Here is a 72,089-nt window from a genome sequence, read left to right as displayed (position 1 = left end):
GATAATACTCTTGGAGAATACATGCTGAACCAAGCCAGACCGAAAAGAAGGAATTACGTAATGAGGTTACTCCAACCCTCAAGAGAAACACGAGCAATTCCCGAGCCACCACATATCTGATACCTTGGGAAAGAGATCAACCCGAGAGTGGACTATGCAAGACGTTTCAAGAAGCTGAACATCAAACCGACGCCCTGCATTGATTATCATACACTCGAGATGCTTGGAATTAGAGAAGATGTAATCTGGTACATCGATGCACTTAAGCTGAGACCCTACATGGAGCTGAACTTTCCAACTTATCCCGAGCTAGTCCGCGAGTTCTTAGCAACTATCACACTCCACCACATGGAGAAGAGGAACCCTAGAGCGTCTGATGGCATCTTGTCATTCTCTATCCGCGGACAGACTTACTCGCTCACCATTTCTACACTTTGTGAAGCTCTTAAGCGTCCATACACCGATGGCATTCACCTTGAAGAAAAACCCGATTTTGACCTATGGAGAGAGATGGGTCATGGCGTCTATGATAGCGGGGGATCCAGGTCAGCCTTTTTTACTCATCCTGCAGTGAGAGTTGTGCACAAACTCTTAGCACACACAATTTTCTCTAGAGCCAACATGGGATGTGTTTTGAAAACCAAGCTCATTACACTTCAGATGCCATTTATGGACGACCCACGACTTGCCTGCTTTGCCTGGATCATAGCACAGAACATGGTGAAGGTGAAGCATGATTTACATGGTTGCGAGGACGCTACTCCAGCTTACGGGAGCACTATTACAGCGATACTACAGGCTGTAGAATTTGACTTCTCATCTGATGATCCACTTCCCGATGTAATGACCTACTTTATCTCTCTCGCGATCACACTATCTCTCGTGCCGCTTTCGATCTAGACAGGTTCAGTTACTTGTATTGCACTGGCACCGATGAGCACCAAGTCTATTTACCTTCAGCATCAGTTATGAGATTGTGTAACGGAGGACGTCCACGATGGATTCCAGAACCCGATGATTTTCTGCCATCTGTGCCTCGTCTACCATTCAACATCGGCCAATACATAGTGGCCAAGGAAAAGAACGATGCAGCTGCGGCCCGTGCTAACTTTCAGCCATCGACATCATCACACACAAATTCTGACCTGGAGCACAGAGTGAAGAGACAAGGACGACGCTTTGAGCGCGTTGTCACTTTCCTATAGGAGTAGCACCAGTTCGAAGCAGACACATCGGAGGATGAGTGATTGATCATCACTTCACAGTCGTTTGATAGCCATCACGATTTTCTCTAGAGCCAACATGGGATGTGTTTTGAAGACCGAGCTCCTCACAGTTCATATGCCATTTATGGAAGACCCACGACTTGCCTGCTTTGCCTGGATCATAGCACATAACATGGTAAAGGTGAAGCATGATTTACATGGTTGCGAGGACGCTACGCCAACTTTTGGGAGTGCTATTACAGCGATACTAAAGGCTGTAAGATTCGATTTCTCATCTGATGATCCACTCCCTGATGTCTGGTATGACCTACTTTATCTCTCTCGCGATCACACTATATCTCGTGCCGCTTTCGATCCAGACAGATTTGGTTACAAGTATTGCACTAGCACTGAGGAGCACCGAGTCTGCTTGCCTTCAGCATCAGTCCCCAGATTGTGTAACAGAGGACGTCCGCGATGGACTCCAGAACCCGATGAGTTTCTGCTATCTGTACCTCGTCTATCAATCACCATTGGCCAATACATAGTGGCCAAGGCAAAACACGATGCAGCTGCGGCCTGTGCTCACTTTCAGCCGTCTGTTTTGACCGGCCTCATCATCTACATCATAGCACACACATTCTGATCTGGAGTGCAGAGTTGAGAGACATGGACGACGCTTTGAGCGCGTTGTCACCTTCCTACAGGAGCAGCACCAGTTTGCAGCAGACACATCGGAGGATGAGTGATTGATTAACACTTCACTACCACCACGGTTCTATCATCATTTTCTTTTATTTTATCTTATTTTATTTTCCCTTTTATTCACCATCTTCTCACCAACTTTTTCACACTGGGGACAGTGTGATTTAAGTGTGGGGGAGGATGTTTATCCGTACTAATCATCTTCTTGCTTTTGTTTTCAAATTTCAAGCACTTTTTAAATTTTAAAATGTAACCTATTCGACCTTAAGTATTTTTCAGGAATGTTTGACACAAAACCATGATGATTTAGACCTGCATCCTTCTACGCTACGCATGATAGCTCATTTGTGGTTAGCACTAGACTAGGCGGTAACTAGAATACTTGCACTACGAACTCCCACCAGAGGACTTCTATACATGGAGATTCTTTCTGACAGGATATACTAGCTCGTTTTATTTGACCTTAATATTGATATCTAATTTTCTCATCATTGATTTTAGGCAAGCATCAAGATATACATCTAGGACGTCTTTTACCATCATTTTTACTACTCTTTGTCGTCCTAGATGGCTAGTTTAACTTTATCTGGTACCATACCCTAAACCCAAAATCCTTGTTTTCAATCCTCATGCATTCTCTCTTTAGTTTATATCAGCAGATATGTGCAAAAATGTCGGAGAGAAGAGGAGCAATGCAGTTTTCAGTCACTCACAAGGAAGACTGAATAGAATTGGGAAGGAAGAATATCAGAAATCCCATTAAGCTTTACAAGACCGATTTTTATTGGTAATTTTGTGCTCTTTATGACTCTATATCTAAAGGCATTCCCCATGTCAAAACAAAAAATGAATGAAAAGAGAGAAGAAAACAAAAAGCCTAATGAGTCTTAGATTGTCGAAATTTCTGGAGCAAGAAGCAACCGCTATCCGTTTAAAGAGCTATGGTTTTGAAAGATTTACAAAATCTAAGTCTGGTGGAGTTAGGAGAGAACCTGAGGAAGAAGACCAGGAATCTATGGAAAGAAGAAAGTGACTGAAAATTGTGGATACCAACAGCTTCACTCTCTCTTGCGGTTTTGCATAATATCTTGCATCCTCCAGATCTTCAGGTAACCCGTAAACACTTTAAGCCTTATCCCTAGAATAACCCTTTTGACACCTAGCCTAGATTGCCTTGCCTATACTTTCCTTGATGAGAACCACCGAGATTTTTAATGAATGTTAAGAGCTAGTTGACTGGAAGGTTGATCTTAGTGCAATAGATTTCTGCATGACAGATTTACGGACTATTTATGCTCGTATTGCTAGTGAGAATTTTCTAGGCTATTCCCAATAGATGCATAATGATTGATATTGGTCTAGAAGTTTGGTCTCTGAGATTTTGTTTATTTCCTGCGTTTTCAAACCTCTCACCGAGATTTGGCCTTTGTTTTGTTTAAGGACAAACAAAAGACTAAGTCTGAGAGAGTTGATAACACCTGATTTTGACCATTTTTATGGATCATTTTAATGTCTTTTACAGGTGTTTTTACTCCATTTTCAAAGGTTTTCAAAGGATTTCTATGTTTCCGGATTTTAAAAGACTTTCAGGTAATTTGGGATAAAGAGGCACAAATTGGAACAAAAAGACTCTTTTGGATAAATGCAGACCGTCAAAACTCTCATGGAGAGACGAAGACTTTTTCACCGTCTGATCACCCTCAAAATTGGAAAACTTATAGAAGAATTAAGCAGATTTCAAATGCACTTGTTTTGGAGACATTCCAACGGTTGGATCTCAAGATATTCCATTAGCCCCATAGCCACTCAAAGACAGCCAGCAAGTGACGCGACCGCGACCACCAGCCCATTCCCTGTGGTCACAAGCTTCTCGACCGCGACCAACCACCTATATCCTGGGGTCATGTCACTCACGAACGTGGCCGGCCAACTCCGAATTAAAGCCCATATTTCTGAAGCCCAAAGTCATTTCTCAGCCTCAATTCTGGAACCCTAGAGACCATGGAGTATTGAAGACTATAAATACTTGTCATTTAGGTCATTTTAAGATAGAACCCTTCATATGATATGTCTATATTTTACATCATTTAGAGAGCATTTTAGAGTCCTCATCATGTGTTTTCCCATGTAAATTGTGTCTTTAGGCATGAAAATAGGATTTAGGACTTGCATTAGGTCCCAAAGAGTTTTGCATGTTTTGAAGTCTTTATCAGGTGCTTTGGGAGTCGTTTGGAGCTTAAGAAGAGGAGCAGAGGAGAAAACGGTGAAGAAAAGGGTCAAAAATGGTGAAAACCGCTTGGAGAAATTTCTCGGCCAAATCGCGTACCGGACGGACGAAAACCTCGGCCAAATTCCTTACCGATCACTCAGCACCGGCCAAATTCCTTACCGATCGACCAAAGTCAGCTTGGGTCGAAGATCGGGTGCAAATACCATGGGTTGAGTTTTTTGGCCGAGGCGAAGGAATTTTTACGACCAAAAAGCTTACCGCGATACACAGCCCTCGGCCATTTTCCTTACCGCGGGAAGCTTTTCTCGACCAAAATTTGTCCTTGTCAGCGCGTTTCAAAGATCAGCAATCCGGGGAACCTTCCGGTCCGAACCAGTTGGCGGGGTCTTCAGCAAAGTCGGAGATAATCAGGCAAAGATCCCAGAACAGTTGGAATCATCCAATTCGGACCAATGGGGAGAAAGATACAGCCTCCGGAAGATGCACCAACATTACGCGCACCCGAGAACCGAACGGCGGAGTACGAAGGCTACGGCGGACGGAGTCTTTCCGGACCAAATCAGCTTGCCCGGTCTTCATCAAAGTTTGAGATCTGTGAAAGACCTTTTCAGAACAGTTGGGATCGCTCAATTCGGAGCAGTGGTTTGAGAGATAAAGTCTCCGGAGTTCACATCGGTCTAAAAAGCTTATTTTCTGGTGATTCCAATGCGGTTCAAAGATGTGAAATCCAGGAAGCCCTCCGCTTCCCAAGCTCCGACGGTTTCTTCACCAAAGTTCGAGCTTATTGAGTCATCTTGACTATGGAACTGGTCTCAGAGCATTTGGAGTCGTGGGTTGAAAGTTACTGTTTCCGGAAGGTGACATGGTCGATACGAACCCAAATATGTTGCGATACGCGCTAAGTGTTTTCTCAGGGCTCGGCATCGTTACCTCGACATCGGCCAAGTCAAGGCTCGTATTTTGGGAGTATTCTGAACTAGGCCTTGTGCTGACGCCCCGGCACGTAGGAATCAAGACATGCACACGTAAGAAATGAAGCTGGAAACGACTAAGTGTTGAACGTGCACCTCGGTGTAGCGACCTCGGCGTGCATGCCGGACCCTGTTCGCTCAAACCCCTCGACTACCAAGCGCCTCGGCATTTCATGCCGAGGTCCATTGTCACAAACACAGAATCAAGAACAAAGCTGCCCAAGAATACACACGTGAAGATGGATCAAAGACTAGGGTTCATGCATGTTCTTGACGTGTTCTTCACGAGATCTTCATTTGGATCTGGACTCACGTGCACTCCTCGGCATGAAGACCTCGGCTTCACTCTCCGACACACCGTGGCACTCACCCATCAACCCAAGATCGCGGTTCAGTACCCGGTTTGTTCCGGGCTGACCCGCGACACTTTACCTTTGCTATATATACATTTTGAGACTAAAAACCTAATCATCTTATCTCTTACCTGTTTTTAGCTTTAAGAACTTGCCTCTTTGGTAAAACTTGATCATTCTAATCCGATACCTCGTTTTTGCATGAGAAATCTTGTTCTTTCTTTATTTCTTTTATCATCTAACAATAAACTCCTCATCATGACCAGCTACACGTCTTGCAAAGGACTTAGTGAGCTCGTTATGATTAGTGAGTAGTCGTTTAAGCGGCTTTAGATAAGTAGATTAGGGTGCTTTCAAGGTAGATTAGTGGGTTTAGGTGTCTAGTCCTGCAAGTTTCATTCTTTAACCGATGAGATCTCTAGGCTGGATCCAAGCACATCACTTGAGGTTCAGATCCGAGACATATCTCGCATCAAAAGTGTTTGTAGAAATGTCTGAATCACTCGGTTAAGGGTTTAAGAGTCTTTCATCGCGAGAGTGATAGTTTGTTCTCTTAAATGACATTTTTGAACTGATTCTTATTGCTGATTGATTCGATGCTTCTCAAAAGACATTTTTGGTATGAAGGAGGATCAATTTAGATGCTTAATACTTTCATGAGAAGATTAACATGCCTTGAGTTTAAAGTTAAATGAAACCGCTTGATGTTTTGATTCATTAACCCACTAGTTGAACTTGGAAGCACCCGAGTCAAGTATCTCGTCTAAAGTCTCTTGCTTTATTACATATTATCATCATCTGAATCGCTTAGTTATCATTTGCATCTTTGCTTTGTTTGATTCTCATCATTTTCCTTACTTACATGCTTAATCGTTGTTATTTAGCTTAGAAAAACCTTCACCTTTTTATCTTGACTTAAATAAACAAACAACATAGACTAGTGTCTCGTTGACAAGTCTGGATTGACACCTCTTAGTACTACTTTGACAAGGGGATTGATAGCCCTGAGACTTAAAAAGTCTTATCTATCATCATACTTTTACAGAAACCCTTTTCCTTTAGCCGTTTTATGCGATTTTTATAGAAGATTGTTCAAGTCTGAGTTCTTCAATAGAGAAGCTTTATTTCATCTCTTTTCTTTATTGTTTTTGATTACTTTTATTAAAACTAATGATGATGTCGACCTCGGATAGGTGTTAGTAGATCCCGAGTTAGGCTTAGGGTCCCGAAAGGGGCTCTCATAACCGATTAAGACATCTAGGTTTATAGATATGGGATTTTAACTTTGTTCTCTGTTTTTTCTCGTTCTTATTGCATGTATGCTTGATTGATCACCTAGTATCTGATCTAGATAGTTAGTGTTGTGAAAGTTTTCATTAAGTATCAGACCTAGAATGAAACAGGCGATTTTTCCGTAGGAGTGGAAACTTACTTGTGGCGAGATCGTGAGTATTGACGAGTATTGTGCAGCTCTTGCATTCTCTCCCTTCCAGGGCCAGAGTGGAAACCTACTGGTCAGGGTTGTGAGAAAGAGTTGGTTATAATCACGATGTGATGTAGTCATACCGCCGTACTCTAGCTCTAGAACCCTATACTTGCGGCTTTCATTTGTTTTTGTTAAGGGTAAAACTTGTTCCCTCACGCAGTTGACACGCATCAACAAGATCCAAAAATTTCAGCAGGAGGACACAGAAGACTTCTATGACGCCTGGGAAAGATTCACAGATTACCAAAGAGATTGTCCACACCATGGTTTCTCCGAGGAGCGCCTGATGACCATCTTCTACCATGGAGTTAACGAAGAACTGGAGTTTTCATTTGATACCTCTAGCAATGGAGACTTTTCCACTAGAACTGTAGATGAGGCTCACGCCTATATGACTAATCTAGCTGGGAGTATCAGAAATAGGAGACTTCTAACCCAATATAGATGTCCTAAAGTGGAGGAAAAAGAATCATCTGTTAGTAAAGAATACCTTGATCAGATAAGAGAAGGCATCCAGAAGTTTCTTAGTGTGATTGGTCCCATTCATAACTCTGCTGAGGGAAAGAATCATAGCAAACCCTACATCGAGAAACAAACAACTTTGAGGTGGAGAAGAACTACCAAAATCAGGAGATGAGGCAAACCGCTGATGTTTACCAAATTGAAGAGGCTGAGCAGAATCAACCCCACCAGGGGTGGGAATCTTTCAACCGCGGCAAAACCGATCTCCACCGCAGATGGGAAGCTTTTGGCTGCGGCCAAGAGGAGTTTCACCGCGGGTCAGAGCACTTCACCCGTGGCCAGCCTAGTTTTCAACCTACTTTCCAACCTTCTTTCGAGCAAACCCAGTCTGATCAATCCAATCCCACAATACCTCCTTATTATCCTTTCTCCAAGATTGAAGATCTTGAAAAAGAGGTTAATAGACTCAAAAAGGATATGGGAGTCAGTAAAAAAGACATGAGGATTCTATTAACAAGCTCTCCACACTTTTCATTTTCCAGATTAGTGATGAATCAAAGGAGACGGATTCCTCCATTAATGACCTTGATGAACCTTTTTCCGAAAGAATAAATGTATTGGAGACCTCTGATCACTTAAAAGCAATTACCCTCAGGACTGGTTTAGCTTACAAGGAGCCAGAGTACCAAAAGGATTTCAAAGAAAGAGAAAAAGGAGGAGATCGGCTAATAAAGAAGGAGATGCATTAGTCAGGAAAGACGGAGAAAAGAAAAGAGAAGACACTCCTCAAGAAACTGCTGATGAAGAACCTATACCAACTCCTCTTACTCGTGTGTACAAGCCCAAACCACCATACCCACAAGCTCTGAAAGGACCAAAGAAGGAGAAAGAAAGGGCTAAGCTGAAAGAGATAATCGAGCAGTTAAATGTGAGATTACATGCTACCTGCTTGTAAATGTGAGATTTCATACTTGTGCAATGATACCTGCTCTTAGGTAATACATGAAGGATATTCTAACAAATTCTCTAGCATTAGAAGAAGGCATTATGATGATAACTCATCAATGTAGTTCCATCTTACAAAACCATGTCCCCCAGAAGAAAGAAGATCCGGGAAGTTTTGGAATCTCTTAAACAATCAGGAATATGACTTTTGAACGCTGTCTATGTGATTTGGGATCGAGCATCAGCATGATGCCTCTCTCAGTTGAAAAGCGCTTAGGATATCATACTTTCCAGCCCACTAAAATCTCGCTGATTCTAGCCGATCGATCAGTCAAACGACCGGAATGAGTCTTGGTTGATGTGTCAGTCATGATTGGAGAAAACTGTATTCCGACTGATTTCGTGGTGCTTGAATTAGAAAGAGAACCAAAGGATCCTCTGATTCTCAGTAGAACCTTTTCTATCAACTGCAAGAGAAATAATTAATGTTCCGGAAGGAAAGATAGACCTCCATCTAGGGAGTCTGATTATGCAGTACGATATGAACAAAAGTCATGAGAAACCTACCTTAGATGGCAGGCTTTGTCGGGTTGATGAGCTTGATATAATTACAGAGGAAGTTTATGAAGAAATCCTTCTTGACAACCCTTTTAAAATCATCCTCACCACCACAAATGATGATCGCAACCTGCTCGAAGAAGTTTCAAGAGGGTGTGCGCAAATGCTTGATAAAGCCGAGGATTATGCAAAACTTGTGAACTATCTGGACCTGAATGAGGAAACTCACATCCCTACTCCTCCAAAAGATACCTTGGCAGCTATAAACGACCCATGGAGCGAGCTCAAAGCCCCAAAAGTCGAGCTTAAACCCCTTCTGAATGGACTCAAGTATGCCTTCCTTGGGCCAAACTCAACTTACCCTGTCATCATAAATTATGGCTTAAGTAGAGCTGAAACTACTAAGATTTTAAACGAGTTAAGGAAGTGTAGGAAATCCATAGATATTCTCTTGATGATATACAAGGAATTTCTCCAGACTTCTGTATGCATAAGATAAATCTTGAGGACAATGCCAAGAATTCGATTGAAAGCCAAAGAAGGAGATCATGAAACTTTTGGAAACAGGAATCATATTCCCTATCTCGGACAGCACTTGGGTCAGTCCTGTGCATGTTTTCCCAAAGAAGGGATGAGTAACTGTTATCAAAAATGACAAGGATGAAATGATAGCTACAAGAACAGTGACGGGACATCGAATGTGAATCGATTACCAAAAACTGAATGCAGCAACTCGGAAAGGTTATTTTCTTTTACCCTTCATTGATCAAATGCTGTGTGATGCAAGTGATTTTTCTGTTGGAGCCGTGCTTGGTCAGCAGAAAGAAAATAAACTACATGCAATCTACTATGCCAGTAGAACTCTGGATGAAGCTCAATGCAATTACGCGACTACGGAGAAGGAGCTTTTAGCAGTCGTTTTTGCATTTGAGAAGTTTCGATCTTATCTTAGGGTCTTAGGTTATCGTCTATACTGACCATGCTGCAATCAAGTATCTCATGTCTAAAAAATATGCCAAACTGGGGCTGATCAGATGGATACTCCTGCTGCAGGAATTTTATATTGCAATCTGAGATCAAGGAGCAGATAATGAAATCCGTGATCATCTTTTTAGAATTCGAGTAGAAGAGAAACTCCCTTTGAATGATAGTTTGCCAGAAGAAAATGTCTACGCTATGGAGACTATACCTATTACCGTGCAAGAAAAGCCATCCCAACCTCCTATACGGCGGTCAGATGCTTTTGACACCCCATGGATTAGGCATATAGCAAACTACTTGGCGGTCACGCGTAGTAGGAAATAAGGCGTGAAAACAGTGGGCTTTAATGGGCTTCAAAAAAATTTGGGCTTAATTTTGCGTTAAGGATCGGCCATAAATGGCAGACAATATTTTGGGCTATTAGAAGTAATTCGGTCGGGAAACAGTGGGAAAAGTTCAATTATTTTTAAAATTCAACTAAACTAATTTTATTCGAAATTAGAAGTAATTTATTCTTAAACAACACAAATTAGTAGGGTTCCTCTTCATCTTCATCATCATCGTCAGATGATGATAAATTACACATGAATTCATCTTCTGGTTCTGCATCTCCGACGTCGTAATCGAGATTTATTTGGTTTCCTCTGTGTACTCGATTTTCGACAACGATATCTTCAATTGTGGACAGCATTGGATCGTCATTATCTTGTTGCAAGAGAGGATGTTCTTTGTCTTCATATTGTCCTAAAATATTTCCCCTCGGATTTACTTTTAGTACGTTAAGCCACAACTGCTTTGGTGTTTTCAGGTATGGATACGAGATATAACAAACTTGATCTGCTTGGGAGGCTGTGCAATATTAATGTTAAAACAATCATCATTTTATATTTTTATTGAATTAGTAAAAATATATATATATACGTACTTAGAATAAATGGTTCGTAGTTGTTGTATCTTCTTGATGAAAGAACACCAACGACACTACCATTGCTTCTTCGGGTGCCACGACCAATTACAGGGTCATACCAGTCACACTTGAAAAGCGTGATTTTCAAATTTGTCATCCCCTCATACTCAATTTGTATGATATCATTTAAGATCCCGTAAAAATCAGCTTCATCAGATGCATCGGTGTAGTTTTCTCCTTTAACACACACCCCAAAGTTACATGTCTTCCGTTCTGTGCCATGATTCTGCGTAAGAAACAAATATCCTCTAGTAAGATAAATGGGCCAGGTTTTGGCTTTATTGACTGGTCCATGCACTATATCCTGAACCCAAATAGGAAAAGGATTCGTCGCATTCCAGAATGTAACCTGCATATATAAATATGTAGATTAATAATTTTTTTGATAGAAAATAATAAAAATTGGTAGTAATTGATAAAACATACATATTCTTTCACCCATGAAGGATATTCGTCAGCTCTTTTTGCAGAGAGATCTTTCTTGGAGAGTTGTGGGTATTTTGTGCCAATATAATCTTTGAACATCCTATACATATACGACAAACATATATTCAATATGAGAAATGATAGTGAAATGTGAATTGTGTAATACCAAATAAGATATACCTCTCAAAAGGCTGAAAGTATTCACAATTTCGCAAAACATATGCATGTGCAATTGTGCGATCTTTTTCTGAAAGCCATATTTCATTCATTTGCGCACTTGGCCGACCTATGTGAGTAAATATTTCAGGAACTCCAGGGAAATCATATACAGGGACTTCACCTTCATCAAATCTTGTTAATCTGACCAAATATTGAAATATAAATGAGTTAACATCAATGTAAATTTATCTTGTGCCCAATCAAGAGATAAAAAGAAAATATAATTACGAGTTTACATTGATTTCGTCTGTATATGAGAGGCAAAGTAGTGCTCTGTAAAATAAGCAATCTCATCATTGATATATGATTCCATAATTAATCCTGAACCTTATCTTTTGTTCTTCGCTTTTGCTTTCAGTTTTTTGAAAAACCTTTCAAAATGATACATCCACCTATACTGCACAGGGCCTCCTAATTCAGCTTCATAAGGAAGATGTATAGGCAAGTGCTCCATCACGTCGAAAAACGATGGTGGAAAGATCTTCTCCAAATTGCATAAGATTAAGACTATGTTTTGTTTTAGAATCTGGACCCGGTTTTTTTGCAAAGTTCTTGAACATGTCCCGAAAGAATCCTCCAAACCCTATATATTCAAACTCAAGTTAGAATAAATTGCTGTAATCATATTTTATGTGTACCATTTAATAGGCTATAAAGCACCTGATAATGCAAGGTGGATGTTCCGGTCTAGGAGTTCTGCAAAGATTAATGGAATTAGCTGTTCCATAAAAACATGGCAGTCATGACTCTTCATGCCAGAAAGCTTTCCCTTCTCTATATCAACACAAGTAGCTAAGTCTGACGCATAACTGTCTGGGAATTGGACCGCTTTCACACATTCCAGTAATCTTCTTCTATCAGCTTCTTCCAATGTGTATACTGGAAAAGGAGCTTGACCATTTTCATCAACATGTAAGTGTGCCCGATCACAAAATCGATCTATATCCAATCTTGACTTGATAGTGTCTTTGGATTTCCCCGCCACACTCATAAGAGTATTCAAGATGTTGTCAAAAAAATTCTTCTCTATATGCATCACATCAAGATTATGTCGAATATTGAGGTTCCTCCAATAAGGCAACTCCCAAAATATACTTTCTTTGTGCCAGTTATGCCATTTTCCATATCCGGGCTTCTTTTTTTCATGACCGTTTCCACCACTGTCAGACGTTTTCCCAGGGTTGACCGTTTCTATTTGATAACTTAGAGTTTTCAAGGCTCTAAATGAGGGGTTATCAATCCCTTTTGTCACTTTTCAATACAAAGGGTATCAATCCATCATGTGTAGACACTAAGATGCAGGATCAGTTCTTAATTCAAGCCAAATGAGTGAGGTTTTGATGATTAATGACAACTAAGAACTCAAAACAAGGATTAAAGCTAATGATCAACTTAAACAAGCAAGTAAATAAGCTAAATGAGATAAGAATGTATGTATGATGATGAGAAAGGTCTTAGACATGATAGTGGATTAGGGTGCCTTTAGTGCTAAACTAGTGAGCTAATGAATCATGTGATCAAGCAAACCATTCAACTTAAACATCATTAATCAAGCTAATCCTCTCATGAAGGTATTAACTTCTATGCTAAAACAGTTTCTAACCTAATCATCATTAGTGAAACATGAATCAACAAGCATTAAGAACCAGTTTAATCTGTCATTTAAGTATACAAACAATCATTCCCATGATGAATAATACTTAAACCTCTAACAAACTTGGTTCAGGCATTTCATCAACACTTTTGGTGCATGAAATGCCCAGAATCTAGACCACATATGATGTGTATGGATCTAGCATTAAGAACAGGTTGTAGAAAATGGAATATGAATGATCTAACCCCTAAGCTCACTAATCTACCACCTAAGCACCCTAATCTACATATCTAAGACCTTAATATGGGGATTACTCACTAATCATGCTAATCTCTCTTAAACCTTTGCAAGTTGAGAAGATTGGCATGATTAATGATGAGAAAGATAGATGGAGAAGATAGATAATGATGGATTTGCAGCTTTTAAACACAAGATCTCTCAAACTCTCTTGATTAAAACGCCCAAAATCAGATATTTCTCTTCAAAAGGAGTTTTCTTACACAAAAGAGGCAAAGAGCTTATCGAATAAATCTTAAGTCCTTGGGATAAAACCCTAAAAACTATATATAGGTCTTTAAAACACACCAGGTCAGCCCGGAACAAACCAGGTCGTGACCCGGCTTTAATGGGTGACGAGTGTGCGAGTTGGTCAGGAGCTTCCCAAGTCGCATGCCCAAGTCGCACAGCCAAAGAAGCAGTCTTGTGAGCCTTGGAGGGCTCATCTTCGTGGTGAATTGATACGGTCAGAAAGAGGGTTCTAAACATGCGTCCATTCCAGAACCGTTATCTTCTTGCTCATAGCTCCAAATTGAATGATCTCAAACGTTATGGAAGAGGCTCACATATCTCGAATCTTGATGAAGGCCCTGTACACTGAATCGGTCTGGAAGTGCATCGTCCTTCGCATTCTTCGGAGCTCATCGGGTCGGTCCAAAACGGCAGCGAGACAGGCGTGCTTTCCGACAAGCTTAACTCTCTGCTCACGCCTCTAAATCCTATGATTCCACCTGCTCTGGAACCATGATCCAATCTTCTCCAACTTTAATGAAGCACTCGACAACTGAATCGACCAGAAAGACCTTCAGGTAACGCGATTTCTGAGATGTGTCTGTATCCAGAGATTTTGGCCGAGAAACCTTAGCCGCGGTACGCGTTTTGGCCGAGAAGATCACTCGCGATACACGGAAAACGCCAAGAAAAGCTGCCTGTGGTACGTGAGAATCGCCGAGAACCTCCAAAAACCCATTTTCACCATTTTCAAGCCCTGATTGCCATTCCTCTTCCCGGATCCACCTTTTCAACTCCAAATAGCTCCAAATACACCTGATAAACACTCAAAACATACAAAGACTCATTGGGACCTAATACAACTCCTAAGTCGTAAAACAAACCCTAAAGACCTAAAATGCATGAAATAAGATATGATTTGAAATGAAATATACAACCTAAATGATGTAAATTATGAACATATCAACTCCTTTGCTTGTCCTCAAGCAAAAAGAGCAAATGAGAGAAAGAGGTTGGATGCATTGGGAGTTCATATTCCTTAATGAGAGAATGTATCACTAAAAGAATTCAAGGCTCACTGTCCTAGTTGCTTATTCTAAGATGCATTGCAAACAAGATTACTCACAAAACTTTAGCCATAGTTATCAATAAATGAATCAAGCTCAAGCTTAAGTTTTCACAAACAGCCATAGTTCCAACCTTTTGACATTCATTAAAGCTCATGTGAATCATGCATATGCAAATCATGTGAATTCACTTGTCTTGGGACAGGGTCATGAGTCAAAGATGATCTCATTTAATGTTTATGGTTTCCATTCAGCTCAAGGGATCACTCAAGAAGGAATAAACTTTAACAGAATGCTAAGGGCAAAAGGCAACTGGTGCATACAAGAGCAGAATCCTATCTATCCAATGCCCCAAATCAGTCTTTCACCTTAACTCTATACATCCTAGCTACTCCTTTCTCAAGACATTCATTGCCTTATCAACCCTGTCCTCACTTCACTCTCATTCTTTTTCTCACCAGGTGGTTCATCTTTTCAACTTTAAACTCAGGCTTTGGGGTCTGAATCTTCCACTTAGCTCTTTCTCATATAACCCTTTCTAGCCTCTTTTCTTTTCTCTTCAAACACTTGGGCCCTTTTGGCTTCTTTTCTTTTCCTTTTACTTAGAGGCTAGACTTTTCTTTTCATCACACGAGAGCTTTTCTTTCTTTAAACAGCAGACCCCAAACCGCTTTCTTTTCTCTTTCAACCCCTGGTTTTCATCTCAAATTTCCTCTTTTCTACTCAGTTTTTCTCGAGAACTCTTCCTAGCCTACTTTAGACTCATGATGCTGAGCTAGATCTACATGAGACCCTACTTTTGTCGCCATAAACCCAACACTTTCTGTCAAGGTTATTCATAAAAAGGCCTCACATCTCTCACTATAGTGTTTCAGGCATCAAGGAAGGTTTGGTTAAAGGCAGGGAACTGTCTCAAGGTGAGAGAACAGCTATTTGAGCTAGCAGAGAGTGGTAATAGGGATAAGAGAGCTCAAATATTTTAATTAGATTGAATAATAACCATGAGTTCACAATGACATGCACAAGCAATGATAATTAGATTGTCAAATTGTGGTTCTCACTTAGATAAGGCTGGAACTAATCAAAGTTTGATTCACTCAACAAGTTCAAAGCATGGATCAGTCTTGATTTCTTTCTTGTTTACATGCAGCAAATAACTAGAAACTAGGGCAGTGAACCAAATTCTTAAAGTGATATTCTCTTAAGGAAAAACCTATCATCACTCCCTTGCATTGATGTAGCCTACATGAATATGCAACTAGACTCAATCCTAAAAATGAGAATGCAACTACATGAACATTTTCTTGGGAAATATTTTTTGATTTTTGATTTTTTTGGTTTTTTATATGCACTTAGATGAAACTACATGAATGCATGTAAGAATGTAACTCAAGACTCAAAGTATAAAATAAGAACAGATAAAACATGATTAGTGAAAGATGAAACTCCTCCCCCACACTTAAATAACACAGTCCCTTGTGTTATAAAAGCATGAGAAAGGAGTAAAAGCAAAACAAACAAGTAAAATGCAAAGAGGAAAAGAAAATCTACATGCCTATGTACAAGGTGTGGAGTGTTACCTAAGAGCTGTGGAAGTCTGACCCCAAAGAGTAAGAGGGGTTTGAAGTGTGACTGGATGGTGTCTCCCAGGAGTGATGGCTTGCCTCATCAGAAGCTTCTTGATCCTCTTCTTAATCTCCTTGATGCACTTTGCCATCTTGTGGATTATTTTATCCTGGTACTTGCACCATTGTTGGAGAACACCGATCTTTTGTTGAGCTCTAAACCATGAAGTGCCTGGCTCCTCCCAGTTGTAATCATCCAAGTGATATCTGTTTCCACCATAACGTTTTTGAGGTGGAGGCAGATCATCATCTCCAGAACCAGCAGCACTTGTAGTAGCATCTTCAGCGGTTGCTCTCCTTTCCTTGGAAGCTTCTTCTCTGCAAGCTTTCTTGTATTTGAGGGTTGGTGGATCAGTTTGGACATTGTACAGCTCTTCCTTCAGCAAGTAGAAGTGAATGTTCCTGTTTACTTGGACTGTGGTGATGGATGTATTGGGCAGGAGAGTTTGGACTGGATCATCAATGAAGGACTTGAAGTTGTAAACCAGCTTGGCTCCAACTCTTCCTTGAAAGAAACCGATCTTACACAAATGGGCTTCATTAATCAGGTCAAACCTTGCCTTGTTCTCCTTGAACCTGTACCCCCTTGCCTTCAAGACCCTTGTTACAACCCATCAATGGGCCAGCTTTGCATCCTTTTTTGTTGAACCCCAAATGCACTTTTTGTAGAACATCAAAGACCTTGCTAATTGAGAGCCAAGGCAAGGTGTGTAAGCATATCCTTCATAGGGCTTCCCATCTTCATAAGTTGGCATCAACTGTTTCAGCCCCACACCAAGGAGATTCAGATCACCTTTATGAACTCTCCCAACATCAAGCTTGAAGAAGAAGCTATGAGAGAGGATCTTGTGGACATATCTCAGCACTGGATTCCTTATCCAAGAGGACTTAGCTGCTCAAGCTGTGTACTTCCCAGAAGCTATTGATCTCCATAGAGCCTGAATATCCTCCTTTCTAAGACCAATCTGGTTGGAGAGAGGAACGTTTTTAGGCGCAGAAAACTCAAATATCTCATTCAATTCCCTGAATGACACTCTGTAGTCCTTTCCTTTCACTGTAAACTCCATGTGTCCAAGACCATCCCCTTGAATAATCCTTGAATCCCTTGGGTAGTACATAAAAGCATCAAAAGAAGCCAAGAACTCTTTAGACTCCTATTCATATGTGGTCTCCCTCATCTCCAAGAGTGATTTAATGCCCATGTTCCCAAGCAAAGTTTTGACATCTTCATAGATGCCAATCTTCTTCAGAAAGTCCACATCAGGGAACCTCCCTTGCTGGATCCCCATCTGTTGAAACTTGGCCAGATAATCAGGTGTTTCTGGTTCTGTTTTCTTGATCCTCTTCGATGCCTCTTCAATGGTGCCTTGGAAACCTCCAGCTGAGCTGCTTGAGCCACTCTCAGTCTGTTCATCATCAGATACCACAACCAATTGTTTCCCTTTCTTCTTGGAACCAGAAGCAACCACCAATGCTTTCTCTTCATGCCTTCCCTTTTCGGCGCTTGTTCACCTTTCCCTTGTTTTGTGCTTTTCTTGGTGCCTTGGCCTTTTCCTTTTGGTTGTGAAGACCCTGAGACGAAACCCTTTTCCTTGGATGAAGTGCCCTGCTTCTCGGCTAGAGAGTTGGTTCTTTCAGTCATCTGCCAATAAATTTCTCAAACACAAGATGAGCACAAGATCAAGTTTCACAAAGTTCTCAAAAATTTTGAAAACAAATTGTTTTAAAAATCGATTTCTAAAGTACATGAACAAGTTTCTCAAGCCAAGCATCAGTCCAATGAATTCATAGCAATGCAAAACAAAAGTGCAAAGCAGAAACTCAGCAAGAAACATGTTCATCACTTTTTTTTTCAAGAAAAATCGATTTTTCCATAAATTACTTTGCAACAATTTTCAAAATTTAAGAACAGTGAATCACCAAGAAGGAGCTCTGTTTTCCATGATAATCTAGCACCCTAGTATTTATAAAAATAATCCGAAGGTCTAAAACAACCTATTAAAATCGATTCCACATTTTGAAGCTCAAAAATCACCATTTAAGAACATGGAAACAGATGAGTTTTAACAGAGTGAATACCTTGGGATTACGATGCAAACAATTCTAAATGCTAATAGGATAAGATTACAACTCAAAAACGAGCTCAGAGCACTTTGAATCAACAAATTTGGTTAAGAAATGAGAGAGTTATGATGAAAACAATGGAGAGGAATGGGTTTAGAAAGCAAGCTCGTGGTTTTGGTGAGGAAGAGAGAGTGTGGGACTAGGTTCAGCCCTTGGACTGGTGGTCAATAGATCCACTTTGACCAGTCAAGGCTTTGACCTGTCTTTTTTGTTGACCAGACTCTTTTTTTCTTCCTTTTTGCGCCTTGGACCCGACCTTTCTCATCCCGCATGACCGACTTGGTGTAAAACGCAAACTTGTGTGCGACTTGGGGCCTTCTTCTTCCTGTCCCGCACGCCCAAGTCGCACAGAAAACCCTCCTGAGTGATTTGGCTTCCACGGCTGTCCTGCAACCTGGTGTGACCTCTTGATGACCCGCAAGCCCGTATCGGCTTAAAACGCGAGTTCTTGTGCGACCTGGTATCTGGTGTTGACTGTCTTGCATGCCCAGGTCACACAGAAATCTCCTTTGCACGACCTGTCTCTTCTCTCTGATATACTCATATTTTGTCACGTTTAGGATTGCATTTTTGTCCAAATATTGAGTCTCATGCATACATTTAGGTAATTTTACATATATTTGTCTTTGCCTTTGTCTTTAGTTAGGAATTGCATTAGGTCCAAGAGAGTTTTGCATGGTTTGGAGTGTTAAACATGTGCTTTTGGAGCTTATTTGGAGTAGAGGATGTGATTCAGATGAAGAAATGGAGTTGAAATGATCAAAAATAGTGAAAAGGAGCAATTTTGGGTTTCTCGGCAAAATGATGTACTGATGGCCGAAGATTCCAGGCCAAAATCCTTCCCGCGGGTAGATCTCTCGGCCAAAACACGTACCGCGGTTAAGTTTCTCGGCAAAACATCTCGAGTGCAGATACATCTCGGAAATCACGCTACCGGAAGGTCGATCCGTCCGATTCAGCTGTCGGAGTCTTCATTAAAGTTTGAGATAATTGAGTCAAGATTTCCGAACCGTTGAAATCAAGGCATTTAGACCACGGAGCTGAAAGATATGGTAACCGGAAGAGGAACACGTCTCGCACTCATTCCGCAGAAACCCGATACGCCTCAAATATTGCGAGGGAAGATGCACTTGCAGACTGATTCAGCTTACAGTTCCTTCATCAAGATTCAAGCTATTTGAGTCCTCTTTCCAGAACGTTTGAGATCATTACATTTGGAGCTATGAGCAATAAGATAACGTTTCCGGAATGGACGCATGTCTAGAAGCCAATTTGGACCCGTGCAATGCACGTCAATCCTCCAGGAACCCTTCAATCCCTTCGAAGCACTTGCACTCTTCATCAAAATTATATATAATTGAGCTGCCTTGCCACAGGAGTTTGAATCAAGCCATTTGGAGTAGTATTCCAGGAGTTATGATGCATAAAACGCGGAGTGCTCCGAGGAAATGAGATATGATGCGACTTGGGTGTGCGACTTGATTAACTCGCACCCATGAATGTTCATACTCTGGAAACAAGTTGCGACTTTAGAGATGGGTGTAAGGAGTCTCTGAGAACGGTAGAGACTTCCACAATGCTGTGCGAGATAGACCTGCGAGTTGGACATGAAGTGGAACCATGTAGCACATGTGTTCGCAAATTACACCGACTTGGGCCTGCGACTTGGGCAAGGAAGTCACCATCTCGCACACATATTATCTCCATAATGCATTCTGGTTGTGCGAGTTGAATAGAAGGAAGCCTGAGCAGCACAAACATTCGCTGTTTACACCTAGATAGGCATGCGGCTGAGGCTGAGGGATTTATGGCACACAAGGCTGCTTCTATAGCTGTGCGACTTGGGCCTGCGACTTGGGAAGCACCTGACCATGTCGCACACCAGCCACCAGACCCAACTGAGCCGGGTCAGTACCCAGTTTGTCATGGGCTGACCCGGTCCATTAGCAGTTAGTATATATAGTCTTTTGGAGAAAAACCCTAAAGGGGATCTTCTACTTAGTTTTCTCTCTAGTTTTCTTTCCCTTTTAGTGTAAAAACGTTTTTTATTAAGAGATATCTGAAGGGATTTGATCATTCCAAAGCTGTTTCTTATCATCTCATCATCTCATTTCTGCTTCTAATCATGATTAACATCATCTCTTGCAAAAGATTAGATGTGTTCTTCATGATTAGTGAGTAGTCATCTTTTAAGATTCTAGGTGTGTAGATTAGGGTGCTTAGATGTAGATTAATGTTTGCTCAAGCTTAGATTATCTTCTCCTTTCCTTAGTTAGCTGATCCTAATGCTAGATCCTTGCACATCACTTGGGTCTAGAATCTGGGTTTTTCATGCACCAAAAAGTGTTTGATGAAATGCCTGAATGAAAGCTAACTAAGGGTTTATGCATTAATGCCATGGGAATGTTTGTTAATTGCATAAATGACATATTAGAGTTGATTCTTAATGCTTACTAGTTCATATTTCACAAATGGGAATTTGGTTTGAAAATGGATTAGTATAGAGATTAATACCTTCATGAGAGGATTAATCTATCTTTAAACTCTAAGTTGATTGGATTAGAGATCATGTGATTGCTTGCTATGTCTTTCTGTATAAGATTCAGTCTTCTTGGTTGAGAGATTGTTTGGTCACTAATTAGGCTTGATGCATTATGCTTGTTGATTGCTTGGTTATCTCTAATGGTTGTTAGACTTGATTAAGTGATTTGGAAAGAGATTTCTGTCATGAGAGTGGATTAAACTGATTAAGAAGCCTAGACTAAAGAGTAGCAAGTGTTGCATTGTTGTTTAGCATCATTAGTTGCATTGAAAGCACCCTAATCAATGATCACATCTAGAGGTTTATCTTTTATCATTTGCTTAATCACCACCTTCTTGTGTAGCTTGCTTGCTTTGTTTAGTTCATTAATCATAGCTTGCTTGTTTCTTGTTTTATGCTTTCTTTTTTGTTGTCACCACCAAAAACCTTTCTTGTCTCACTTGACTTAAGAACTTGTCACATAAACTAGTGTCTAACAAACACACATTTGGATTGATGCCCTTTGTACTACAAGTGACATAAGGGATTGATAACCCATCTAAGACCTGAAAAATCTTAGTTATCAATTGGCGTTGTTGCCATATTGTGTGGGGATTGCTAGCATTAGTTTCTGATATAGTTTTTGAGATCAAGTTTATTTTGTTTTACTGATCACTTTTCAAGCTCTGTCTTTGTCTTCAGGTTTATGATCACAAGAAGCCAAGCCAGAAGACAATGAGAAAGAGCTGTTCACTTGGAGAGGTTAGGAATGAATCAGCAAGTTGGGAATGAGCATCAGGCTCAAGAAGCTGATCACGGTCAAAGAGCTGGCAATGGGATTGGAATTCAAGTTCAACAGGCTCATGGTGGTAATGGAAACCACCAGGCTCAGCAAGAGGGTCCAGCACCACGTCCAAGAATAGTTATGGGAGCTGGTGATGAGGCCAATACTCAGGGTCAGAGATATGGGATTCAAGCTCCTACACCTGAAAACGATTTTGAGATCAAATCTGGCTTGATCAACATGGTGCAATCAAACAGGTTCCATGGCTTGGCAGTAGAAAATCCACTAGATCACATTGAAAACTTTGATAGAGTTTGTGATCTAACTAAGATGAATGGAGTGAGTGAGGACAGTTTCAAGTTGAGGCTGTTCCCTTTTTCTCTAGGAGACAAAGCTCATCAGTGGGAAAAATCTCTACCTCAAGGATCAGTCACAACATGGGAGCAATGCAAAAGAGCATTTCTAACCAAGTTCTTCTCTTCATCAAGAACAGCAAGGTTAAGAAATGAAATCTCAAGTTTTATTCAGAAGAACCATGAATCCTTTTGTGTGGCTTGGGAAATATTTAGAGGGTATACCATGCAATGCCCTCACCATGGATTCTCAGATGCTCATCTGCTAAGTACCTTCTACAGAGGTGCTTTACCAAAGGTCAGACTACTCTTGGACACTGCTTCAAATGGTAATTTCATGACCAAGGAAGTTAATGATGCCATGACCCTTGTGGAGAATGTAGCTCAGAGTGATGAGCTTTATGGAGCAGAGTTTGACAGGAATTCAAGAGGTGCTGTGTGTGCTGAAGAGGAAAGAACAAGGAAAGACATCTGGTCTCTCAATGAGAAGCTAGATAAACTTCTCTTAGCTTCTCATAAGTCAGTCAACTTGATTAGAGATGTGAATCATGTGTTTCAAGACACATTTCAAGGGGAAAACATCACAGCAGAGGTAAACTTTGTAGGTGGACAACAAGGTTACCAAAAAGGCTTTGCCTACTACAAGAATCACCCCACCCACAACTTTCACTTCCGAACCAGAATGAGTTTGAAGTCAATCCTCAAATCATCTCATTGGTGAAACAAAACCAATTCATGGAGTTCCTTCTGAACACCCAATGGACCATATCGAGCTCTTTGAAGAAATCTGCAGCATGATGAGAAAAACCAAGTTCCAGCAGACTATTTAAAGTGTAAGTTTTCCCTTTTTCATTAGCAGACAAAGCTCACCGTTGGTTGAAATCTTTGCCTGCAGGATCAATTACTAATTGGGAAGAGTGTAAAACTGCTTTCCTGAATCACTTCTATACTAATTCAAGGTCAAATTTGTTGAGAACAAAGATCTCAAGCTTTCAACAAAGACCGACTGAATCTTTCTATGAAGCCTGGGAACGTTTTAAGGAGTATGAACGTGATTGCCCTCACCATGCCTGGATCAAGCTTACTGGGCACATTTTACCGAGGTTTGCAACCAAAATACTAACTTTCACTTGATACAGCTTACAATGGAGATTTTGGACAAAAGACAATAGCCCAAGGAAGAGCCCTCATCGAAAATTTAGCTCAAACCAATAGCCATGATTGCCATAAATACGATCGATCGACGAAGCAAACCGGAACAGACAACAAGGAGATAACCGAGTTGAAGAACATGATGAGCCAGCTTCTAAAGAGCAACAATCGCCCAATCCATGCTTGTGAGACCAACAATGGAGCAGAAGATGAAGGACCTAGTGATATCGATCACATTAATCAAGCCTTTCAAGAAGAAGAGGTGAACTATGTAGGAGCACTATATCAAAATCGCTTCAACAATGGTTTCAACAACAACTTCCGGAATGCAAACTACAACAATCTCTCTTACCGCAATCCGAATGTGGAGAATCCTCAAAATCAGTACTACCCACCTCAGCAGAAATCCTTCCATAACAAGTTCCAAAGTGGAAACTTCGGAGGAATAGGAGCATATCAACCGCGACAGCCATATAACTACCAAGGTACGGGTTTTAACAATCAATTTGTACAACAGTAGGGAGTCACGACGAACCAGCTAGCTTCACAAATCGGTAGACTTGAACAGTCTATCCAACAGCTCGTTATGACGAACGAAAAAGCATCTAAACACGTGAACGTGAAAGTTGACTGCATGTACAATGATCTGAACGGGAAGTTTGAAGCTTTATCTTCGCACGTCAAAAAGCTAGACGTGCAAGTTGCCCAAACAGCCGACTCTATGAAGAGGTAAAGTGGAGTTCTTCCAAGAAGAGTTGAAGATAACCCTAAGAGGTTTTGCAACGCCATAACCACATTGCCCGAAGAAGAGACCAAAACCAATGGAAAGAAAGAAGAAACCCCAATCTTTGTACCACTTTACAAGGATGTCGATGCCAAGCAGCCACCATTTAAGGTACCTCAACGATCACCGTTTCAAAGGCTTACAAAAGCCAACGCTCCGGGACGTTTTGTTTTCCAATGTTTCATTTCAGTAATCAAGTTCACAGACTGCCTGTGCGATTCCGGAGCCAATGTCAACATCATGTCAAAAATGTTTGCCGAAAAATTGGGCATAAAAACCTTAAGGACATCGACAGTCAAGGTTATTTTTAGAGATTCCTCTCAAAAAGATACTGAAGGGGCGATTCATGATATACAAGTTCTAGTGGGAGATAAGATTGTTCCAGCAGATTTCCAAGTCCTCGAGATGGATAAAGACAAGGAGAGGCTATTCATTTTCGGGACACCATTCCTAGCTACCTGATAACACCGTATTTTGACCACTTTTATGGACCATTTTAAAATATTTTTCTATGTTTTTAATTGCTTTTAAGTACTTTTATTACGTTTTTCTAGTATTTGTAGTTCCAAGACTCTTTTTAGGTAACTTAGGGAAAAGCTTAACAAAATGGATAGAAAACCAGATTTCAGCTCAGAGTCAAACCGTCAGAAGTTCACCCCTGATTGAAGGCCTTCTCACTGTCTGATCCAGCTCAAATATGGAGATCTTAAAGATGGAAGTATCAGATTTCCAGCACACTTTACAGCTTGGCAATCCAAGGGTTCAATCAAAAGATACGCGAAGAGCAAGATGTCCCGTAAATCAGCCGGCAAGCGTTTCCACCTGCGGCCAACAGAGTATTTCCCGCGGTCAAAAGCACCGTGACTGCGGCCAGCCATCCATTTCCCGCGGTCACAGCCATCCCGATCGCGGCAAGCCAACTCCGAGCCCGAAGGCCCATTTCTGAAGCCCAGAATGATTCCCTCATTTGGAGAAACCCTAAGTGACGTCCAGAGATGTCTTGAGCACTATAAATACATGTCTTAGGAACCCTATTTCGGGATATGCGATCTTTCTTATTGTTTTAGAATACTTTTTAAGTTTTAGGGTTTAGGGTTTTGTGAATGCAGACGAGTCTTAAACATAATGCATCTCTTCTCTTCCAGGGCTAGAGTGGAAACCTACTGGTCAGGGTTGAGAGAGATAGTTGTCTATGATCACGACAGTGGCGTATTCATACTTCCGTGACTCCAGTTTGAAAAGTTTAAGCTAAGATCTTATCAATTTTACTCTCTAGCAATGTTTTGAATCGTTCGTACCCCTGAGAAAACCTCCCTGAACCCCAACGTCTTCTTTCCTATAGATTCACACCGTTTTTATTTCAAGATTTAGTTCAATATTTTCATTCCTTTTTAGTACATTTTCATTTAAGCAATTAGAATATCCGTTTTTCTCATTTTTATTCATTTCGTTAAGTTTAGTTATTAGGCCATTTAATTTCCGTAGTTTCTTTTTAGATTTCATTTTTACATTTTAAACACACCACCAAAACCCCCACAAAACCATTTGGTTCTAGACTTCCTTACTTTATATTTCTTTCAAAGGCTTTTGCAGGAAAAGATCCTCCTTCCCTGTGGATTCGATCCCTAAGTACTACAATCGATCAGCTGTGTACTTGCGGCTATTGATTTCATTTAGGGTAAAACTTGACACCCTCAACACGACACGCAATCAAGTTTTTGGCACCGTTGCCGGGGAAGGCACGCATTTTCTTTTCCGCAAAACCCCAAGAAAGGTTGGTAAATTGACTCTAGAACCCCTTTTCTGCATATTTCCATTTTTCAGTTATTTTGTTTCCATTTCATAAGATATGGATCCTATAAATCGAAATATACACTATGATGAAGGTTTCTATAACACTCCTCAAGCCACCAGACGCAGAGAAGAACACCAAGCCCGAAATCTTAGCTACATGGATCGATACAGCCAGCCAAACCACCCTTACCACCGACGCAGAGAGACTGTTGGACGCCGGGAAGATCCTTATGGCCCTCCTCTAACCTACTTCAAGCCACATGCCTACAATCCTCCACTGCAGAACCCTAGACAGCAAAAGGACAACTTGAGGATCAGCAGACGTTTGGGACGCCTCGATGGAATGATAAACCAGTTCCTTGATCAGCAGATTCTTACCGAAAACACCCTGCTCAAGAAAATTGATTCAATCTCTGAAGAGTTCAACAAAAAATTCGATGATATGGCCAATCATGTTCGAGTTTTGGAAGAACAAACCCACAAGGACTCACAAACACTAGCTGGGATGATCCACCAAGTCGCAACAGAGCAGACAAGACAATGAGAGAAGACATACGAAGAGTTGCAAGAGATCGAGCACAGGCTGAACAAACTCAAGCTCAAAGCACGGGAGATTGATGCAAGAATGGAGCAGATGCCAAACTTTGAGCAAATTGAGAGATTTTCTAAGAAATCTCCCAAAGATCCTGATGAAGATGCACAACAACGCCCTGGTATGAGTTCATATGATGCTAGTCTACCCAATAAAGAAGCTGGAGAGGTTCGTATCAAGTACAAGAAGGAAAAGACGGACTATGAGCAATTTACATTCGGGGCCGCAGGCCCGAGCGTTCCAACCGCGACCAAAGCCCTGTTTCCCGCGGTCGCGGCTCCTCTGACCGCGGGAGTTGGTCGCTTAGATGCACCTCTGGGTTTTGAGAGGAAAATAATACATCTTCTGTCCCAACTTCAACCTCCAGCACCTAAAAAAGCAACTCAGGAAGAAGAAAACCAAGTTTCAGATGAAGAAACAAATTGGCAGGAATCATTACCTTGTCTGATGGCAAAGGAATGTGTTCAAGATTCAGCTGACTCTTCAATCCAAGAAGAACAGACATGCAGTGAGATAAAGATGCCATACATCGATTCAATCATTGAATATGATGCTGCAGATTTCTTTTGTGAATCCTATTCTGCGTTTGAGACACCAGCCAACACCTACAGAGAAAGGCAAGTTCGAATTCTCCATAAGGTCAAGACTACAGGTCAGTTTCTTATCTCTTGTTCTATTAGAGGAAAAATGTTTAAAAACATGCTATGTGATTCTGGAGCTTGTCTTAACATGATGTCCAAGGCAAGTGCTTTGAGACTTGGTATTAAACACCTGCGCAGGACTAGAGCAAAGATTAGCCTAGCTGGTGATTCAAATGCAACACCTCAAGGAATAGCTCATGAAATTCCTTTGAGAATAGGAGATTGCATAATGCATGTTGACTTCTACATTGTCGAGACGAGAGATGCAACATATCCAGTGATTCTCGGATGGTCTTTTCTAGCAACTTCCGGAGCTATAATTGACTGGCCAAACCGTAGGATTTCATTTGCTAATATCGACAAAGATGTCTTCACAGAAGCTGTCCCATACAACAGCAAAGCAAGAAAACGTTCTGAAACAGAAGAGTTTGAAGAAGAACTTTGGAGTGACGAAGAACCTGCTAGGCAAAGCAAGGAGATGTCGAAAAAGACTTGTCTTAGGACAAGGTCTTTTTCATCAGACTAGGCAACGTCCAACACCAAAAGTCGAGCTAAACGACTTAAAACAAAAGCGCTTAATGGGAGGCAACCCATTTAGGTATTGTTTTCTTTAAAATTTTTCTTTCTTTTTCTTTTGATCTTTTTCTTTTTCTTAGTTTCAGGTGTTTCTTATAAAACAAAAAGCCAAAAAAAATCAAAAAACCAGAAAAAACCAAAAAGAAGGATGGTAACTGACTGCTCGGCGCAGCAGGAACCAAGGACAAGTAGGAAGAGGCCGCGAAATAAGCCCCCGCGGTCGCAGACGTTCTGATCACGGGAAACGCCTCATCGACCGCGGTCGCGTGATTCTGACCGCGGCCAAGCACTTGTTTGCCGCGGTCGTGTGACTCCTGACCGCGGCAATTGGTCGTTGAGATCAAACCCGACCCCAAACCACCCACTTCACCTCATTTCACCTCACCAATCACCACTCCACCTCATTCATCACTCTCCACCACCTTCATCACCTCCTAATCACCTTCCCAAACCTCTTCGGATGAATCCGGTTCATCTCCACCAGCATCCCGGATCCAGGTAAGTTCTCTTTATCCTTACCAATTCGATTATCTATTCATTTTTCTCATCCAATATCGACTTGTTTCACACTGAGGACAGTGTGATTTAAGTCTTGGGGGAGGATTTCATCCCTTTCTAATCACTTTTCTTTCATGAGTCTTGCATTATCTACACTTTTTGCATTTTCCTTAAAGTTTTTCAAAATCGGTTTTCAAAACAAAATACGTTTTAAAAAGGGAATGGTGAACATGAATCAATGATAGTTGACTTTGTGCTTTTAGTCTGTTCCTAGTGACATGCTCATTCATGATTTAAGACTAGACTAGGCGGTAGCTAAGCACATTTGAAACGAAGTACCCAAGAGGAATTTGAATGATTTCGATTTAGATGAAGGGATACACTAGCTCTGTTTTATTTGGACTTAATTTGGACTTATCTCATTGAAGCATCAGACCAGGGAAACGAATCATACATTCAGGACTGCTTTATCCTTTTACCACTCTCTGTTGATCCTGAATGGCTAGTTCATCTTTAGCTAGTTCCCCACCTTAACTAGTCCTCTTTCAAACCACATGCACTCTTGTTTTCTATTGTCTTATATGCAGATAAGTGCAAAAACGTTGGAGAGAAAGAGGAACAACGCAGTTTTCAGTCACCAAGGACAGAGACCTGCGATTTGCCGGAGGAGTTCCCAGAAGGATTCAACACAAGAGGAAGCTCAGTTTGCCTTAGAAAAATCTCAAATTTTGGTACAATCTCGTCCTCTAGTCTCTCTCTCTTTAAAAGGCAATTCCTTTCCAAAAAAACCAAAAAAAAAAAATCCGAAAATAAGAAAATAAAGAAAATAAAAGCCTTAGAGAGTCTAGAGATTCGAATTTTAATTCCTAAGGCAACTGGAGTTCGATTTTATGGAGTTTTGAAGATTGTTTTCTGATTCCCAGAAAGAATCTATGTCTGGGGGAATAGCTCTCTACAACAAAGGAGGAAGGATTATGCAACAACATTGGGCAAGAAGAAGTGACTGAAAACTGTGGTCATCAACAGATCCTTATCTCTCTTGCGGTTTTGCATATTATCTTGCATCCTCCAGATCTTCAGGTAACCCTAAACACTTTAACTCCACCACTTAAATAGCCCTTAATGCCAAATGCCGTCTACCCTGGATGATGTCTTTAATGAGAACTCACTATTGAACTTAATGAATGTAAAGAGCTAGTTGACTGGAATCAAGATTTAAATTGTTTAAGTTTTGCATGATGGAAAAAGTGGACTAGTATCTCTTGTGCATTGGTGAGAATTTTCTATACTAGGTTGTGGATTGATGCACTATCTTTGGTCCTAGTTTAGGAGTTCATGTCTATGAGATTTGTCCATTCCCTATTTTTGTTTTCACTTAACCAGTTTATGCTTTTGGTTTGTTAGAAGACAAACAAAGGTTTAAGTCTGGGGGAGTTGATAACACCGTCTTTTGACCACTTTTATGGACCATTTTGAAATATTTTTTCTATGTTTCTAATTGCTTTTAAGTACTTTTATTACGTTTTTCTAGTATTTGTAGTTCCAAGACTCTTTTCAGGTAACTTAGGGAAAAGCTTAACAAAATGGATAGAAAACCAGATTTCAGCTCAGAGTCAAACCGTCAGAAGTTCACCCCTGATTGAAGGCCTTCTCACCGTATGATCAGCTCAGATTTGGAGATCTTAAAGATGGAAGTATCAGCTTTCCATAACACTTTACAGCTTGGCAATCCAACGGTTCAATCAAAAGATACGCGAAGAGAAAGATGTCCCGTAAACCAGTCGGCAAGCGTTTCCACCCGCGGCCAACAGAGTATTTCCCACGGTCAGAAGCACCGTGACCGCGGCCAGCCATCCATTTCCCGCGGTCACAGCTATCCCGACCGCGGCAAGCCAACTCCGAGCCCGAAGGCCCATTTCTGAAGCCCACAATGATTTTCTCATTTGGAGAAACCCTAAGTGACGTCCAGAGATGTCTTGAGCACTATAAATACATGTCTTAGGAACCCTATTTCGGGATATGCTATCTTTCTTATTGTTTTAGAATACTTTTTAAGTTTTAGGTTTTAGGGAGAGAGAGATTTGTCTCTTGAACCCTTGTTCTTTCTTTTTCAATTTCGGTTTCTATTGTACTTATTAATACTATGTTTTTGATTTCGTTCATTATGTCTGAGTAGTTTTATTGTTGGGATTAAGGAATTTTCGATGGAGATTTATATGTTCGATGAGGATTCCATGAGCTTTTGAGCCGAATCTTAGAACGTTTTCTTCAGAATTCGTTTTTACTGCATGAGAGTAGCGTCATGAACTACAATCTGATCCAGATGCTTGGTGACACGAAAGTGTTCATCCGGTATCAGATCTAGTTTGGGAGAGCAAAACAAACATAGGAGTGGAAACCTACCTATGGGAGATTTGTGAATGCAGACGAGTCTTAAACATAATGCATCTCTTCTCTTCCAGGGCCAGAGTGGAAACCTACTGGTCAGGGTTGAGAGAGATAGTTATCTATGATCACGACAGTGGCGTATTCATACGTCCGTGACTCTAGTTCGAAAAGTTTAAGCTAAGATCTTATCAATTTTACTCTCTAGCAATGTTTTGAATCGTTCGTACCCCTGAGAAAACTTCCCTGAACCCCAACGCCTTCTTTCTTATAGATTCACACCATTTTTATTTCAAGTTTTAGTTCAATATTTTCATTCCTTTTTAGTATATTTTCATTTAAGAAATTAGAATATCCGTTTTTCTCATTTTTATTCATTTCGTTAAGTTTGGTTATTAGGCCATTTAATTTCCGTAGTTTCTTTTTAGATTTCGTTTTTACATTTTAAACACACCACCAAAACCCCCACAAAACCGTTTGGTTCTAGACTTCCTTACTTTATATTTCTTTCAAAGGCTTTTGCAGGAAAAGATCCTCCTTCCCTGTGGATTCGATCCCTAAGTACTCCAATCGATCAGCTGTGAACTTGCGGCTATTGATTTCATTTAGGGTAAAACTTGACACCCTCAACACGACACGCAATCAAGTTTTTGGCACCGTTGCCGGGGAAGGCACGCGTTTTCTTTTCTGCAAAACCCCAAGAAAGGTTGGTAAATCGACTCTAGAACCCCTTTTTCTGCATATTTCCATTTTTTGGTTATTTTGTTTCCATTTCATAAGATATGGATCCTATAAATCGAAATATACACTATGAGGAAGGTTTCTATAACACTCCTCAAGCCACCAGACGCAGAGAAGAACACCAAGCCAGAAATCTTAGCTACATGGATCGATACAGCCAGCCAAACCACCCTTACCACCGGCGCAGAGAGACTGTTGGACGCCGGGAAGATCCTTATTCCCTCCTCCAACCTACTTTGAGCCACACGCCTACAATCCTCCACTGCAGAACCCTAGACAGCAAAAGGACAACTTGAGGATCAGCAGACGTTTGGGACGCCTTGATGGAATGATAAACCAGTTCCTTGATCAGCAGATTCTTACCGAAAACTCCCTGCTCAAGAAAATTGATTCAATCTCTGAAGATTTCAACAAAAAATTCTATGATATGGCCAATCATGTTCGAGTTTTGGAAGAACAAACCCACAAGGACTCACAAACACTAGCTGGGATGATCCACCAAGTCGCAACAGAGCAGACAAGACAATGAGAGAAGACAGACGAAGAGTTGCAAGAGATCGAGCACAGGCTGAACAAACTCGAGCTCAAAGCACGGGAGATTGATGCAAGAATGGAGCAGATGCCTAACATTGAGCAAATTGAGAGATTTTCTAAGAAATCTCCCAAAGATCCTGATGAAGATGCACAACAATGCCCTGGTATGAGTTCATATGATGCTAGTCTACCCAATAAAGAAGCTGGAGAGGTTCGTATCAAGTACAAGAAGGAAGAGACGGACTATGAGCAATTTACATCCGGGGCCGCGGGCCCGAGCGTTTCAACCGCGGCCAAAGCCCTGTTTCCCGCGGTCGCGGCTCCTCTGACCGCGGGAGTTGGTCGCTCAGATGCACCTCCGGGTTTTGAGAGGAAAATAATACATCTTCTGTCCCAACTTCAACCTCCAGCATCTTCTGTTCTAGAGCATACGTAGTTGATTACCTTTATCAGTTGTTTAAAATCGACTTAGCTTAGTACATGAATCCCTGCGAAAACCCCTTGAGCCCCAACGTTTGTCTTTCATTGCTTACAATCTAGATTTCCATTCTGCTTTTCATTCGCTTATTACTTGCTTACATTCGCTTTTGTTTAATCGATTTTACTTGCTTTTATTTGCTTTCATTTTCAATCGCTATTTACTTGTTTCCATTCGCCTTAGTTAATCGTTTTTTATTTGCTTTAGTTGCTTTCGTTTTTATTTGCTTTTACTTGCTTAGCTTTCTAGTTTAGATTTTGTGACAACCAAAAACTCAAAACCAAAACCAAAACCCTTTTAGTTCTAATCTGATTTAAGCGTTGCAGTGAATTCGTACTGAAACAACTAAGTCTTTGTGGATCGATACCCTAAGTACTACAGCGAACATCTGTGCACTTGCAGACATTTAGGGGTTATAAATTTAAAACCTGAAGCTTAGTAAAATGAAAACAACCAACCCCGCTTTTGCTCGCATCAAGTTTTTGGCGCCGTTGCCGGGGACTTTGATTTGTTTTGTTGCGAATCCCAGCTTAAATCCATTAGAACACTTGTTTATTTTTACTTTTTCTTTTGAATTTTTCAGGTTTCTCTGCGATGAGAGACCGGGAACATGTTCCCGGGACTCTTGGTGATCCACCAAATCGTGTGGATGGTGATCCTAGCGATGATGACCTGACTGACGATGAACCGATCTATGATGACAATGAGCTAATCGGATCGACAAAACGTGAAGATGATGATGAACTGATTGGAAGTTTCGATTCACTCAAAAAATTAATGGGAGATCGAAGAGCTATTCAACCAACCTTACCAGAGGATGGCAAAACCGAAATTAAGGTACCCCATATCCATTTAGTTCAACAAAATCAATTCTCTGGTTATTCATTCGAAAACCCGATAGATCATATCGAGACGTTCGAAGAATTATGTGCAACCATTACAGCAAATGGGGATTACCACAAATGTAGTCTTTTCACATTCTCTTTGAAAGACAATGCCAGCAAATGGCTAAAATCTTTACCGCCTGCTTCACTAAAAGCATGGGCAGCGTGTAGAACTGCTTTCCTAAATCGTTTTTATACTAGAAATCGTTCAAATCTCTTAAGAAAGAAGATAAGAACTTATAAACAAAAAGAAGATGAAGATCTTTTAGATACTTGGGAAAGATTAAGGGAATACCAAAGAGATTGTCCACACCATGGATATGCCGAGGAATACCTGCTGGGTATCTTCTATCGCGGTATAACTCCAGAGTTACGACACTCTTTCGACATAGCAAGTAATGGAGATTTCACAACTAGATCTGTAGAATTTAGGAAACAGCATCCGAAATCAAGTAACCTTTGGTAATTCTGCACTTCCTGAGAAGAAAGAAGAAATTTCGGAAGTTAAGTGTCTTCGTCACATAATGAGTCATCTTGGATTGCAACAGCCAAATAGGGTACACAATACGCGTAACTTTGATGGCTGGGACAACCCAATGGATTCTTATGGTCAAGGGATGGTTAACACTGCAGAAGTCTATCAAATTCAAGATTTTCCATTTGTTTCTGATCACCGCGGGTCCATTCATCCGGACCGCGGCAAACCAAGCTTTCACCGCGGTCGTGATGCTGCTGACCGCGGCCAAGACATATTTCACCGTGGTCGCGAGCCTTCTGACCGCGGGAAACTGTCTTCCGAGCTTGCCTAGAAATCACCTTCCGAACCAATCTTGGGTATTCAATCTAATCCTGTTTCATATCCTAGTTTTCCCTCTTCTGAAGCTGAAAACCTAAACAAAAAGATTCTAGAGCTTGAAAAATCTAGGTCTAAAGAGATTAGTAATCTTAGATCTGAACTAAAAATGATGCAAAAGGATTTCGATGAAAAATTTTCCACCCTTCTTAGCATAATGGTCAAAACTAATTCTAAAAACTTAGAAAATTCTGAAGAGGAGCTAAGTGAAAATTCTTTCGAAAACTCAAGTGAAGCAGATCCCTCCGATCATGTGAAAGCTATCACACTTAGGAGTGGATTAGCTTACAAAAAGCCTGAATTTCCTAAAGATCCCGAAGACGAGAAAAAGGGTAAGGAAAAGGAGAAAGAAAAAGAAAGAATCACGAATGAAGATGTTGAAAAAGAAGTGGTAGGAGAGAAGGATGGAGAAAAAGTAAGAGAAGATTCATCCCGGGAAATCCTAGGAGAAGACCTGATTCCACCTCCACCAACTCGTGTCTATAAACCTAAACCTCCATATCCTAGAGCCTTAAGAGCCCCTAAGAAAGAGAAAGAAAAAGCTAAGCTGAAAGAGCTAATCGATCAATTAAATGTGAGATTACCTTTCGTAGAAGTTTGTGCTATGATTCCTGCTTTAAGAAAATACATGAAGGGTATTCTAACAAATTCTTTAACTCTTGAAGAAGGCGTTATGATGATAACCCATGAATGTAGTTCTATCCTGCAAAGCCAAATCCCTGAAAAGAAAAACGATCCTGGAAGCTTCGTACTTTCATGCACCATCAATGATGTAGCTTTTGAGCATGCTCTTTGTGATTTAGGATATAGCATAAACATGATGCCTCTTTCATTAGCAAAACGTTTAGGACATCACACTTTCAAGCCCACTAAAATTTCCTTAGTATTAGCTGATCGTTCTGTTAGACAACCTGTAGGTATCTTAATTGATGTTCCTGTAGAAATAGAAAAATGTTCTATACCAACCGATTTCGTAGTTCTAGAACTAGAAAAAGAACCTAAGGATCCACTTATTCTTGGAAGACCATTCCTATCTACAGCCGGAGCATAAATCAATGTTCCTAAAGAAAAAATCGACCTTCATATAGCCGGTTCAGTTATACAGTTTGACATGAACAAATGTTTCGATAAACCAATTTTGGATGGCAAAATTTGTTGGGTTGATGAGTTAGACGGAATTATTGAGGAAGTCTACGAAGATCTACTTCTAGATGACCCTTTAAGTGTCACACTTTCACCCGCAAAAGATGAACGCAATTTCCTTGAAGGAATTTCAAGTGAATGCGCGCGTATGGTTGATAAATCCGAAACTTATAGGAAACCTCTTCACTATCTAGATCTTAAGGACCAAACAAACATTCCTTCACCTCCTAAAGACACTGCTTCAGCAATTAATGATCCTTGGAGCGAGCTTAAAGCCCTTAAAGTCGAGCTTAAACCTCTTCTCGTCGGACTTAAGTACGCTTTCCTTGGACCAAATTCTACTTATCCTGTCAAAATAAACTCTGGTTTGACGGAGGAAGAAACCACAATGCTGTTGACCGAGCTGAGAAAGCATAGAAAAGCCTTAGGATATTCACTTGATGACATACCTGGAATCTCTCCAGATCTTTCTATGCACAAGATAAATCTAGAGGATAATGCTAAAAACTCAATCGAAAGTCAAAGGAGACTGAACCCTAATCATGGATGTTGTCAAGAAGGAGATTATGAAGCTTAGAAGCTGGAATAATCTTTCCTATCTCAGATAGCACTTGGGTTAGCCCAGTTCATGTTGTTCCAAAGAAAGGAGGAGTCACTGTCATTAAAAATGATAAAGATGAAATGATCGCTACAAGAACAGTAACGGGACATCGTATGTGTATCGATTACCGGAAACTGAATGCAGCAACTAGGAAAGATCATTTTCCACTTCCTTTCATAGATCAAATGCTAGAAAGATTAGCTAATCACCCCTACTACTGCTTCTTTGATGGATACTCTGGATTTTTCCAAATTCCTATTCGCCCGGAGGATCAAGAAAAAACGACATTCACTTGTCTATATGGCACGTTCGCTTACCGACATATGCCTTTTGGATTGTGTAATGCACCTGCTACCTTCCAGCGGTGCATGATGTCGATCTTCACAGATTTTATTGAGGATTTCATGGATGTATTCATGGACGATTTCTCTGTCTACGGATCTTCTTTTGAAAAATGCTTAGCCAATCTTGGTAAAGTTCTGCAAAGATGTGAAGATAAGCGTTTAGTATTAAATTGAGAAAAATGTCACTTCATGGTACACGGCGGAATCGTGCTTGGGCACAAGATTTCCGGAAAAGGTATTGAAGTTGACAAAGCTAAAATTAAAGTCATGACAAGCCTACAACCTCCCACAAACGTAAAAGGCATCTGTAGTTTCTTAGGACACGCAGGATTCTATAGGCGATTCATAAAAGATTTTCTCAAATAGCTAGACCTCTTACGCGTTTGCTTTGCAAGGAAACGAATTTCGAGTTCGATGATGAGTGCTTAGCCGCGTTTCATAAGATCAAAGAAGCTCTTGTCTCTGCTTCTGTCGTGCAAACACCTGATTGGGAACTTCCATTCGAGATCATGTGCGATGCAAGTGACTATGCAGTCGGAGCAGTGCTTGGCCAACGAAAAGATAAGAAACTGCACGTAATCTACTACGCAAGCAGAACTCTTGACGAAGCTCAATGCAATTATGCTACAACTGAGAAAGACTTTCTAGCTGTCGTATTTGCATTTGAGAAATTCCGTTCTTATCTCGTAGGATCTAAGGTTATAGTTCATACTGATCATGCTGCAATCAAGTATTTAATGTCTAAGAAAGACGCTAAACCTCAGTTGTTAAGATGGATCCTCCTACTGCAAGAATTCGATATCGAAATTCGAGAACGGAAAGGCGCAGATAATGGAGTTGCAGACCATCTTTCACGAATTCGAGTTGAAGAAAGATTGCCTTTAAATGACAGTTTTCCAGAAGAAAACATCTATGCAATAGATACTACCCCCACCAATTCCAATGCTGCACCACGTCAACTAATGCGAAGAGCAGATGCTTTCAACACCCCATGGTTTAGGCATATAGCAAATTACCTAGCAGCTGATGTAGAGCCCCCACAAGTTTTCGGGTATAGGAAGAAAAAGTTTCTGAAAGACATTAGACATTATTTTTGGGATGAACCCTATCTCTATAAGAGATGTGCTGATGGGTTATTCCGAAGATGCGTGGCTGAAGAAGAGATGGAAGGAATTTTATTCGGATGCCATAGCTCGTCTTACGCAGGACATTTCGCAACTTTCAAAACTGCTTCAAAGATCTTGCAAGCAGGTTTTCGGTGACCTACTTTGTTCAAAGATACTCAAGCTTATATATCGCGATGCGATAAATGCCAAAGGATGGGCAACATAAGTAAAAGGAATGAGATGCCTCAAAATTTTATTCTTGAAGTCGAAATTTTCGATGTCTGGGGAATAGATTTTATGGGACCCTTTCCTACTTCTTTTGGAAACCAATACATCTTAGTAGCAGTAGACTACGTCTCTAAGTGGGTAGAAGCAGTCGCTAGCCCCACGAATGATGCGAAAGTTGTCATGAAGCTGTTTAAATCTGTTATATTCCCGCGTTTTGGAGTTCCTAGAATTGTGATAAGCGACGGAGGATCGCATTTCATCAACAGAGTTTTCGAGAACCTTCTTAGAAAGAATAGAGTTACACATAAAGTTGCTTCTCCATACCATCCCCAAACCAGCGGTCAAGTAGAGATCTCAAAGAGAGAAATCAAGTCGATTTGCAGAAAACAACTGCAGTTCATCACAAGGATTGGTCTACAAAGCTTGACGACGCATTATGGGCATATCGAACAGCATTCAAGACACCATTAGGAACAACACCATTCAACCTAGTTTATGGAAAATCATGTCACCTTCCATTAGAACTCGAGTATAAGGCGCAATGGGCTATCAAGGAGATGAACATGAATCTGAAAACAGCTGGAGAAAGAAGACTACTTCAACTTCACGAGTTAGAAGAAATCCGACACAATGCTTACGAAAACTCGAAGATATACAAGGAGAAGACTAAAGCATATCATGATAAGAAGATTATTCATAGAACTTTTGCTCCTAACGGTAAGGTACTTCTTTTCAACTCTCGTCTTAAGCTTTTTCCAGGAAAATTACGTTCAAGATGGTCAGGACCCTTCACGATAAAGGAAGTCAAGCCATACGGAGCCATAGTCCTGTGGGACAGAACCAGAAACTCATTTACAGTGAATGGACAGCGTGTAAAGCCATATCTGGCTGAAGAAATAGAAGACGAGAGAGAAGTGATGTTTTTGATTGATCCATCATCGACCAGTGATGAGACCAAGGAGTGTCACGACCCCGGTTAAGTCTAATCGAGCAACAATGTCAAGCTAATGACTTGAAACAAGCGCTTAGTGGGAGGCAACCCACTCGGAATTTTATCTATTTCCCTTTGACATTTATTTTCTATTTCCATTGCTTTGTTTCTGTTTCATTTAATTTCAGGTTTCAATAAGGAAGAACAAATACAAAAGACGAGCAGCACTCTCTAGCACGATAAGTTCACTTAGACATTTCAACTTTTCTATATTCTTTACCATTCTTTCCAAGATTTATCACACTGAGGACAGTGTGAAATAAGTTTGGGGGAGGATGTTCATGTTACTAATGAAATTTGATTTGTTTTGAGTTTATTTTGGACACATAAAACTTTTCAAAATGTTTTTCAAAATGTTTTTCATAAATTTTTTCAAAAATTGTTTTTAAAATGTTTTTCAAAAAAGTTTTCAAACCAGGAACACAATAAACAATACTATGATGAATTAGACCAGTGTGCTTCTACGCTATTTCCTCGTTTTTTGCTCTTTTTGTGATTTAGGCCTAGACTAGGCGGTAGCTAAGTACTTGCATTACGAAATCCCACCAGAGCACTTCTATTCATGGAGATTCTTTCTGACAGGATATACTAGCTCATTTTATCTGGACTTAATTTTGACTTAATTTTCTCATTGAAGCATTATATCAGGGAAACGAATCATACATTCAGGACTCCTTTACCCTTTTACCACTCTTTGTTGATCCTGAATGGCTAGTTCATCTTTAGCTAGTTCCCCACCGAACTTAACCTCTTTCAAACCACATGCACTCTTGCTTTTCATTGTCCTATATGCAGATATGTGCAAAAACGTCGGAGAGAAAGAGGATCAACGCGGTTTTCAGTCACAGAAGACGGAGACCTGCGATTTCATTGGAACAATTCAACAAAAGGAGAAAACTCAGTTTGCCTTGGAAAAACTTCAAAATCTTGGTACAATTTCGTCCCTTAGACTCCCTCTCTATAAAAGGTGTTTCCTCTTTCCGAAAAAAAAATAAAAAAAATAAAAATAAAAATCCGAGAAAAGAAAAAAAATAGAAAGGAAAGAAAATCTAAAACCTTAGAGAGTTTAAGAGGATCGAATTTTGAACTTAAGGCAAGTTTGAGTCCGATTATATAGAGTTTTGGAGATTATCTTATGATTCCCGGAAAATATCTTAGTCTGGGGGAACAGCTGTTTACATCAAAAGAGGAAGATTATGCAACAACATTTGGCAAAGGAGAAGTGACTGAAAATCTGTGGTCATTAACAGGTCCCTCTCTCTCTTGCGGTTTTGCATAATATCTTGCATCCTTCATATTTTTCAGGTAACCCTAAACAACTAAGCTCCACCACTTATATAGCCTTAATGCCAAACGCCGTCTACCTTGAATAATGTCTTTGATGAGAATTCACTACTATACTTAATGAATGTAGAGAGCTAGTTGACTGGAAGTTAGATCTAAGTGTGTAGATTTTCGCATGACGGATTAACAGACTAGTTTGCTTGTATTTTGGTGAGAATTTTCAAGACTAGATCCAAATAGATGTTTCACAATAAGTTATGGTTTAGAAGGACGGTCACTGAGATATTGTTTAGTTCCTGCGATTTTTCAAAAATTTCTTTCCTGACTTAAGTTTGTTTGAGGACAAACAAAAAGGTAAGTTTGGGGGAGTTGATAACACCGTATTTTGACCATTTTTATGGATAATAATTGTATCTTATGCAGGTGTTTTAACTCTGTTTTCAATGTTTTTAAAGTGTTTTCAATGTTTTAGAGTTTCAAAAGACTTTACAGGAAACTTGGGCAAAAGATATGCAATTTGGAACAAATGAACAATTTTGGATAAATGCAGACCGTCAGAAGTAGGACAAGCGATGAAGACCTTCTCACCGTCTGATCACCCCCAACATTTAGGACAACATAGAAGATCCAACCAGCTTTCTAATGCACTTGGTTTGGAGACAATCCAACGGTTAGATCTTCAGATAATCTCGATGCAAGAATGACAGCATATGCAGTTCCAGAAGAGAGCATGTGCCGGGACCGCGGCCAACACCCATTTTCCCACGGGTAGAGCCACCGCGACCGCGGACTTTGGTTGTTCACTTTCCCGACGACTTAATTAAAGCCCAGATCAATTCCTTTCGTTATTTTTGAAGCCCTAAGTGTCCAGAACAACCCCAGAAGCTATAAATACCCCCTTTAGGTCATTCTAAAGGGTGTGTTCTCTTTTGTACTTAAATTTGTGGTTAGCACTAGACTAGGCGGTAGCTAGAGTACTTGCACTACAAACTCCCACCAGAGGACTTCTACTCATGGAGATTCTTTCTGACAGGATATACTAGCTCATATTATTTGACCTTAATATTGACATCTAATTTTCTCATCATTGATTTTAGGCAGGCATCGACATACATATCTAGGACGTCTTTTACCCTCACTCTTACCACTCTTTGTCGTCCTAGATGACCAGTTTATCTTTATCTGGTACAATACCCTAAACCCAAAACCCTTGTTTTCAATCCTCATGCATTCTCTCTTTAGTTTATATCAGTAGATATGTGCAAAAACGTCGGAGAGAAGAGGAGCGACGCAGTTTTCAGTCAGTCACAAAGGAGACTGAATGGAATTGGGAAGGAAGAGTATCAGAAACATAATAAAGCTTTACAAGACAGATATTAACTCGTAAATTCGTGCTCTCTAAGACTCTATATCTAAAGGTGTTCCCTTTCCTTTTAAAAAAAAAAAAAAAAAAACGTGAAAAGAGAAAGGGAAACAAAAAGCCTAATGAGTCTTAGATTGTCAAAATTTGTGGAGCAATGAGCAACCACTATTCGTTTAAGGAGCTATTGTTTTGAAAGATTTACAAAAATCTAAGTCTGGGGGAGTTTGGAGAGAACCTGAGGAAGAAGACCATGAATCTATGTCAAGAAGAAAGTGACTGAAAACTGTGGATACCAACAGCTTCACTCTCTCTTGCGGTTTTGCATAATATCCCGCATCCTCCAAATCTTCAGGTAACCCATAAACACTTTAAGCCTTACCCCCCAAAATAATCCTTCTTGACACCTAGCCTAGATCGCCTTGCCTAGATTTTCTTTGATGAGAACCACCGAGATTTTTAATGAATGTTAAGAGCTAGTTGACTGGAAGTTAGATCTTAGTGCATAGATTTCTGCATGACGGATTAACAGACTAGTTATGCCTGTATTGCTAGTGAGAATTTTCTAGGCTTTTCCCGATTGATGCATACTGATTGATAATGGTCTAGAAGTTTGGTCTCTGAGATTTTGTTTAGTTCCTGCGTTTTCAAACCTCTCGCCGAGATTTAGCCTTTGTTTTGTTTGAGGACAAACAAAAGACTAAACACCGGATTTTGACCATTTTTATGGATCATTTTAATATCTTTTATAGGTGTTTTTACTACATTTTCAAAGGTTTTCAAAGGATTTCTATGTTTCCGGATTTTAAAAGACTTTTCAGGTAATTTGGGATAAAGAGGCACAAAATGGAACAAAAAGACTCTTTTGGATAAATGTAGACCGTCAGAACTCTCATGGAGAGACGAAGACCTTCTCACCGTCTGATCACCCTCAAAATTGGACAACTTTTAGAAGAATCAACCAGCTTTCAAATGCACTTGGTTTGGAGACATTCCAACGGTTGGATCTCAAGATATTTCATTAGCCTCGGAGCCATTCGAAGTCGGTCAGCAACTCACCCGACCGCGGCCAACAAGCTATTTGCCGCGGTCAGAAGCTTCCCAACCGCGGCCAACAGCCAATTGCCGCGGTCACAACACTCCCGACCGCGGCAATCAATCTCCGAGTTAAAACCCACTTATCTGAAGCCCAAAGTCATTCTCAGCCTCAATTCCGAAACCCTAGAGACCATGGAGTATTGGAGACTATAAATACATGTCATAGAGGTCATTTTTAGAGAGAACCCTTCATAATTTACAGAAACCCTTTTCCTTTAGCCGTTTTTATGAGATTTTTGTAGAAGATTGTTCAAGTCCGAGTTCTTCAATAGAGAAGCTTTCTTTATCTCTTTTCTTTACTGTTTTTCATTACTTTTATTAAAACCAATGATGATGTCGAACTCAGCCATGTCTGAGTAGATCCCGAGTTGGGCTTAGGGTTCCCGAAAGGGGCTCTCATAATCGATTAAGACATCCAGGTTTATAGATCTGGGATTTCGACCTGTTCTCTGTTTATTATTGTTCTTATTGCATGTATGCTTGATTGATCACCTAGTATCTGATCTAGATAGTTAGTGTTGCGAAAGTTTTCATTAAGTATCAGCCCTAGAATGAAACAGGCAATTTTTCCGTAGGAGTGGAAACCTACCTGCGGCGAGATCGTGAGTATTGACGAGTCTTGTGCAACTCTTGCGTTCTCTCCCTTCCAGGGCCAGAGTGGAAACCTACTGGTCAGTGTTGCGAGAAACAGTTGGTTATGATCACGACAGTGACGTAGTCATACCGCCGTACTCTAGCTCTAGAAACCATATATCGTTATCTGTCAATCCCAATCTATTTACCTTAATGTTAAAACCGATTATGATCCCTTAGAGTTCCCAAAAGCTCAGCGTTTTTAGCCATAGTTTACAATTCCATCGATTTTTACTTGCTTTCCTAGACCTGCGTTTCAATTTCCTTAGTTCATTATTTACTTGCTTTATTTACCTTTCATGCGATATCTTACTTGCCTTATTAGTCTTTCATTCGATATTTGCTTATTCTAATTGCATTTCATTCGATTTTCTTACCTGCTTTTTAGGATAGATTTATTTGCTATCTTTTGTTTTAGTTTAATTCGCAAGAAAAACAACCAACCTTTAAAACCAATTTAGTCTAGACATAAAGTTAAAAACCGTAGAAGAATACCAGGCACACAAATCTCTGTGGATTCGATCCCTAAATACTGCAACTGATTAGCTGTGCACTTGCGGCTTTCATTTGTTTTGTTAAAGGTAAAACTTGTTCCCTCACGTAGTTGACACGAGCACTTCATAAGAAACACCTGAAACTAAGAAAAAAAAAAGATCAAAAGAAAAAAAAAAGAAAAATCCTAAAGAAAATAATACCTAAATGGATCCGGGATGCTGGTGGAGATGAACCGGATTCATCCGAAGAGGTTGGGGAAGGTGATTAGGAGGTGATGAAGGTGGTGGAGAGTGATGAATGAGGTGGAGTGGTGATTGGTGAGGTGAAATGAGGTGAAGTGGGTGGTTTGGGGTCGGGTTTGATCTCAACGACCAATTGCCGCGGTCAGGAGTCACACGACCGCGGCAAACAAGTGCTTGGCCGCGGTCAGAATCACGCGACCGCGGTCGAGGAGGCGTTTCCCGCGATCAGAACGTCTGCGACCGCGGGGGCTTATTTCGCGGCCTCTTCCTACTTGTCCTTGGTTCCTGCTGCGCCGAGCAGTCAGTTACCATCCTTCTTTTTGGTTTTTTCTGGTTTTTTGATTTTTTTTGGCTTTTTGTTTTATAAGAAACACCTGAAACTAAGAAAAAGAAAAAGATCAAAAGAAAAAGAAAGAAAAATCTTAAAGAAAACAATACCTAAATGGGTTGCCTCCCATTAAGCGCTTTTGTTTTAAGTCGTTTAGCTCGACTTTTGGTGTTGGACGTTGCCTAGTCTGATGAAAAAGACCTTGTCCTAAGACAAGTCTTTTTCGACATCTCCTTGCTTTGCCTAGCAGGTTCTTCGTCACTCCAAAGTTCTTCTTCAAACTCTTCTGTTTCAGAACGTTTTCTTGCTTTGCTGTTGTATGGGACAGCTTCTGTGAAGACATCTTTGTCGATATTAGCAAATGAAATCCTACGGTTTGGCCAGTCCATTATAGCTCCGGAAGTTGCTAGAAAAGACCATCCGAGAATCACTGGATATGTTGCATCTCTCGTCTCGACAATGTACAAGTCAACAGGCACTATGCAATCTCCTATTCTCAAAGGAATTTCATAAGCTATTCCTTGGGGTGTTGCATTTGAATCATCAGCTAAACTAATTTTTGCTCTAGTCCTGCGCAGGTGTTTAATACCAATTCTCAAAGAAATTGCCTTGGACATCATGTTAAGACAAGCTCCAGAATCACATAGCACGTTTTTAAACATTTCTCCTCTAATAGAACAAGAGATCAGAAACTGACCTACACCTTCGATTTTGTGAAGTGTTCGAACATGTTTACCTCTTCTGGCATGATTGAACAAGTCTTCTATCTCAGGGATTGATTCTTTGCTCTCACAGAAGTAGTGGCCTATCATGAATTCCTTGCAAGCTCTAGCAAAAGTGATTCCTTCAGGCAAATTACGAACCACATCATTGAATTCGTCGAGCTTTTCCTTGCTGATTTTGTTGGTGTAGTGGCTGCAGTCTTCTGGCTATTTGAGGTGAATCGCATAGACAGCTGCTTCTGGTGTTGTCATGTATCGAGCTCTCATAAAGTATCTATGGATATCCTCTTTAGACTCCTTGCAGTACCTGAAAAAGACTTGCAAACGACCAAGTTTCCATATTTCATCAAAGCTTAAATGAGCAGGGAATGACCTGACTACGTTGTTGAACTCCACTAGCTTCTCTCTACTGATGTTGTTTGTGATCCATTGAATTTCTCCTGAGCCATCTTCTGAGGAATATCCTGCGTTTGGATCTTCTACAAACAATCCATACTCTTCATCTTCAGAGTATTATTCTTCATACTCATCTTCACAAGACAAAGTCATGTTGCAAGGCCATGACTTGTCCTCTTCTTCAGATCTTTGGGTGCTTATGGAGCAAACCAGTTGTTGATGGAGTGGCTTAGTCATCCCAGGAGGTGTACCAGACGTACAGATGCTTGTATGAGCTGAACGGGACTGTTTTGGAACGTTTTTACGGTTGGCCTTGACTGCAGGTGACGCGACCGCGGGAAAACGACCATGGGCCGCGGGCAGACCTAACACGACCGCGGGAGAGGGCTTCTTGGCCGCGGTCGGAGCCAACGCGACCGTGGGGATTTGTCTCCGAGCTGCTCTGCTGCTGTTGCTTCCTCCTTTGCTTCCTGGGTGGTCTCCTGGGTCTTCTGGCTTGATGTACTTCTTCTCTGGACTTGAGTCTTTAGTTTTGGTTGCTGGAATCCGCTCTCCAAGTCCTTGCATGATCTCCTCAACCTTTTCTTCAACTTCATCAAGAGCATAGACTACTTTGTCCATGCTTGAGTCAAGCTCTTCGGTTTTGTCAATGACTTTGTAAACCTTCTCTGAAACTTTGACTGTAAAGTCATAAGACTCGTTCTTAGCTTCGTTTAGGGCTTTGTCCACATCATCAAGTTTGAAATCCAGGTCCATGACTTTGTTTTTGGTGTTGCGAAACTCATAGGTGTGCTTTGCCTGCTCTTCCTCCATGTTGTTGAACCTGTTAGCGATCATAGCTGCGTCCTTGGTTGCTCGTTCTTCTATTGAATTGACTTGTGAGGTTAGGTTATCGATTTTCTCATTGAAAAGTTTTGATATCCCGTTAATCCTTTCGTTTAGAGCAGCTCTAGCGGTTGCTTGAGATTCTATGAACTGTCTGATCACGCCTTCGAGCTGACTCAATCTGTTGCTGAGCTGGACGTTCTCATCTTGCTGGAAAACCTGGTGAGGTAGGAGATACATAGAATATCTAGGGTTTGCCATTGGAGGTGCGTAGGGCTATTTCTGGAACGTTCTGTAGTCGTTGGTTCGAATTTCTTCGTAGAGATCGCGTAGATACTGCTTCTCTCTGCGTCTGGTGGCTTGAGGAGTGTTATAGAAACCTTCCTCATAGTGTGTATTTCGATCTATAGGATCCATATCTTCTGAAATGGAAACAGAATAACCAAAAAATGGAAATATGCAGAAAAGGGGGTTCTAGAGTCGATTTACCAACCTTTCTTGGGCTTTTGCGGAAAAGAAAACACGTGCCTTCTCCGGCAACGGCGCCAAAAACTTGATTGTGGTGTTGTGTGTGAGGGTTGTCAAGTTTTACCTTAAATGCAATCAATAGCCGCAAGTGCACAGCTGATCGACTGTAATACTTAGGGATCGAATCCACAGGGAAGGAGGATCTTTTCCTGCAAAAGCTTTTGAAAGAATTATAAAGTAAGGAAGTCTAGAACCAAACGGTTTTGTGGGTGTTTTGGTGGTGTGTTTAAAATGTAAAAACGAAATCTAAAAAGAAACTACAGAAATTAAATGGCCTAACAACAAAACTTAACGAAAATGAATGAAAATTAGAAAAAACGGATATTCTAATTGCTTAAATGAAAATATACTAAAAATGAATGAAAATATTGAACTAAAGCTTGAAATAAAAACGGTGTGAATCTATAGGAAAGAAAGCGTTGTGGTTCAGGGAAGTTTTCTCAAGGGTACGAACGATTCAAAACATTGCTAGAGAGTAAATTTTATAAGATCTTAGCTTAAACTTTTCGAACTGGAGGCACGGACGTATGAATACGCCACTGTCGTGATCATAGACAACTATCTCTCTCAACCCTGACCAGTAGGTTTCCACTCTGGCTCTGGAAGAGAAGAGATGCATTATGTTTAAGACTTGTCAGCATTCACAAATCGCCCATAGGTAGGTTTCCACTCCTATGGTTGTTTTGCTCTCCCAAACTAGATCTGATACCGGATGAACACTTTCGTGTCACCAAGCATCTGGATCAGATTGTAGTTCATGACGCTACTCTCATGCAGTAAAAACGAATTCAGAAGAAAAAGTTCTAAGATTCGGCTCAAAAGCTCATGGAATCCTCATCGAACATATAAATCCCCATCGAAAAATCCCTTTATCCCAACAATAAAACTACTCAGACACAATGAACAAAATCCAAAACATAGTATTAATAAGTAGAATAGAAACCGAAATTGAAAAAGAAAGAACAAGGGTTCAAGAGACAAATCTCTCTCTTCCTAAAAGCTAAAACTTAAAAAGTATTATAAAACAATAAGAAAAATAGCATATCCCCCCGAAATAGGGTTCCTAAGACATGTATTTATAGAGCTCAAGACATCTCTGGACGTCACTTAGGGTTTCTCCAAATGAGGGAATCATTGTGGGCTTCAGAAATGGGCCTTCGGGCTTGGAGTTGGCTTGCCGCGGTCGGGATGGCTGTGACCGCGGGAAATGGATGGCTGGCCACGGTCGCGGTGCTTCTGACCGCGGGAAATACTCTGTTGGCCGCGGGTGGAAACGCTTGCCGGCTGGTTTACGGGACATCTTGCTCTTCGCGTATCTTTTGAGTGAACCGTTGGATTGCCAAGCTGTAAAGTGTGCTGGAAAGCTGATACTTCCATCTTTAAGATCTCCAAATTTGAGCTGGATCAGACGGTGAGAAGGTCTTCAATCATGGGTGAACTTCTGACGGTTTGACTCTGAGTTGAAATCTGGTTTTCTATCCATTTTGTTAAGCTTTTCCCTAAGTTACCTTAAAAGAGTCTTGGAACTACAAATACTAGAAAAACGTAATAAAAGTACTTAAAAGCAATTAAAAACATAGAAAAATATTTTAAAATGGTCCATAAAAGTGGTCAAAATACGGTGTTATCAGCTTCATAGAAGATGTCCTTGTCGATATTGGGAAAAGAAATTCTCCTGTTGGGCCAATCCTTGATAGCTCCAGCAGTTGCTAAGAAAGGCCATCCAAGAATAACTGGATATGAGTCATCTTTGGTATTCACTATGTATAAATCGACAGGTGCTATGCAATCTCCAATCTATAGAGGAATGTCTCGGGCTATCCCTCTTGGTTTTGCACTTGAATCATCTGCTAAGCTAATCTTTGTTCTGGTACTTGAAATGTGCTTAATGTCAAGTCTCAAAGCAGTAGGTTTGGACATCATGTGCAGCTCCAGAATTACAAAGAATGTTAAGAAATATTTCACCTTTAATGTCACAAGAGATAAGAAATTGACCTTTGTCTTTAACTTTGTGCAGAGTTCGAACTGGTCTGCCATCTTGGGCGTGTGTGAACAATTTTTTTTTGTTTTTTGAATATGTTTTTTGTAGTCTCTGAACTACTTGATTGAACTCTTCAAGTGCTTCTTTGCTGATCTTGTTTCTGTAGTTACTAGCTTCTTGGGGATCTTTGAGGTGGATCCTATAAAAGCTGCATCAGGTGATGATATAGGAAAAGATAGATACCTGGCTCTTCTGAAATAAGTGTAGATGTTCTCCTTAGTCTCCTTGCTGTATCTGAAGAAAACTTGAAGGCAGCGTTGCTTCCAGATGTCTGGCCACAAGGGGTCGATTTTCTGATGAACAGTGATGAGGCCATCGAACCATCACTAGACCCAAAGATTGTTCCCGAGCTCAAAGAAGCACCCATGACCTGTTCCAAAGCAAGGAGGCTTATAGAAGGGTTCAACTTGGCCGTGGAATCATTTCTAAGTACCATGGAACTTGGAGATGCATTCAAACCCGTGTCTCAAGAGCATTACACGCAAGACGGCCCCAAAGGACCCGATTTAGATATAATGGAGGGTTTCGCGCGTCTGAGCCTCAAAGAGAGCCAGCCTCAACTAGAACCAGGTATACATGTTTACTTGGCAGGAAATGGAGCACGGAACACCAAGAATCTCGAAGAGACTGCATTGGACCCTCAAGATACAACCGTTTCAAGACTCGTGGCCGATAGCGAGCAAATGAAACAAGAAGAGGAACATGAAGTGGGACGCGTGAAGATACTTGAAGAACTCGCAGGACATAACGTTAGCAGGACTCTAGACGGAGAAGACATCAAGACTAACGAAGAAAACCTCAAGACTAACGAGCTACCCACTGACATATCAAGCAAGCCCACAACCGGCGAAACCAGGTATTTTCCATTTATACGATCTGTGCAGGTAACATGGGAATATCCTAGTGGTGTCTAACACACTAGAGAGTATCATAGGTGCACGGAACAAGTCCAGAAAAGGTTGCACACGATTAGTTTCTTTTCCTTTTTAATTTTAAGTGAACTTTCTATTTTTGTGTCCAAATGAGACGCTTTGCCATTTTACTTTATTTCTTTTTACAAGTCCTGTTGTTTTGAGTCCTTAGTGTCGTTTTTATTTCTTTGAGTCAAACTCTAGAAGGTTCAAACACTGTTCATAAACTCCCACTCAGCTCTTGCACTTTAACCTTTTTTCCCGATATCAATAAAATAACCATGTTTTTCTTAGCTTGTGTCTAAGAACTTCTTGCTTGATCTTACGTGTGTGATTCACCAAGAGTTGAGCCGCAGTATCAGAGATCCTCACGAGAGAGTGCCATAGCCCGCGTGTTGATCCCACCAAGCCATCGATTCCGCAATCTTATAAGTCTCACCCGAGTCTTATATCAAACAGTCTTCAGGAAGAGGTTGAAAGCTCTACCAATCTGAAGAATCATGCTCCACCGCGGGTGAGGAGCTTGGAGCCGCAGTGGAAGTGAATCCGGCCGTGGGTGAAGTGCTTCCAGTCGCGGTCAGCTTCGTCCGGCTCTCCATGCTTGCTTCTTTAATTTCTTTTTCTCCGTTGTTGTGCTCTTGCTTCCAGTGGTTGTCAGGCACGTCTTGGGTGTCCAAATCATTGATTCCAGATTTCAGATCATACTCCTTATGACCTTTAGAAAGTTTTCAACTTTCTCTTCTACATCATCTAAAGCATAAAAAACTTTATCTAAAGTAGCATCAACCTCTTCTGTCTTGTTTGTGATCTTTTCCATCTCTTCAATTATCTCTAACTTATCTCCATTAGAGCACCACTTGCGGTCTTTGAAATCTCTCTTCAAGTGTTCGATCAGGACACTACAGCTTCTTTGTTCTTTAAGTGCACGAAAGAGTGACATCGCATTCTTTGCCTCCCCTTCTTCAACATTTTTAAGTCTCTGTTCTAAAATTGCATTATCCTTAAGCTTTTGTTCCTCCTGAGTCTTCAAAAGATTAGAGAGAGACTCAAACTTCCTGCTAAAGTCAGAGGATATCGATTCCAGTTTCAAACCAAGGTTAGATTCAGCAAAGGGCGATGCTGTTCTTAGCCTCGCCTTCTTTGATGTCTTTAAGTCTCTTCTCTAGAACTGCATCATCTTTGAGCTTCTGCATTTCTAGAGTCTTCATTCGGTCAGAGAGACATTCAAACTTCCTGCTAAAATCAGAGGACATTGATTCCAATTACACAAAAAGGTTAGACTCAGCAATGGGTTGTAGATCAAGAAACTCATTCACTGTAGTGTCTAATCGATCTAGTTGGAGCCTAAATCGATCAGCCTCAGCGTTTTGGTGCATAATCTGATGAGGAAGAGGATGAGATGGTCGACGGTTCACCAGGTGTGGCGAATAGGGCTCATCTCAGTGGTGTGGAGGACGCTAGTCTCCATGGTGGTGGTTCGGATTAGGGTTCCAAAGATGATGATCAAAATCACGCCTGGAGGGTGATTCACATGCGCAGAGATCTTCACACAGGTCGTAGGACCTTTGCTCCGTGTTAGGGTTTCTTCTTGAATGATCCATGCTTCAAAGGCTTCTGAAACTAGGGCAAACAGAAGAGAGATTAGCAGAAAAACAGAAAGTTAGGGTGTCTATGAATATTGGTTTACTTCCTATGTTGCTTTGGAAGAAACTCGACATATATATAGTCGTCTCCGGCTTCAACCTCCCAGATTTAGACACTACAAGAAAACAATTGTTTTCCAACGGTTTGTTACGACAATTTACTAATCGTCGCAAATATACGACGATTTTACGATGTTTTGTGCTTCGTAAAATTGCCGTAAAATCATCATATATTTGCGACGATTTGTAAATCGTCGTAACAAACCGTTGGTTGTAGTGTCTAAACCTGGGAGGTTTAAGCCGCAGACGACTATATATATATCGAGTTTCTGCCAAAGCAACAACCGTCGTAAATATATTCGTCATAATGCCGTCGTACAACTTAGGACGATTATACATCGATAAAGAGATATTTGATATTTATTGCAAAATCGTCGTAAATTGGATGTAACATTACGACGAATTCATGATGACATAATCCGATGTACAATTACAACGAATATATGTCGCCAAAAAAGGTAGGTGAAAACCATTTAAAACATGTTCACCTAACTAATGTCGATGAAATATTGTATCGCACAATCGACGTAAAATCGTCGTAATATGAAGGTTGGATGTAAAAGCGATGTAAAATTTCGTCGTAAAAGCGTTCTAATGTCCAAAATTTTCTTACAAATACATATTCATTTCTTTTATTCACAACACATCATCATTCAAACATAAGAGCATCATAATCCTGGAGACCCATTTTAGGTCTCCTAAAACTTATTATAGTGTTGTAAAACCCGATATATTGGGTTGTCCTTTGCTGGAAACCCGAATTAGTAGTTATTTCTTTGAAAGAAGAAGTAATAATATTAAAAGGTTTCTCCATTCACACGGCTTCACGGGACACAAGAGACTGTCTCTTATATTGTCTAAACAATAGAAAGAGATTGTTTTTTTTTGAGTTATTTTCAAGATGTCTATATATGAGCTAAGAAGCTGGATGTATATGCGTAGCGATTCAGATGGGGCGTTGACAGAAGAATTCAAGAACGGGTTAGAAATATTCATGTATCAGGCGACAGATATGGAGAGAACGAAAGAAACCGGCAAGATGTTTTATCCTTGTTTGAATGGAAGAATACAAGATATACACTAACCAATACCGTGTGGACGCATTTATTAAATAGATGGTTTATGCCGCAATATTTTGTTTGGTATCGACATGGAGAAGGATATGGCCGTAAGACCATCTCCAATGTAAATCTCCATTTTTTACTCAAAAATGGAGTAACTCCAAAATGGAGTTGTGTTTTGCTCCAATGTATGACTCCATTTTTGTCTCCAAAAAAGAATATTCCTAATAAATTTTATTTTTCTTTTACTTTTAATAACCTATAACTTTTAGAAGTTACAAAATAACCTATTTATTTTTATTTTATCTAAAATATTTATAATTTACGAATTTAATAAAATAAAAATATTTATTAAATAAAAATATTACATAAAATCATAAAAGCATAAGAAATTTTATTAAATAAAGAAAAATACATAATATCATAATACTTAGGAAATTTAAACAGCACAATTACTATATTTTTCCCACAAATGATCAATTAATGCATTTCGAAGTGAAAAATGAGCTTCTTTATCTTTGATTTCTCTAAATCGACGGAGAAACTCTTGGAACTTGATATTGTCATCATCAACTATTTGAAATTCTGGAGGTGGAGCTTCTCTTCCAATTTCAATTGGTGCTTCGAGATCATGCTCATCCTCAATTATCATGTTATGTAAAATGACACATGTAGTCATTATGTCGTGTAACACGTTTTAAGGCTATGTTTTATTTTTGATGTGTAGAGGAATTGTATTCCTACTTTTTGAATAGTAACATTTTTGTTTTTTATTGATATGCAGTTCAGTCAAGCCAAACTAATGCTACAAGAAGATCCAAAGTTCAAAACAGGTTGGAGATTTGAACATGTTTGGAATATTATTATTAACTTTGAAAAGTTTAAAGATGGTGCCGATCCTAAACGCATATTAATCCCACCTCGTGTCGAGTATACATCGTTCGAGTCTGGAAATTCCATTGATTCTCCTACACAAGCATCTCCAGGTTTGTCTTCATTTTCTTTAAACTTAGATGATACTGATGAGCTTACTAGCGGATCTCCCTCTCCACGACCAATGGGGATCAAGAAATTCAAAAATAAAAGAAAACTTGTTGATCAAACAACATCAGTTATCAACACTTTAGAAGAAGGAAATAAACAACTTTTGGAGCAATTAAAGAAGACAACTGCACAAAGGCAAGATCATCTGGAGATTCAACAGAAAAACTATGCTTTGAAAGAGCTGAAGATGGAAAACAAAATATTATTTTATGACATGAGTTCCATATCAGATCCAAATATTCGTGCATATGTTCAAGGCGAACAAACAAAAATTTTACAAAAGCGGAATGCTCAACAACAAAATCAAGAATTTCTTCCTCCATCAACTTCGTTTGGACAATATTTTAATGATATTAGTGGATCAGGAAGCGATTTAGCAGAATATTAAATTGTTTGTATTTGTTGTGTTAAATGTTTATGTTTATCTTTGATTTTAGCACTTGTTGTGTATTTTTCAGTTTATTTTAAGTTGTAATATTTTGAAATAAAAATTTTAGTGTTCAAATATTTATGATTGTTTATTTTATATTTTTTTAAACTATTAAAGTCCTATAATCTTGTCAAAAAATCTTATAAACATGAATCATAAAATAAAAACTTAATTATTAAACCGATAGTTATATATATATATACATGCATAAAGACCATTTTTTAATTTTATATATATAAAAGTCAAAGTGATATGTGTCATACAAATATTAAGTGTATATCTGAAAACAAAAATTCATATAGCCATATATAATGTCGAAAATAATGCTGTGTTGATAAAAAGTATAAAACTATAATGATTTAATATTTTAAGGATCAGATTGTAAATAAAAAAAGTATAGCTGTAAAATGGAGTACAATAAAGGTTTACTCCAAATATGGAGCAATCTCTATTTTTTCTCCATTTCGCAGTCAAAAATGGAGTAGGGTTGGAATGAAATTTACTCCAAAATAGAGTTTGCAGCAAAAAATGGAGTAGGGTTGGAGATGCTCTAATACTCATGGAAATGCTGGTAGTAGTGGTAATTATCAAAGTCATGTTGATTTTGACGATTCAAATTATGGTCATCAGCGTAATCAGTATCAATCTGATCAAGGTCTAGATCATGATAGAATGCATGAGATGGTGACTGATGTATTTCATGAAACGCATGCTGATAATGCTGTTGAAGAACTTGATGTAGATGCCAAATTATTTTATGATATTTAGACAATGCTAATCAGCCAATCTACAAATGATGTAGAGAAGGTCTGTCTAAATTATCGTTGGCAGCTAGGATGATGTTAATTAAAATATATCATAACCTGGCTGAGGTTTGCATGGATGATTGGGCTGATCTTCTGAAAGAGTATCTACCGGAGGATAACTCGGCAGCGGCAACATAATATGAAATACAGAAGTTGATTTTTAGTCTTGGTCTACCTTCTGATATGATAGATGTATGTGTTGACAATTGTATGATTTTCTGGAAAGATGATGATCAGCTGGAGGAATGTCGATTTTGCCAAAAACCAAGATACAAGCCACAAACTGGTGGGCGTAAAAGGATACCGTACCATTGTATGTGGTATCTCCCTATAACTGATAGGTTGAAATAGCTTTATCAATCAGAAATGACAGCTGCATCAATGAGATGGCATGCAGAACATACACAAGTAGATGGTGAAGTTGTTCATCCATCAGATGCAAAGGCATGGAAACACTTCACTACGGTATACGTAGATTTTGCTAAGTTCAAACGGAATGTCTATCTTGGTCTGTGCACTGATGGTTTTAGTCCATTTGGTATGTCTGGTACACAATATTCATTATGGCCAGTAATCCTAACCCCTTATAACCTTCCTCCAGATATGTGCATGCAAAGGGAATTTTTTTTCCTTAGTATTTTGGTTCCAGGTCCCAATCATCCGTAGCGAGCTCTCGATGTATTTCTGCAGCTACTTATACATGAGTTGAATCAGTTATGGTATACCGGCGTTCGCACATATGACTACTCAACAGGAAAATGTTTTACTCTGCGGGCTGTGCTTATGTGGACAATCAGCGATTTCCCCGCTTATGGTATGCTATCAGGATGGACTACCCATGAGAGGTTATTTTGTCCTTATTGTCTTGATCGAACTGATGCGTTTCAGCTAAAACATGGTAGAAAAACCTGTTGGTTTGATTGTCACCGCAAGTTTTTACCGGATAACCATCCATATTGGAGGAACAAGAGGTTATTTAGGAAGAACAAAAGTGTACATGTCCCTCCACCTGTAAACTTAACCGGAGCTGATATACATGCGCAAATCAAGCATTGGGGGGCAGAGGAAACAGTACCCCGTGGGGGAAACTGGCACACTCTTGCAAATATGCCTGAAGGTTATGGAGTTCATCATATGTAATTGGCACAAAAAAGTATCTTTTGGCAACTACCCTATTGGAAAGATCATCTGTTCAGACACAATCTTGATGTCATGCACATTGAGAAAAACTTTTTGATAACATCATGCATACAGTTATGAACATAACAGGAAGAACAAAAGACAATGGTAAGTCAAGATTGGAGTTGCCTGATTTATGCAACAGAAGTGAGTTGCATATACTGAGAAATTGGAAAGCACCAGTTCCTGTATTTCGGTTGAGTGCAGATCAGAAGTCAGCACTGTTCAAATGCGTTTCATCTGACGTTAAGTTTTCTGATGGGTATGTTTCTAATCTTTCTAAATCTATTGAGAAGGGGTAACAGGGATGAAAAGTCATGACTGCCACGTGTTTATGCAACGATTATTTTCATTTGCATTTGCTCAACTTTTGCCCAAAAATGTCCATGAAGCTGTTGGAGGCATTGGTCCTTTCTTCTGAGATCTTAGTACACGAACATTATCAGCTGATGTAATAGCACAACTGGCATCAAATATTCCAATCTTGTTGTATAATTTGGAAAAGATCTTCCCGCCATCGTTTTTGATGTTATGGAACATCTTCATGTTCATCTCCCTCATGAAGTAAAGCTCGGTGGACCGGTTCAGTATAGGTGGATGTATCCGTTCGAGCGTTTCATGAAGCATCTTAAGGGTAAATCCAAAAACCTAGCTAAAGTGGAAGGTTCAATTGTGGTGGGAAGCTTGACGCAAAAAACTTCGCACGTCGTACTATTTTGCACCAAAAGTACGAACACGCAAACGAGCTACTCATCGATATGATGATGGAGGAGTTGGCCATACATATGTAGTTGAGGGTGTACCTGACATATTCTCGCCGATCGGATGTCTTAGTGGAAAACTGAAGGAAGTTTGGTGGTCCAATGAAAAAGATTATCACAGTGCACATACGTTGATCCTGCTAAACTGCAAAGAGTTATCATCATACGAGAGGTACATTTTTAGTTGTGTTTACATATATATATCTATAGTAATCTGTCGGTCTTAATTAATTGTTAGTTGTTTTTTCAGCACATTGTTGATGAGGTCAAAGAATGCATCTCTGGGGTTTTTGAAACTGAAATCAATGATCGTAAAGACCAGCACTATGCCTAGTGGTTAAAAGCGCAAGTACGTATAAAATATAAATTAATAGACTTTGATATCCATAATTAAGAAATTAAGGCAAGATTTTTTTCTCATTAGGTGGACCCGAATGATCCGGATGAATTTCTAACATGGTTCCATCAGTTACTCCTTGGTCCGATGGAAATAATAACGACAGCTTCCATGTATTTCACTCAGAGCTATGTTTTTCACACATACCGTCACAGTGAAAGCAGGCGACAACTAACTATGGAGTTTGTGTGAGGGGTGAAATAGATTTTTATGGAGTTCTGCAAGAAATAATTGAAGTGGAGTATCCTGAATTGTTAAGGCTGAAAACTGTTCTCTTCAAATGTGATTGGTTTAATCCAATTGTTGGAAGAGGAGTAAGACTAAACAAGTTTGGAGTAAAACAGGTTTGACACGATCTTCATGGCACGGTCTACACTTGACCGTGGCAAGGTAACACTTGGCAGTGACAACTTTGTGCAACCTTTCGGCGTTTGACACGGCCATGCATCACGATCAGAGGAAACCTGTGGCACCATGATTCACCCAAGAACAAGAGATACAGGACTTGACACGGTCACTTCCCACGACCTGACCAAAACCTGCTAGACCGTGGCAAACTTCTTCTTTACCCACCGAAGCCGGGTCAGTACCCGGTTTGTTCCGGGTTGACCCGGTTCGTCCAAGGCTTCTATAAATACTTTTTAGACCTAATTTGGAGAGAACCTTATCCTATCTTTAGTCTCCTTTTCCTTTTTGGTGAAAAACCACTTGTTAATACCTTGCTTTTAAGTTTAATATCGTTTTGAAGAGTGTTTTCTATCTTTTTCTATCATTTCTCATCATCAAATCACACTTCTAATCATGATTAATAACACATCTTGCAAAGGATCTAGTGTGTTGATCATGATTAGTGAGTAATCCCATATTAAGGTCTTAGATATGTAGATTAGGGTGCTTAAGTGGTAGATTAGTGAGCTTAGGGGTTAGATCATGCATATTCCATTCTCTACAACCTGTTTTTAATGCTAGATCCATACAAATCATATGTGGTCTAGATTCTGGATATTTCATGCACCAAAAGTGTTTGATGAAATGTCTGAACCAAGGTTGTTAGAGGTTTAAGTGTTATTCATCATGGGAATGATTGTCTATATGCTTAAATGACAGATTAAACTGATTCTTAATGCTTGTTGATTCATGTTTCACTAATGATGATTGGGTTAGAAACTGTTCTAGCATACGAGTTGATACCTTCATGAGAGGATTAACTTAATTAATGATGTTTAAGTTGAATGGTTTGCTTGATCATATGATTCATTAGCTCACTAGTTTATCACTGAAGGCACCCTAATCCACTATCATGTCTAAGACCTTTCTCATCATCATACATACATTCTCATCATTTATCATTTGCTTGGTTCTTTGTTTGATCACTTCCTAGTGATTAATCTTGTTTTAAGTTTGTAGTTGTCATTAATCTATCAAAACCACTCTTGTTTACTTGAATTGAGAAACTGATCACATAGCTTAGTGTCTATCACCACATTCTTGGATTGATAACCTCTTTGTGCTACATTGACAAGGGGATTGATAGTCCTGAGACCCTAAAAAGTCTTTTCTATCAATTGGCGTCGTTGCCAAATTGTGGATTGTTTAGCATTAAGCTCTGATCTGTTCTTGAGATCAAGTGCTTATTTCCTTGTTTTTACTGATTACTTTCAAGTTCTGTTTGTGATTTCAGGTGCATGAACACCAGGTCTAGATCAAGAAGCTGTGGTCCACCTTGCCCTCTCAACGACAACAATAATCTTTTGGTACCAAGGAGGAGAAGGAACAGGCGTGGAAGACAGATTGATCAGGCTGATACGGAAGAACAAAGAGAGCACGTGGTAGACATAGAATAACCAGTTCAGGAGCAACAGGCTCAGGGTAATGGATCTGGTAATATAGCTGGTCATGGAGTTGGTCAAGGGTTACATCAGGCATCAGTCCAATGTACAGCAAAGACAACAGGTGCACCACCAACATCAGCCCTTCCAACACCAGCAAAGAAGATATGAGCAACCACAAGTCTATGTTGGAGAGAATGACAGGGCCAACGCTCATCAGTATGGAGCTGGAATTCAGGCACCACCTGTGCAAAACAACAACTTTGAAGTGAAGGCATCCTTGTTGAATATGGTCCAGAACTCAAAGTTCCATGGATTAGCAATGGAAGATCCCTTGGAACACTGAGATCAATTTGATAAAGTGTGTGACCTGACAAAGATAAATGGAGTTTCTGAGGACAGCTTCAAGCTTAGATAATTTCCCTTCAGTCTTGGTGACAAAGCTCACCAATGGGAGAAGAATCTTCCAAGAGGCTCCATCCAAACCTGGGAGCAATGCAAGCAAGCTTTCCTATCTAAGTTCTTCTCCACCTCAAGAACTGCAAAACTGAGGAACCAAATCTCTAGCTTCACTCAGCACAGCAATGAGAGTTTTGGTGAAGCATATGAAATATTCAGGAGCTACACAAACCAATGCCCACACAATGGGCTTAGTGAGGCTTCCCTTCTCAGCACACTTTATAGAGGAGCTTTTCCCAAGATTAGAAACCAGTTGGATACTGCTTCCAATGGGAACTTTCTGGGAAAGGAGATACATGCTGTTTTAGAGCTAGTGGAGAACTTAGCAATGAGCAATGACACTTATGGTGAAGACTATGACAGATCAAATAGATCTGAAGGTTCAAGCTCAGAACATAGGCTCACTAGGGAATGATAGCAGGAATTTTTCAATCCTTGATCAATTCCTCAACTACTCATGTCATTGTAGCACTTGAGGTATCAATCCAAATGGAGAGATTCTAGACACTAGAACTATGAGGAGCTATCTTAATTCAAGTCTAACAAGCAGATGAATTGGTAACAAGGTGATCTAAAACATAAAACAAACAAAAAACAAGCAGTAATTTAAGAACAAGCAACAAGACAACAAAACAAAGACTCAGATTCAAAACAAAGAGAAAGCTAAACCTCTAGATGTGATCATTGATTAGGGTGCTTTAGAGATTTATTCATGATGCTAAGAACAATAATGCAATGCAAGTTACTCTTTAGTCTAGACTTCAAAAGCAGATTAATTCATTCCCATGACAATAATCTCTTTGTAAATCACTTAATCAAGATTAATTCACCTTAAGCAAGATCAAGCAATCAACAAGCATAAAGTATCAAATCTAATAATGACCAAACGGTTTCTATTTCAAAGAGACCGAATCTTACACAGAAAGCAGCAACAAGCAATCACATGATCTCAAAACCAATTAACTTAAAACTCAAATCTAGACTAATCCTCTCATGAAGGCATTAATCTCTACCCTAATCCACTTTCAAACCAAATCATCATTTGTGAAATATGAATCAGTGAGCATTAAGAAACAGTTCTAATATGTCATTCATGCATTTAACAAATCATTCCCATGATGAAAAAGGCATAAACCCTTAGCCTAGCTCATTCAGACATTTCATCAAACACCTTGTGGGTGGAGAAATGACTAAGGTCTAGATCAGAGTGATGTGCAAAGATCTAGCATTAAGAGCAGCTAACTAAGGAAAGGAGATGAGAATCTAGAACCTAAACATCATAAACCGATCATCTAAGCACCCTAATCTACACACCTAGAAGCTTAAAAGATAACTACTCACTAATCATGATTAACACACCATTTCCTTTGCAAGAGGTGATGTTAATCATGATTAGAAGTTGAGATCGGATGATGAAATGATAAGAAACAGCTTTAAGATAATGAAATCTCTTAGATATCTCTTAATCACGTCGGTTTTACACAGATAAGGAAAGAGAAACCAAAGAGAAACTAAGATAAAGGATAAGATAATGGATAACTAGGGTTTTAGTCTCTAAAAACTATTTATATAAAAGGGTGTGGGCCGGGTCAGCCCAGGACAAACTGGGTACTGACCCGCCCTTTCTGGGTTGCTGGAGCCACCCCTCGCCATCTGAAGAAGTCTCACACCGAGGGCCATACACCAGGGGGTCATGTGCTGGGTTGAAACTTTGATGAACACTTGAAGAACATGCATGAGACTTGGCCTTTGATCCGGTTAAAGCTTTGAAACGTGAAGAGGTTTTGTTTGTGATCTGGGTTGGAGAGATGAGGACCTCGGCATAACATGCCGAGGGGCTGGATAGCCGAGGTTTGTGTAACATAGGAGCTCGGCATAACATGCTGAAGGGTTCACGCCAAGGTCTGCTTCAACACTTAGTCGTTTTGTGATCATTTTGGTGATCAAGGGAGCCTTGGTGTTGAAAGAACGATGTCCTACCTCGAGGTATAGTCCCAAGGCTTCGTAAAAATGCCTCCTCGGCATACATGCCGAGGTATTCACGCCGAGGTAGGACACAACACTTAGCTTACAGTCGCATCTCTTAAAACCCGAATTGACCAGCTTCTCTTCTGTTCAGTGTAACTTTCAGCTCATAACTCCAAATGACCTAAAACCAGTTCCATGAGAAATATAACTCATTCAGCTCAATCTTTGGTGAAGAAACTATCGGCGCTTGGGAAGTGGAAGGCTTCCTGGAGGGCTCATCTCCGCAGTACATTTACACGATCAGAGAGAGGCGTCTAGACATGTGTCCATTCCGGAAACGGTAACTTCTTGCTCATAGATCCGAATTGAATTATCTCGGACGTTCTGGAAAGAGGACTCAAATATCTCTGATTCTTATGAAGACCCCGGAAACTTAATCTGCCTGGAAGTGCGCCGTCCTTTGCATTCTTCGGAGCTCATCGGGTCGGTCCAAGACGGCAGCGAGACAGGGGTTTCTTCCGACGAGCTCAACTTTCTGCTCACGCGTCCGAATTCCATTATTCCACTTGCTATGGAACCATGATCTAATCGTCTCCAACTTTGATGAAGCCCCCGACAACTGAATCGGACCGGAAGGTTCCCCGGACAGGCGATCATTCAGGAGTATCGGATTGCTCCGGAATGGATGCGAGAGAGGTCTGTCTTCAGATTACCATATCTTTCAGATACGTGGGCCAAATGCTTTGATTCCAACTGTTCTGAACTCTTGACTCAGTTATCTCCAACTTTTATGAAGACTCCGACAGCTGAATCGGCCGGCAAGATCTTCCGGTGACGCGATTTTGGAAATGTATCTGCACCCGAGATTTTTGGCCGAGAGACTTGACCGCGGTACGTGTTTTTGGCCGAGAAAGCTACCCGCGAGAAGGATTTTGGCCGAGGATCTTCGACTTTCAGTACAGCATTTTGCCGAGAAACCCAAAATTGCTCCTTTTTACCATTTTTGATCATTCCAACTCCATTTCTTCATCTGAATCACATCCTCCACTCCAAATTGGCTCCAAAAGCACTGTTTAACACTCCAAAACATGCAAAACTCTCTTGGACCTAATGTAATCTCCTAAGTCCTAAAACAATGCTTAAAGACCTAAAATGCATGAGATAAGACATGATTTGGACTAAAATATGTACACATAATGATGCAATTTATGAATATATCAACTCCCCCACACTTATCCTTTGCTTGTCCTCAAGCAAAAAGAACACATGAGAGAGAGAGGTTGAATGCATTGGGAGTTCATATTTCCTTTTAGAGAGAAGTGATCACAATGAGAATTCAAGTTCATGCTCAATTATGCAATGCAAAGCCATACTCAGATATATATCAACTCAACAAGGAATCTCCACAAGTTCTCCTCTCTCTCAACTCTTTCACATTCAATAAGCTTTTATCAGGTGAATCAAATGATGCAATGTTCAAATAGGCTGGCTTGGCTAGGGTAAGGTCATGAGATAAAAATGATCTCATCAATATTCAAGCGGGTGCAATGCAACAAGGATCTCTCTATGAACGACCAAACTTCGGCAGAATGCTAAAGGTAAAAAGCAACCGATGCATACAAGGGCAAGACTCATCACACCCCACACTCCACTCAAAGCGTTTCTCACTTGCTCACCCTCTCAGAATCCTCACTCTTCACAATCGTTTTCTTTTCACTAGGGGACTCGCCTTTTTCTTTCATTTTCAAGCCTTGGTTTTCACTTATTCACACAGCTCTTTTCTTTCATAGCATATAGCCTCTTTTAGACACTTGAGCCTTTGGCTTCTTTTCATTTCAGAGCTTATCTTTTCACATCCAAGACTTAATTCATTTTCATTCATTCCCCTAGCTATTTCCACTCTCACTTTTCCACTCAGCTCACCTTTTTCCACTCACCAACAAGTCTTTTCCCCCACACTTATTTCTCACCAATACTCTTGGTTCCTTGATGTTGGAACATATCACTCAATGAGCCAAGCCCTTGTCGCTCTAAACCTAACACTTTCTGCCAAGTTCAGTCCAAGGTGGCCTTACAATTCACACACGAACATTGGCTCGAAAGAAAGATGGGTTCAAGGTGAGGGAACTGATCCATGATGCGGATTCAGCTACTTGAGCTAAGGAAGGAGGGTGGTAAAAGCAACGATTCTAGCTCAAGTATGTATGTCGGTATCCACAAGCCTATTCAAGCAATGCATCAAAAGATATTTACATTTCAAGTTCAGGGTTATCACTTAGCTAGAGTTGAGTTCAATTCAAACTTGCTTCTTAGATTCAAATCGTTTCAGACTTTGCAAGCACAGAAAAAGATTCACAAGCATATTCAGTTCAAGTTCTCAAAGTGATGTACTCTCTAGAAAACCTATCATTACTCCCAGCAAGATGCAACCTATATGATGCAACTAGACTCGATCCTAAAAATGTGAATGCAACTAGAATGAACATTTTTTTGTGAAAATTTTCTGATTAGATGCAACTACATGAGATTCAAGACTCAAAGTGGAAAATAAGATCAAAGAAAACATGATTAGTAAACACTAAACTCCTCCCCCACACTTAAATAACACAGTCCTCTGTGTTATAAAAGCATAAGAGAGAAGTGAAAGGAAAAAGCAAGAAAAATGCAAAATGAAAAATTAAGAACTAGATGCATATGTACCATTAGTTTGGAGAGTTACCAGACTTGTTCATGATAGAATGGAGGCATTGGACATGGAGGAGGATGCTGGTGCTTTGAACCCTCTGCTTGGATTCAAGTCTCTCAAGCGTCCCTTTTTGTTCATGCTCGTTCAGGGACCCCTCTGCCTAGCCATGCCGAGGCTTCTATACCGAGGTGGACAAGTTTCTGTGTAAGTAGCAAGGGCACCTCGGTATTAGCTCAAGAACACCTCGGCTTTGGCTCTCCAAGGCTTCTCACAGCACTTTATTCCGTGAAGATCAAACATGAGACCTCGGTAATGATCATGTCGAGGTGCTTGGCCGAGGTGTCGGGTTCACTGCTCCTTTGAATCATAAGGCCGCCACCTTTAAGCTCCTCTCTGCACTTGTTCCTTCAAACCATTGAGCAAGAACGCTTTCTAGAATCTGAGATCACTTAGCAAACCCATCAAAACGTTCTGAAAATACTAAAGAAAAGATTAAAAAGACTATATACAAGGATAAGCTTGGGGTGTCTCCCAAGAGCACTTTGTTTAAAGTCACTAAGTTTGACTTTGTAAAACCTTTCTTAATGAGGGAGAGGAGGAGCTTTGATGCTCCTTGTCATGTCCATGAATTCAAGCATGAGGTCCTTGTTCATCAGCTCTTGGACACCACCAGATCCCTTGTCTATGAGTTCTTGTGTGAGGATAGCTCTGACTTTGGCAAATGGTCTTGATCTCACATTGCCTTTAACTTTGTATTCCACAGCTCCACCATCAAACTTCCATGGAGTGAGAGCTAAGACTTGAGAAGAAGAAGACCCAAGAGTGAATGGTTTAATGCTTGTTGGGCGCTTGTCTTGGGACTCTGAACCATTGCTTTTGTTGCTGCTGATCTCTTTCTCACCTGGTGTAGGAGGTGGAGATTCCAAGCAATCCTCATCATCACTAAAGAACTTCTCACCATCAATGAACTCAAGATCAAGCTCTCTTTGGTGTTCTTTCTTTTTCTCACAAGCAGCAAACGGCTGATCCTTCTCTTTCATTCCACAAGTCCCCACATACGTCATCTCAAAGTTTTGAAACTCATCACAGAGACTTACAGACACATAAGCTGGCGGTTCAATAGCTTTTTCTTCTTTCTGAAGCTGTTGTTCGGCCTTTTCTTCAGCAGTAATCTGAACTTTGTCTCTAGAAGCTCCATGGATGTCTTTTATAGCGAAAACTTCAGTTCCAAGGGTCACCTCTCCACTGAGTTGCTCAATGTCCTCATTGTCTTGTGAAGAAAGAACTCTAAGAGCAATGTCTTCTTGTGGACAAAAGAGTACACGTTCTATCTCCTTTACAGCAGCTTCATGATCTTTGCTCTCCATGTGATTCACTTGAGAGGTTAAACTCTCTATTTTGTTGTGGAGATCATTGTATGAACGCTTTACTCTTGTTGTGAGCTCATCTTGTCCCTTCAGAAGTTGTTGGAACATGCTGTTCAGCTCCATTTCTTGAGTCTTTGAAGCAGCTTGCTCTTGTGGAACAGACTCTTGCTGAAAACGAAGCTCCACCTCAGTTTTACCATCTTGACAATATTCAGTATCAAGCTCTTTATATCTTTCATTGCTCTTGGCCAAATTCTCAACAAGTAACTCTCCTTGTTCTATGGTAAGAGTCGCAAAACGCCCATTGCTAGCTGCATCCAATGTCCATTTATGCTCTCTATCAACTCCCCAATAGAAGATACTAAGAATAGCTTCTTGTTGGAACCCATGATGGGGACAATCTCTAGTGTAGCCTTTAAGTCTCTCCCATGCTTCATCAAAGGTCTCATGGATTCTTTGTTTGAAGCCCAAGATGTCTTTCCTAGCTTGGATAGTCCTTTGTATGGGATAAAACCTTTGGAGGAAGATCATCTTGCAATCATACCAAGAATTTACCAAGTGGGATGGTAATGCTCTCTCCCATTTGCTTGCCTTTTCTCCAAGTGAAAATGGAAACAAGATGAGCTTGATACTGTCGTGGGGCACTCCTCCAGTCCTAAATGTGTCACACAACCTCTCAAAGCAGTCCAAATGATCATATGGATTCTCCATACCAGACCCCAAGAACTTAGTTTCTTGAATCAACTTAACCAAGCTTGCTTTGATCTCATAGGCCGCAGCTTCAATTGGAGGAGGGTGGATGCCATACCTCTTTCCATGACTACAAGGAGTGTCACAGCTTCCAACTGTTGGCGTTTTCTTTGGAGCTTGGGTCAGTGCTGGAGGTTGTGGCTGTTGTTGCGGTTTTGGGACTGGAATAATGCTCTTGTGGACGTCCATCTCCAACAGCTCAATAGAACGTGTCTTTCCATTTCTCTTCTTGTGAATTTGGTACCTTTCAAAGCTCAAGAGAATCAAGGAAGACAAGTTAGTAACAATGAAAAAGAGAAAATTCATCATCTCAAAGAGATGCATGCTCTTAGTGATATACATTAACATGGTGAAAATAAAAGCTTAGTAAAACAAAAGAAAACAATGACTTGATCTCAAGAAGATCCAAAGTTCTAATGCTAGAATGAACTCTCCAATTGGCAACGGCGCCAAATTGGCAGCAGGAATTTTTCAATCCTTGATCAATTCCTCAACTACTCATGTCATTGTAGCACTTGAGGTATCAATCCAAATGGAGAGATTCTAGACACTAGAACTATGAGGAGCTATCTTAATTCAAGTCTAACAAGCAGATGAATTGGTAACAAGGTGATCTAAAACATAAAACAAACAAAAAACAAGCAGTAATTTAAGAACAAGCAACAAGACAACAAAACAAAGACTCAGATTCAAAACAAAGAGAAAGCTAAACCTCTAGATGTGATCATTGATTAGGGTGCTTTAGAGATTTATTCATGATGCTAAGAACAATAATGCAATGCAAGTTACTCTTTAGTCTAGACTTCAAAAGCAGATTAATTCATTCCCATGACAATAATCTCTTTGTAAATCACTTAATCAAGATTAATTCACCTTAAGCAAGATCAAGCAATCAACAAGCATAAAGTATCAAATCTAATAATGACCAAACGGTTTCTATTTCAAAGAGACCGAATCTTACACAGAAAGCAGCAACAAGCAATCACATGATCTCAAAACCAATTAACTTAAAACTCAAATCTAGACTAATCCTCTCATGAAGGCATTAATCTCTACCTTAATCCACTTTCAAACCAAATCATCATTTGTGAAATATGAATCAGTGAGCATTAAGAAACAGTTCTAATATGTCATTCATGCATTTAACAAATCATTCCCATGATGAAAAAGGCATAAACCCTTAGCCTAGCTCATTCAGACATTTCATCAAACACCTTGTGGGTGGAGAAATGACTAAGGTCTAGATCAGAGTGATGTGCAAAGATCTAGCATTAAGAGCAGCTAACTAAGGAAAGGAGATGAGAATCTAGAACCTAAACATCATAAACCGATCATCTAAGCACCCTAATCTACACACCTAGAAGCTTAAAAGATAACTACTCACTAATCATGATTAACACACCATTTCCTTTGCAAGAGGTGATGTTAATCATGATTAGAAGCTGAGATCGGATGATGAAATGATAAGAAACAGCTTTAAGATAATGAAATCTCTTAGATATCTCTTAATCACGTCGGTTTTACACAGATAAGGAAAGAGAAACCAAAGAGAAACTAAGATAAAGGATAAGATAATGGATAACTAGGGTTTTAGTCTCTAAAAACTATTTATATAAAAGGGTGTGGGCCGGGTCAGCCCAGGACAAACTGGGTACTGACCCGCCCTTTCTGGGTTGCTGGAGCCACCCCTCGCCATCTGAAGAAGTCTCACACCGAGGGCCATACACCAGGGGGTCATGTGCTGGGTTGAAACTTTGATGAACACTTGAAGAACATGCATGAGACTTGGCCTTTGATCCGGTTAAAGCTTTGAAACGTGAAGAGGGTTTGTTTGTGATCTGGGTTGGAGAGATGAGGACCTCGGCATAACATGCCGAGGGGCTGGGTAGCCGAGGTTTGTGTAACATAGGAGCTCGGCATAACATGCTGAAGGGTTCACGCCAAGGTCTGCTTCAACACTTAGTCGTTTTGTGATCATTTTGGTGATCAAGGGAGCCTTGGTGTTGAAAGAACGATGTCCTACCTCGAGGTATAGTCCCAAGGCTTCGTAAAAATGCCTCCTCGGCATACATGCCGAGGTATTCACGCCGAGGTAGGACACAACACTTAGCTTACAGTCGCATCTCTTAAAACCCGAATTGACCAGCTTCTCTTCTGTTCAGTGTAACTTTCAGCTCATAACTCCAAATGACCTAAAACCAGTTCCATGAGAAATATAACTCATTCAGCTCAATCTTTGGTGAAGAAACTATCGGCGCTTGGGAAGTGGAAGGCTTCCTGGAGGGCTCATCTCCGCAGTGCATTTACACGATCAGAGAGAGGCGTCTAGACATGTGTCCATTCCGGAAACGGTAACTTCTTGCTCATAGATCCGAATTGAATTATCTCGGACGTTCTGGAAAGAGGACTCAAATATCTCTGATTCTTATGAAGACCCCGGAAACTGAATCTGCCTGGAAGTGCGCCGTCCTTTGCATTCTTCGGAGCTCATCGGGTCGGTCCAAGACGGCAGCGAGACAGGGGTTTCTTCCGACGAGCTCAACTTTCTGCTCACGCGTCCGAATTCCATTATTCCACTTGCTATGGAACCATGATCTAATCGTCTCCAACTTTGATGAAGCCCCCGACAACTGAATCGGACCGGAAGGTTCCCCGGACAGGCGATCATTCAGGAGTATCGGATTGCTCCGGAATGGATGCGAGAGAGGTCTGTCTTCAGATTACCATATCTTTCAGATACGTGGGCCAAATGCTTTGATTCCAACTGTTCTGAACTCTTGACTCATTTATCTCCAACTTTTATGAAGACTCCGACAGCTGAATCGGCCGGCAAGATCTTCCGGTGACGCGATTTCGGAAATGTATCTGCACCCGAGATTTTTGGCCGAGAGACTTGACCGCGGTACGTGTTTTTGGCCGAGAAAGCTACCCGCGGGAAGGATTTTGGCCGAGGATCTTCGACTTTCAGTACAGCATTTTGCCGAGAAACCCAAAATTGCTCCTTTTTACCATTTTTGATCATTCCAACTCCATTTCTTCATCTGAATCACATCCTCCACTCCAAATTGGCTCCAAAAGCACTGTTTAACACTCCAAAACATGCAAAACTCTCTTGGACCTAATGTAATCTCCTAAGTCCTAAAACAATGCTTAAAGACCTAAAATGCATGAGATAAGACATGATTTGGACTAAAATATGTACACATAATGATGCAATTTATGAATATATCAGGGAAGTTCAGGAGTTGAGGAGTGAATTGGACTAGTTGAAATTCACCACTTAGAAGCCAATGCATTTTGTAGGAGAGTATGAAGAACCTTCTCAAATCTTTGAGAACATAAGTGAAGAAAGTCTAACCCAGGAGGAGCTTAACTACATTGGGAATCAGAGGTTCCAGAGATATCAGTATGGTAATGCCAATCAGAACCTTTCTTACAGGAACCCCAATGTAGCAAACCCACAAGACCAGGTCTATCCCAATCCTCAAGCTCCACAGAACTTTGTTCCCAAAAACAAATTTCAAGGAACTTTTCAACCTAAGAATCAGTTTTCTCAGAATCAGGGTTTTGGTCAGCAACAGCAACCATTTCAAGGTCCTAGTTTCAGTTCACAGCAGCAAAAGGCACCACCAGGGTTTGGTCCACCACAGTTCCAACAGCACGCGCCGGTTCAACAACAGTTTCAGCCACCAACGGTTCAGCAGCCACAGAAGCGGTCAGATATGGTTGGTATTCTGCAACAACTACTTTAGGGCCAACAGATATTTGCAAGCCAAAATGCAGCCATGCAGCAGGAAATCAAGGAACTGAAGCAAAACTAGGCATCAAGCTCAAGGAACCAAGGTCACCTACCTGGAAAACCAGAACCCAACCCCATGGAATATGCTAAGGCCATCACACTGAGGAGTGGAAAGGAGTTACCTGGTATTGAGAACCACAATGTGATCATTGAGGACACTGATCAAACTGAGGGGGAGGCAGCCTGATTGCGGTTGTAAACGGGGTTTTGTTATTTTCGTTTTACTAAGCTTCAGGTTTTAAATTTATAACCCCTAAATGTCTGCAAGTGCACAGATGTGCGCTGTAGTACTTAGGGTATCGATCCACAGAGAATTAGTTGTTTCAGTACAAATTCAATGCAACGCTTAGAACTAAAAGGTTTCGGTTTTGGTTTTGGGTTTGGTTGTCACTAAATCTAAACTAGAAAGCAATTAAAATCTAAAAAGCAATTGACAAAAACGAAAGCAAGTAAAGCAACTAAAAAGCGATTAAACTAGAACAAGCGAATGGAAAGCAAATAGAATTGAAGGTAAAAATCGATTGAAACTAGAAGGCTGTAAACAATTAAAAACAAACGTTGGGGCTCAAGGGGTTTCGCAGGGGTTCATGGTATAGGCTATGTCGATTTTAAACATATGATAAAGGTAATCAACTACGTATGATCTAGAACTCGAGGCACGGAAGTATGAATAGCCTACTTTCGCAGCACTAAACAACATCTCTCGCAACCTTGATCAGTAGGTTTCCACTCCGATCCTGGAAGGGAGAAGATGCAATAGCAGAACAATACTCATCAATATTCACAACTCAACTACAGGTAGGTTTCCACTCCTATAGAAGAATTGCTCGTTTCACCCTAGTTCAGACAATCAATGAAAGCTTTCGCAACATATCATATCAGATCGGCTTCTAAGTGGCCAGCAGAGAATCACGCAGTAAGATTAAAGGCAAACGAAGAACATCTAGAAGATTAATAATCCTAAATCTATCGATTCATAAGCAAAGACACATGAAATTCCCTTTGAACAATCCCTTTAAACCCAACTGGGTAACTACTCAAACATATTGTAACAAAGCATCATAGAGTATTGAAAGTGCATGAAATTAAAGAACAGAAGGAAGAAGAACGAAGAACGGAGAAGCAGATGGAGGCGCGATGTCTTCCTCCAGTGGCGGCTCCTCCTTCAAAACCGGCGGCCTCCCTCTCTAGGGTTTGAGTCTCACACGAAAATTTAAGTACAGAAAAGAACACACCTTTAGGAATGACGTAAATGGGGGTATTTATAGCTTCTGGGGTGGTCCTGGACACTTAGGGCTTCAAAAATAATGAAAGGAATTGATCTGGGCTTTAATTAAGTCGTCTGGAAAGTGAACGACCAAAGTCCGCGGTCGAGTGGCTCTACCCGCGGGAAAATGGGTGTTGGCCGCGGTCCCGGCACATGCTCTCTTCCGGAACTGCATATTCTATCATTCTTGCATCGAGAGTATCTGAAGATCTAACCGTTGGATTGTCTCCAAACAAAGTGCATTAGAGAGCTGGTTGGATCCTCTATGTTGTCTCAAATTTTGGGGGTGATCAGACGGTGAGAAGCTCTTCATCGCTTATCATACTTCTGATGGTCTGCATTTATCCAAAATTGCTCATTTGTTCCAAATTGCATATCTTTTGCCCAAGTTTCCTGTAAAGTCTTTTGAAACTCTAAAACATTGAAAACATTTTAAAAACCATTGAAAACAGAGTTAAAACACCTGCTTAAGATACAATTATGATCCATAAAAGTGGTCAAAATACGGTGTTATCAACTCTCCCAGACTTACCTTTTTGTTTGTCCTCAAACAAACTTACGTCAGGAAAGGATTTTTTAAAAAAAAAATCGCAGGAACTAAACAATATCTCTGTGACCGTCCTTCTAAACCATAACTTATCGTGAAACATCTATTTGGATATAGTCTAGAAAATTCTCACCAAAATACAAGCTAACTAGTCCGTTAATCCGTCATGCGAAAATCTACACACTTAGATCTGACTTCCAGTCAACTAGCTCTTAACATTCATTAAAAATCTCGGTGGTTCTCATCAAAGAAAATCTAGGCAAGGCAATCTAGGCTAGGTGTAAAAAGGGTTATTCTAGGGATAAGGCTTAAAGTGTTTACGGGTTACTTGAAGATCTGGAGAATGCAAGATATTATGCAAAACCACAAGAGAGAGTGAAGCTGTTGGTATCCACAGTTTTCAGTCACTTACTTCTTGCCATAGATTATTGGTCTTCTTCCTCAGGTTCTCTCCTAACTCCCCGAGACTTAGATTTTTGTAAATCTTTCAAAACCATAGCTCCTTAAACAAATAGTGGTTGCTTATTGCTCCACAAATTTCGACAATCTAAGACTCATTAGGCTTTTTGTTTCCCTTTCTCTTTTCACTTTTTTTTTAATTTTAATTTTTTTTTTTAAAGAAAGGGAACACCTTTAGATATAGAGTCTTAGAGAGTGCGAAATTACCAGTCAATATCTGTCTTGTAAAGCTTTATGAAGTTTCTGATACGCTTCCTTCCACAATTCCATTCAGTCTCCTTTGTGTGTGACTGAAAACTGCGTCGC

General features: G+C 40.3%; 1 protein-coding gene and 6 non-coding genes across 7 annotated transcripts; 1 reads left to right on the top strand and 6 right to left on the bottom strand.

Annotated features, from left to right (window-relative positions):
- Positions 1 to 7,113: 7,113 nt before the first annotated feature.
- On the bottom strand, positions 7,114 to 7,220 carry LOC112084849. The gene has a single exon (XR_002898508.1). It is a non-coding gene; the product is annotated as a small nucleolar RNA R71 (small nucleolar RNA).
- Positions 7,221 to 22,225: 15,005 nt separating this feature from the next.
- LOC112084757 lies at positions 22,226 to 22,332 on the bottom strand. The gene has a single exon (XR_002898418.1). It is a non-coding gene; the product is annotated as a small nucleolar RNA R71 (small nucleolar RNA).
- A 717-nt stretch (positions 22,333 to 23,049) lies between these two features.
- Positions 23,050 to 23,156, bottom strand: LOC112084848. Its single transcript, XR_002898507.1, has one exon. It is a non-coding gene; the product is annotated as a small nucleolar RNA R71 (small nucleolar RNA).
- Positions 23,157 to 33,355: 10,199 nt separating this feature from the next.
- On the bottom strand, positions 33,356 to 33,463 carry LOC112084966. The gene has a single exon (XR_002898612.1). It is a non-coding gene; the product is annotated as a small nucleolar RNA R71 (small nucleolar RNA).
- A 16,911-nt stretch (positions 33,464 to 50,374) lies between these two features.
- Positions 50,375 to 66,035, bottom strand: LOC112084418. Its single transcript, XM_024153547.1, has 2 exons — positions 64,411 to 66,035; positions 50,375 to 50,504 (listed from the first exon to the last, which is right to left on the bottom strand). Exons 1-2 carry the CDS (start codon positions 66,033 to 66,035, stop codon positions 50,375 to 50,377), a joined length of 1,755 nt encoding a protein of 584 aa, XP_024009315.1.
- Positions 59,026 to 59,132, bottom strand: LOC112084835. The gene has a single exon (XR_002898494.1). It is a non-coding gene; the product is annotated as a small nucleolar RNA R71 (small nucleolar RNA).
- LOC112084811 lies at positions 65,344 to 65,449 on the top strand. The gene has a single exon (XR_002898471.1). It is a non-coding gene; the product is annotated as a small nucleolar RNA R71 (small nucleolar RNA).
- Positions 66,036 to 72,089: the final 6,054 nt, after the last annotated feature.

Source organism: Eutrema salsugineum, unplaced genomic scaffold (genome assembly GCF_000478725.1).
Source record: "Eutrema salsugineum unplaced genomic scaffold, Eutsalg1_0 scaffold_4, whole genome shotgun sequence".
NCBI classification, from domain to species: Eukaryota; Viridiplantae; Streptophyta; class Magnoliopsida; order Brassicales; family Brassicaceae; genus Eutrema; species Eutrema salsugineum.
The sequence above is the reverse complement of the archived record's forward strand: the minus strand, read 5'-3'. Positions and strand labels throughout refer to the sequence as shown.

Bases quoted from the DNA above. Each gene is read 5' to 3' on its own strand.
- LOC112084418 (XM_024153547.1), bottom strand. From the start codon at position 66,035: ATGCATCTCTTTGAGATGATGAATTTTCTCTTTTTCATTGTTACTAAC. The intron at 50,505-64,410 runs GTCTTCTTCTTC...TGATTTTAGCAG, and splicing joins ATTAAACCATTCACTCTTGG to GAAGTTTGAATGTCTCTCTG.